This window comes from Schistocerca cancellata, chromosome 2 (genome assembly GCF_023864275.1).
Source record: "Schistocerca cancellata isolate TAMUIC-IGC-003103 chromosome 2, iqSchCanc2.1, whole genome shotgun sequence".
In the NCBI taxonomy this organism is placed as follows: Eukaryota; Metazoa; Arthropoda; class Insecta; order Orthoptera; family Acrididae; genus Schistocerca; species Schistocerca cancellata.
The window spans coordinates 722229721-722285715 of NC_064627.1; the positions used below are offsets into that span (position 1 = coordinate 722229721).

Genomic DNA, 55995 nt, shown 5'->3' on the forward strand with positions numbered 1-55995 from the left:
CAATTTGATTAAAAGTTGCTTGTGAGGAATGGTGTCAAAAGCCTTCTGGAAATTTAAGAAAATGGAATCAATCTGATATCTCCTGTCAATAGTATTCATTAATTTGTGAGAATAAAGAGGTAGCAGTGTTTCACAAGAACAATATTTTCTGAATCCTTGTTGATTATCTGTCAATAAATTGTTTTCTTCGAGGTAATACAGTATATGTCCCAAAATCCTACTGCAAATCAACATTATTGATATGGGTCTGTAATTCAGCAGATTATTTCTATTTCCTTTCTTGGGTACTGGAGAAATCTGTGCACCTTTCCAGTCTTTAGGTATGGATATTACGACGAGCGAGCAGTTGAATATGATTGCTAGGTATGGAGCCATTGTATCAGCATACTTTGAAAGCAGCCTGACTGGTATACAATCTGAACTAGGGACCTTGCTTTATTAAGTGATTTAAGCTACTTCACTACACCGAGGATATCTACTCCTAAGTTACTCATGTTGGCAGTTGTTCCAGATTCGAATTCTGGAATATTTACTTTGTCTTCTTTAGTGAAGGAATTTTGGAAAACAATGTTTAGTAACTCTGCTTTAGTGGCATCATAACTGTTATCACATAGTGAAGGTATTGATTGCGTCTTGCTGCTGGTGTATTTTACATATGACCAGAATCACTCTGGGACTTGCTTACCACTGTTTCTCAGTATACATTATGCTGTTTGTAATAAAAGAACCTAATGCAAAATTCTTGTAGGTACGACACCAAGCACATGAACGACTTCCATTATGAAATAAAAACAATTTGCCCCTCACAGGAGTTCAAAGCTTAAGAAACATTTATAGGAACACTCTTTATATTCTACTGACAAGTTTTTGAATGTAAATATGCCAAATAAGTTGTTATCAAGCAATTTCATAATTATCAAGTTTTAATTGAAATTTATTGCAAAGGTTATCATCATTTAGTCACGGTGCCATTTTTATATATTTTTACTGTACTCGTACATATAGGCTCAAATGTATGATAACAGTAACGATAGTCAGCCTCATCTTAAAATTCCACATATTAAGTTTGTTTTGTTATTACAGTAGTATTTTCTCGGGAAGGCTGTTGAGTATATAATTAAAATATGATACACAACAAATATTTGCCACCACACTCTCGAAATATTCCATAACATTGATGAGCTCACTGCATTATGGAGCTATGATTCACATTTAAAATTAGAAATATACATGATTTTGTAAAGCTGTGACAGTGTTTGTGGAAGTAACTGATTGTTTATAAATTTCTGCACGTGACAAATATAACTTATTAACATCATTTTCATCAGATATGGAAGTTTTAAGTATTTTCATTTTAACTCTCAACAGTAATTAAGATCTTTTAAAATGGATAAAAATTTCTTACAGTCAATAACGTCAATTTTATTCTAAAATATAACACTCAAAAGGCATTATTCAGGAACCAGGCCTCAAAAAATTAACCATAATATAATAAGAGTAAATATATTTATTTTGTAAGTACCTGTAACATACATCAATATTACAAATTAGCTGTTTTTTTATTTATCATTTAACTTGCAGCAGATATGTACCAGTTAGTTCATTGAGGTAGTGCTGTTATTAAGAAAAATATTTAAACTTCATATTAAGCCTGTATGGAACATATTAAAATAGTACAACAGTTCAGTTTTATAAATAACAAAACAAGCACATATAAACTGCAACCTGTATATAGAAAATATAAATATCTTTTATGAAAATATAGACAGAACCATTAGTACAGAAGCTTTAATTAGGAATGATATTTCTTGTACTTATTTGACTAGACAAGAAACTTCAGCTTGTCAGTCCCATGGACCAGCAAATTTCACACAAAACTTTGGGAAATCTGCACAATCAAATAAATGTTTATGTACTTTTCACTACTAACAGCTTACATGTAATCAGTCTTCTTTCAAATAGGCTCCTCATGCCACAAACACTGTCTTCTCACTGAGGGATCTAAGATTTGCTTTTAAAATGCAGCAGGTAGGTCAAAGTAGAGGTCTAATACAGAGCGTAGGTAACATTTCTTTCTTTTACAATTACATTTAACATAGTTAATCAAACACAAAAGGGATGGCAGAAAATGGTAGTACAGGACAAGTTGACTCTCTCTCTAAGGCTGCAGCAATGCAGTCAGTTGCGGACTGGAACTCACCCAATGATTCTAACACAAGGCTCATGTAATGCCAAGTTTTGTAGGAAGAGGGATCAATTTTCAAAGCATCTCTTAATGTTTTCTCTGCTAAATTATAGCTCCCTAGATAGTAGTACACAAGTCCAAGATGCTGAAGACTTTCAACATGTTGAGGATTTATGGATGCTGCGTTCTGGAAAAAATGTACAGCTTCAGAATACTCTTTCTTGTGCTCATGCAACAAACCACGTACATACATAACATTGTGGGACATTGGATAAACATTCTGTGCTTCCTGAAGACATGCTGCAGCATCTGAGATACTGTCCAGTGAAATATAAATTTCTGCTAGTAACAACCACACCTTAAGTTGAAGAAGCCACAAGCTCTGTGGACCTGGACGGGGCACAAAGGAACTCAGTGATGTTGCAACATCAGACAATGTTTGCTCTACATGAGACGGAGCAATTGACATCTGCAAAGATGTCGAGTCTTTATCCGACAGGACAGACTGATGCATCTTAAAAGTGCTCTGGTTATCACTGTGCTTTTCTGATCTTCCTGTATTCTCCTTACTTACATGCTCCTTATACAAATTATTCCAGAGATGAAGAAGACGTCTAGCAGTTAATAATGCCTGAGATTTTCCTTCACTCTGCAGTTCCAGTTGTGCTTTAGTATATAAGAGGTTTATGCAATCTGGATACTCCTCTAAGGTGGCAGTAATTAGATGCAGAGCATCTTCACTCTGTTTCTGTGCAGAAAGAAGAAGAACTAGTAAATGCAAAGATGAGAGGTGCTCAGACTGCAAGTTCAGAGCTCTTTTGACATGTGTGACTGCTAATTGTAACTGATATTCCAGAGCATACTGAAACCCCAGATAATATTCAGGTAAGTGGTCATTGGGATCTAACTTTTGTGCTTCATGGAACTCCTGAAGTGCCTGAGTTTTCAGTGCACGTTTATTATGTTCACTTACTGCAACTAAAGCCTGCATGCTGTAACCAATACCAATGAAGAGATGACAGCGTGCAGTCAAATTTTCTGAAGAACGCAAAGCTTGAGACAGGGCTATGCGACTCCATTCTGTTCCTTCACACGGCTGGTTAAGATGTTCATAACAGCACCGTGCAGCCAGCAAGCAGTGGAATGGATCATTTGGAATCAAACGAGAAACTTCTTTCAGCACTTTAAGAGAATATGTGTGTTTTCCCAAACAAGCAAGTGATAATGCTTCTTGGATCCAGATATGTGGCTCCTCAAATGAAAATTTCATTGCCCTTTCAAATGATTCATGTAGTATATCAAAACACCCCCATCGTACGAGTAAAACAGTAAGCAAATCATAAACACATACTACTCTGTTGAAGGCATGGACTCTTGCCTCCTTGAATTCAGGAGATTGGCTTAAAACCACTTCGTGAACAGCAGTTGCCTCACTAATGAGAAGTAACAAGATTATTTCCTCATAATCATTGCATGGAACAAATAAATTATTTTGTTGCTTTGCCTGAGATTCTATTTTAGGAAGATTTCTCTTATCATTATTCAAAGCAGATCTATTAGTTTCCGTTCTTCCACGAAGCAATATTTCTGCCAGCTGACGTGTAAGATCATGGCGACCTGATTGTGAAGATGACGACTCCCCTGTATTCTCGCTATTTGATATTGCTGTTCGCAAGCTGTCAACCTTAGACTGTAGACTACTTGTTTCTGGCATGGCAGAGCCCAAATCAGCTGTCTTCATTATGTTATTTGGTGATAGATGACTCTGTAGAAGTTGGGCTGTTTTCTGAGCTGACATATTTCTTTCTGCCACCACATTGTCAGATAGTTCTAAACATACTGTTTGTAGAGGATCCCAATCAGACAATTTTTGCTTGGTAGCTGGAAGTGAAACACTGTTTATAAATATTTCCTTCATGCTTGCTTATAACTTGTAATTGTTGTTAATGGATTGTTATCTGCGATGGTCGTTCAACCTGAAAATAAAACAAACTACTTACATTAAGTAATAAATAATAAGGCTTGATACAAAAAATGATACAAAAAAAATGAAACACAAAGTTCAGATGTTTCCTTAATATTGCAGTGTGTTCAAAGCAGACACACAAAAATGAAGACTACATCTACACTTCACAGACCACGTTATAGCACGTGGAAGGTAGCCTTTCCTGTTCCATTTGGGAATGGTACAAGGAAAGAATAACTATCAGTAAGCCACAGTATTACCTCAAATTTCAATGATTTTTCCTATGTGGTCATTTCACGAGATGTATGTGGGATGAAGCAATATATTGGTTGACTCTTCTTGGAATGCATGCTCTTGGAATTTCAAACCCCCCCCCCTCCCCCACCTCCCCCCTCCCCGTGATACATAATGTGTTTCTCAGTAAAATTTATAAGCATCTTCATAATGCTCTTACACTTACTAAATGCACCACCCTTTTTTTTTGCATCTTCCCTACCTTAATCAAGAATCGCTTGAATGAAAGTTTTGTAAGCTACCCCTTTTTTCTATAAAGATTACTTATCCTTTTATTATTTATTATTAATTCCTTTAACTCCTTATGTGGAGCATGGGGCTGCAACAAAGGATCGCCATCTTGTTCTGTCTTCTGCTAGTATCTTCATCTCTTCCCATCCTATTCCTTGCTGATGGCCTTCTGCTTCAACTGAATGTCTCCATGTCATTTTGGGCCTGCCTCGTCTCCGTCGTCCTCGCGGGATCCGGTCAAGTGCTTCTCTCACAATATGTTCATTTGGTCTTCTAAGAGTATGTCCTAACCATCTGCACTTCTTGCTTCTGCTTTTCATATAACTACTTTTATGTAGCCGTTCCACTTTACGCCATTCTGAATATGTACTACAGTACATTTTACTGTAGTCGTTATCCACAATGATTGACTAACAGTTGTCAAATCAAATAATAATTTAATTTCATTCATCATAATTGATGTTTTTCAAAAGTCTCCTACTGTGTCACAAGTGATTTAAATAATTAAAACCATTCACAAAATGTAATTAGTATTTCCTCCTGTTTATGAGCTACACATTATCCTTGAGTATGGCTGGGTCAACTGCCAGTCCCTGTATCGAGTGCCAATCATCTGCAGGGCTTCATGCATTTCACTACAGTTTTGTGGCATTATGACTTTTCTATATATTTTAACAGACTCGTGGAGCTTCTGACATTATCTAATGTATAATTTCGACACACTGTGAACAGTAACTACCTATAACTGCCCTATAGCACTTCCTTGAAGTAAGCCTGGAATTACTTTTACATCCTACAATTCCACTCTGTTAACAGTGAAATGTTGAGGACTATCTGCTAGTAAGTCCTGAATCCATTCACAAGGTTACTGCAAAATTCTGTCAGCTCTTATTTTGTTCATTAAGCAACAGAGCAGAACTAAATAAAATGCCTTCCTGAAATCAAGGAACACTGTATCAACTTGGCCACTGTTATCTACTGACTTTGGGACCTAATAGGCAGAAAGAGCAAGCAGAGGTTCACCATTTTGTTGTCTGTAGAATCTCATGCTGGCTCCTACAGAGAAGGTTTTTTGTCTCCAAAAATATCATAATACACAAAAAAGATCATAATACACAAGATTAAAATTGTTTCCATAACAGTATAACTTCTAGCATCAGCAATTTAGGACTTTAGTTATGTGTGTATGCCCAATTACTTTTATTGGAAATGGGAATGACCTGCACTTTTTTGCAATTGCTTACAATCTCCAACAAATTTTTGTTAAAATGGGAGCAAATTCTTTCCCATAACCTACCTCATAATGCCCAGTTCTTTCCTCTGCTGAGCAATTTTAAATGGTAGTCATGATTACACCCACCTCCATAGCTGAGGTCACTAACACATGCCTATGTGGTAGTGATCAACTTTGAGGTAAGCCGATTTACATTCTTGTAGCAGATGAAATTTTCACTGTTAGTACTGGGCTGGGTAGAAGAGGAGAGATAGTGGCATGAAGTTTCTGATGGCCATTCTCTGAGCCAATATCCTGGATTAAGTTCCAAACCTATCCCCATTGTCTCATGAAGTGAAGGCATGTAACACTGTTGATGGTGATCCATTCGTCGGGTGACGTCATTAAGTTCAGCAGTCCTGTTGGTGCTTTTCGAGAGGAGTAAGCTATGAGCTAGAACTGGGCTTCACCCTCTCCCTTTCCTTGATCCACAACAACAAAGAACAAAAAATGCATTATACAAACACTCATCACAGTCCTCCAAGCAACAAATATACACATTCGACCCTTCATAACAGGTTGGAAGAAGGCTACGGCAAACTAACTCCACTAGGACCTCGCCGTGAGTGACGGTGCAGGATCCCTGCATCTGTTCCCGCTACACTCATTCCCTGAGTAGGGGACTATTCTCTCTCTCTATGATTACATCAATAGTCACAAATGGAAAGATTCGACTCTTCAAAAACCTGGGTGTGAAAATCTTTAGGGAAGTGAAATTGGATGTTGCTTAGGCTTAGTCCTAGGCAAAACAGGTGGTACACTTCAGCTCACTGACAGGGAACTGGGGAAATGCAACCAGTCTACAAAAGAGATTTCTTATAACACACTTGTGCAACATGGGTTAAGTTTGTTGAGCCCATACTGAATTTGATGAACAGGGGATACTGAACACACACAAAGAAAGGCAGTATGAATGGTGACTAGTTTGCTTGTTGCTTGCTCATGGGAAAGCATCACAGAGATTTCGAAAAAACTAGACTGGCAAACTCTTGAAAAATTAAACTAACAGAAGTGTTTAAACAATCACTCTTCCTATTCACAAATGGAACAAGAAGACCTCATAAGAGGTGCATTACAACTTACATTCAGCCATACACTTCATAGTGGTTTACTGAGTATGGATGAACATGTAGATTTCGACCAATTAAATACAAGCTGTGCTAGATGTCAGGCTGTTGGGACGAAAAGTGTGGGGCAAACAGAATGTCCATGCCACAGATAAAGAGCTACTAGCCAAATGGAAGCACCAACAAAACATGTGGCCTGTTTGCTCCCTAAATTTGAATCCCATGGAACAGGTCTGGGTGCATTAGGAAGACGGGTTGCATCATGTCAGCATCCACCAACCACTCTCCAAACCTTGCGAGCAGCCCTCTAGGAATAATGGGCGTTACTGCCTCAACATGAGAGTGATGATATCACCCACAGCATGTCCCATCATTGTCGGGCCTCTATTGGTGCCAGAGGTGGTCACCCCCCCCCCCCCCCCCTCCCCCCAATGAACACTTTAACCAGTTGCCAGAATGTGTGTGCAAATCCATCACATTGGAAAAAATGAAGAACATTTTGCTTTAGCATTGTGCATGTTGCAGTTGATTATGTTCTGTATTCTTTAAATTGTTTCTACTTTACTATCACCCATTTATACTCTTCTGTGACAAAATAAATGCAACCTTGCAAAATTTCCATTTGTTGCTTTAATTTTGGACATCAGTGTATATGGGATGACCATCACTAGAATCGAACCAGCAATGCAAAAATTACCAGTCTTGAGCACTACCCATTTCTTTTTGGCATCTCTATGTATAATATGCATCTTTATTTAAAAATTTGCATTGGCTGGGAATTGAATCCAGGCCATCCTGACGGCAATCAAGCTTTCTACCGAAGAGCCACACTGCCCATTGATAAACTGTCCTAGCTTTATTGAATTACACATGCAGGGAACACTTCAAAGTCGATTTCTCGAGAATTCTTGAGAATCACATCGAACAGCTTTGGGTTCGGATATTTGATTTCTGAATTTCACTTACCATGAATATAAAAAATTATAAAAATCTGAATGCCTTATGGTCTCCTTATTAGTATCTTCCATGTGTGACTACCTAATGCATCGTATTGCAAAGAGTGTCAAATGTATGGAGTGTCAAAATGAGCAAACTATTATGTGATAAGGCAGGGAAATGAGGAAACCATGTAGCCATTTGTCTCGAATTAAATTAGAAACGTTGAAAGGCTATGATCATTCAAGTCACATGGAATAAGAAATCCAGTCTACAGATCCATGACGTAGTAGTGCCTACAGCAAATAATTTAAGCCCCTATGAAGCTACTGTAGTCAGCATCTGCTCATCCCACATTGAACCTGTCACATTTTATCCTGAAAACAAGTAGACTCTCTCTGCTTTACTAGTAATCTGAAGTTCTTTGAAGGGAGAGAAACTCTGATTTTTGTACAGGTTGCTCATGATGAGAAGTTACAGTACCCTGCATTTTACTGGATACGGATGACATACTACAGTCCCTTGCTGAACTCCTGTCCCTTTTATTTCTCTGCACTTGCACTCCATGTCACACTCATATCTTGTCTTAATTAGTAATCACCCATATGTTATGTCTGCCTATTCACTTAATGAGCCCTTCAGGCAAGTAAAAATATTACTTTTTTACTGTCAAAACACAACAGGTCTGTTGCTTATACTAAGTACACTTAATCTTATATGCTAATTAAAGCTCTTGATGTATCCTTTTCCAAACTGCTTCTGTGCAACACCATGACAATGAGTCTGTTTTCTGGCTACTGCAAAGAATCTGTCTTTTTGTGATTCTGAAATTATTCTCTTACATGTTAGCAAAGTTTGACTTTTCATTTGCAAGTATAGGAAAGCATTTAGGAAATGAAGCCTCAAGTGACAATTAAAGAAAAGCTGCTCCATTTGCTGGTAAGAACTTTATTAAGTTAGTGACCCATTTCAGCCTTTACATCAGACCATTTTCAAATGTATCTGATAGGACCATTAATAATAAATAATATGATGCACATATATAAATCTTTTGCATAAAAAGAGAGGGAAAAAAAGCTTAAATATGTGCAATATAAGTACAGAAAGAATATTTAACTTACAATGTCCTGTAGAGAAGCAACATCAATTGATATTAAAAAGGTAAAGTCAGGTGGATTTAAAAAGTTAACTGCCCAATGATGTCCTGAGAACAGTGGGCATGTCAAGATTACAAAAACTATAAATTTGATACACTAAAGGTATTGTCATACTTTAGCTTTAAGAAGAATTATATCCTGATGTATTCGAAATATCAAATTGCATGCCTTACCAATAAACTTCAGATTTAATAAAAGTTTAAAATACATAGACAGAAAAAAAAAAAAAAAAAAAAAAATCACAACACCAAGAAGGAGTTGTGTGTCGTAAACGAAAGTTGTTAGGTGTGTTTCTACATATTAAAGATGATGTCTATTCACATTTCGCACCAGTCACATACAAGAGGCGCTAGTAGTGCCACTATGAGGGTGCAAATTAGGTTTACTTTAAATAAACATTGTAACAATTTTTATTCTTTACAGCCCAGAGCATAATATATATCTGATAACAATATGATATCAGAGTAAATGCACCAAATAGCTGTTTGTAATAAGTAATCTTTATTCACAACAGACTGTTTTGGCTTTATCACACATTTGCAAGTACATCTAGATTACATCATTAATGGACTATTTCATAACTGTCACTGTTTTACCAAGACAGTAAATTATGTCAATATGTTGTAAATAAAATGTTAATTACAATGTGACAGTAGTTTGATAGTTCCACTCTTATGACTATATACAGAGGGGTCCAAAAAAACATATCCACCGTTTGAAAGTCCATAACTGGCAAAGTAACAGACAGAGTAGTCTCATCTTTGGTGTGTAATAGTTTGTAGTTCCGGCAATTGCCACACAAGCATTGTATTGCATTGTTTTGTTTTGTCAGATAGTACAGATAGTCGGTGTTTTGTTCTTAGTTGCACCTAGTTACTCGAGTAAACATGGCTGGCGCAAGGCTTACATTCGATGAAACGAAGTCAGTTTTGAAGTGGTATTTTAAGTACGAAAACATTAATGAGGTTCAATGGCAATGGCGAAATGAGTATCAATGTTTAATGATTCGTCGCATTCGAGACAAATTTGAAGCCGAAGGCTGTGTTAAAGATGTACACAAACAACGATCTGGATGACCTATAACAGTAACAAGTCCAGCTAATTCCTGTCGAGTGTTACAACAATTCCCTCGCTCATCACAGAAGTCTGTGAGACAGTGTGCCCATGAAACTGGAGTGAGCTGCTCAAGTGTTTGGCGAATTTTGAAGACAGCAAAGTGGAAGTGCTACATCCCACGATTGCTACATGCAATGAATGAGGACGCCCTATTCGTAGACTGGAGTACTGCAAGTAGTTTACTAACATGGTATGCAACAATGAAGAGTTTACAGAGATGATTGTGTGGTCTGATGAGGCACAGTTCAAACTCAGTGGTACAGTAAATCACCACAATTGCATCTACTGGGCCGCCAAAAATCCGAATGTCCATGTAGCCAAAGCCGTGAATTTGCCAGGAGTAAATGTGAGGTGTGGGTTGCCTTACCGGGGCTTGATTGGGCCATTCTTCTTTGACGGCACAGTTACCGGTGAGGTGTACCTTCAGAAGATTCAGACATCCATTTTACCTGCCATCCGAGACTTGTATGGAGACGTAAGAGTTTACTTTCAACAAGATGGTGCCCCAGCCCACTACCAAAATCGTGTTAGGGCGTATCTCAACGAAAATCTACCAGGAAGATGGACAGGCTGTAGAGGTGCTGTGGAGTATCCACCATGTTCCCCAGACGTAATTCCTCTGGACTTTTACCTGTGGGAAACACTAAAGGACATTGTTTATCGACAAAAGCCATGCACATCGGATGAACTTCGAGAATCCATCATACATTCATGTGCAAATATCCAACTGAACACGTTGCAGTCAGTAGTTCATGCTGCAGTTCGGCGGCATCATTTGTGTGTGGATGTTAATGGTGACCATTTTGAACACCTACAGTGATATCTTTAAATTGGACTTTAAGCTACACTTTCACCAAAAATGAGACAAGTCTGTCAATTAGTTTGCAAGTTATGGACTTTTAAACAGTGGATACATTTTTTTGGACCCCTCTGAATTTATAGCTAGATACAGTGGACCTAAACCTGGAGCTGAGGCCTGGAGTTCGATTTTGTATGACAACAGAAGCACTCTTGTGGTTCTCCAAGCACCCTGATTGTGGATCTGTATGTCAATCTGATAATTCAACCTGCCATGCTGCCATTCATGAACAGCATTTCAAAGGGTGTTTCCCAACACGATAACACTCGCCCACATACTGCCGTTATAAACCAAAATGCTCTACAGAGTGTCGACAAGTTTTTTTTTTTTTTTTGTTTTGGTTTTAGGGCGCAAAACTGCTATGGTCATTAGCGCCCGGTACGGGACTTAAGAAACAGTAAAAAACCGAAAATGGAAACCAGCAGCAATGGGAACGAAAGTCATAAAATTGGAGAAACTAAAAACAGAAGGAAGGCTTAAAAATCCTCTACAGAAGGGGTTTATTGTCCCCAAAAAAAGCTTCAAATGACTGACGTCATTTCACTGGCACTAATAAACGTGAGAACGCGATCGGCTGAGCGCGTGTCATCTGCTAAAATCGATGATATATCAGGCGACAGCTGTAGACGGGAGCGTAACGGATTAAAATAGGGGCACTCAATTAAAAGGTGTCTTACCGTCCACAGCTGAGAGCAGTGGGGACAGAGTGGGGGAGGATCGCCGCTTAAAAGATGTCGATGGCTAAAAAGACAGTGCCCTATCCGGAGTGTAGTTAAAATTACTTCCTCCCAACGACGCGTTCGGGAGGAAGAGGTCCAAGCACAAGGAAGAGCTTTCACGTCCCGCAATTTATTATGGGGAAGTGTCGACCAATGTGCGTGCCATAAAAGAACAACACGACGACATAAAACGCTCCGTAGATCGGCGAAGGGAAGCGATTGAATAGCTGGCCGAAGAAGAGAGACTGCAGCCTTGGCTGCTATATCAGCCGCCTCATTTCCACAGATACCAATGTGTCCCGGGAGCCAGAGGAACGCCGAGACGCCCCCCACGTGGAGCAAGCGCAGACAGTCCTGAATCCGGTGGACCAGAGGGTGCACAGGGTAAAGAGCTTGGAGACTGAGGAGAGAGCTGAGAGAATCTGAGCAGATAACGTACTGTATCCGCTGATGGCGGCGGATGTAGTGGACAGCCTGGAGAACAGCATAAAGCTCCGCAGTATAAACCGAACACTGGTCGGGAAGCCGAAAGTGATTTGGGGTGTTGCCAACAATGTAGGCACTACCTACACCTAACGATGTTTTCGAGCCATTGGTGTAAATAAATGTGGCTTCCTTCATTTGTGCACATAGAGCAGCAAATGCCCGACGATAAACAAGTGAAGGGGTACCATCCTTGGGAAATCGACAAAGGTCACGGAGCAGGCAGATCCGGGGACGGAGCCAAGGCGGTGCTGTACCCCAAGTTGTCAAGAAGGTTTTAGGAAAGCAGAAGGAAAGAGAATGGAGCAGTTGACGGAAGCGGACTCCCGGTGGTAATAGGGAGGAGGGGCGGCCTGCATACCCTACATCAAAGGAGGCGTCGAAAAAAATGTCATGGGCTGGATTAGCAGGCATGGAAGACAGATGGCTAGCGTAACGACTCAGAAGGACTGCTCGCCGATTGGACAGCGGAGGTTCAGCAGTCTCAGCATAAAGGCTTTCCACAGGGCTGGTGTAAAAAGCTCCAGACACTAAACGTAATCCATGGTGGTGGATAGAGTCGAGACGCCGAAGAATAGACGGCCGAGCAGAGGAGTAGACTATGCTTCCATAGTCCAATTTCTAGCGCACTAAGGCGCGATAGAGGCGGAGAAGGACCACTCGGTCTGCTCCCAGGAGGTACCATTCAGGACACGGAGGGTGTTGACGGATCGCAGACAGCGAGCCGAAAGATAGGAAACGTGGGAGAACCAGCACAGTTTTCTGTCAAACATAAGACCCAAGAATTTAGCGACGTCTGAAAACGGAAGGTTGACAGGTCCTAGATGTAAGGACGGTGGAAGAAACTCCTTACGTCGCCAAAAATTAACACAAACGGTCTTACTGGGAGAAAAACGGAAGCCGGTTTCGACGCTCCAAGAGTGGAGGTGATCAAGACATCCTTGAAGATGTCGTTCAAGAAGGCTGGTCCGTTGAGAGCTGTAGTAGATCGCGAAATCGTCCACAAAGAGGGAGGGAGCCCGAGACATCATGAAGGAGACAATCCATAATTGGATTTATGGCAATGGCAAACAGTACAACACTCAGCACGGAGCCCTGGGGTACCCCGTTTTCTTGGGAGAAAGTACGGGAGAGAGTAGTGTTCACCCGCACCCTAAATATGCGCTCTGCCATAAATTCGCGAAGAAAAAGGGGCAGCCGACCTCGAAAGCCCAAAGAGAATAGTGTGCGGAGGATGCCTGTCCTCCAACAGGTATCGTATGCTCTCTCCAGATCAAAAAATATTGCTACTGTTTGGCGTTTCCGAAGAAAATTGTTCATGATGTAAGTGGAGAGAGCAACAAGATGGTCAACTGCAGAAAGATGCTTTCGGAATCCGCATTGGGCAGGTGTTAAAAGACTGCGGGATTCCAGCCACCAAGCTAAACGGTAATTCACAATACGCTCCAAAACCTTACAGACACTACTCGTGAGAGAAATGGGGCGATAGCTAGAGGGGAGATGTTTGTCCTTTCCAGGTTTCGGAACAGGAACGACGATAGCTTCCCGCCATCGTCTGGGAAAAGCACTGTCGGTCCAAATTCGATTATAAAGGCGAAGGAGGTAACGCAGACTATGTGTTGATAAATGCAGCAACATTTGGACGTGGATACCATCCGGTCCTGGGGCAGAGGAGCGAGAAGAAGAGAGTGCATGTTGGAGTTCCCGCATGGAGAAAACAGTATTGTAGCTTTCGCGATTTTGAGAGGAGAAAGCAAGATGTTGCACTTCCGCTGCACGTTTCTTCGGGAGAAACGCTGGCGGGTAATTTGAAGAGCTCGAAATCTCAGCAAAGTGCTGACCCAATGAGTTAGAAATTGTGACGGGGTCCACTAATGTATCATGCGCGACAGTGAGCCCAGAGACCGGGGAGAAACTAGGCGTGCCTGAGAACCGTCGAAGCCGACTCCAAACTTCTGAGGAGGGAGTGAAGGTGTTAAATGAGCTAATAAAGAATTTCCACAACGGCATCGCGCACGGAACTGTTTATAGCGGATACAGTTGGCCAAAGTAGGACGGTGGCGGAAAACGCAAAGAGCATGTCGCCGCTCACGTACTGCGTCACGGCATGCCTCATTCCACCAAGGAACTGGGGGGCGCCGGGGCAATTCGGAGGTGCGTGGTATTGAACGTTCCGCAGCTGTAAGAATAACGTCTGTAATATGAGTGACCTCATCGTCGACGCTAGGAAAGTGACGGTCATTGAATGTCGCTAGAGACGAAAAAAGTGTCCAATCGGCTTGGGCAAACTTCCAGCGTCGCGGGTGCATATAGGGCAGTTGAGGCTGCAGTCTAAGGACACATGGAAAGTGGTCACTCAAGTGTGTATCATCAAGGGCGAACCATTCGAAGCGCCGAGCTAGCGGAACAGTACCGACCGCAAGGTCCAAATGAGATAAATTTGTCGTGGAGGCAGACAAAAATGTAGGGACCCCAGTGTTGAGGCAAACTAGATCCGCTTGGTGGAAGACGTCTAGCAATAGTGAGCCACATGGACAAGGATGTGGAGATCCCCAAAGCGGGTGGTGGGCATTGAAGTCCCCAACCAGCAAATAGGGGGGTGGAAGCTGACCAAGAACATGAAGGAGATCAGCTTGTGCCATGGGTGTGGACGATGGAATGTATACAGTACAAAGAGAGAACGTGTATCCAGAAAGTGAAAGACAGGTGGCGACAGCTTGGAAGAAAGTGTTTAAGTGGATTGGGTGATAATGGAGAGTATCATGGAGAAGAATCATGAGTCCTCCATGGGCTGGAGTGCCTTCAACAGAGGGGAGATCATATCGAACGGACTGAAAATGAGGGAGAACAAAGCAGTCATGGGGACGCAGCTTTGTTTCCTGAAGACAGAAGATGACCGGCGAGTAGGATCGTAAGAGGATAGACAATTCATTCCGATTGGCTCGAATGCTGCGGATATTCCAGTGGACAATAGACATAGGGTGAACAGAAAATGGAGGAATGTGATCAAGGGTGCTGTCAACTCAACGACTGCTCAGAGCTTGCGACCGACAGCATGGAATGGCATTCAGCCGAAGGCAGAAGATCGTGATCCATAGGTTGTTCAGGAGCAGCTCCCGCCACCAGCGATCGGCTGGTTGATCGGTCGCCAGCATTGCGCCTTGGCGACACAGAAGACGGCCGAGGGCGATTTCCGCCAGGTGGTGCTGTAGATGGGACACGCCTTGGCGGAGGAGGAGATGAACTGGGTTTCCTTGTAGCCTTCTTGGAAATATGATGTTTAAATGAAGGAGGAACCGATGGTTGTGAAGTTGGGGTACGAAAAAAATCTTCACGAGTATGCTCTTTTTTCGAAGTCTTGGTGTCTGACTTTTGGGCTCGAGATTTAGCAGAACCCGATGAAGGGTGAGCCATAGAGTGGGCAGGCGAAAGTGGTGAGGTTGAACGGGCGATCTTTGCACTGGCCGATCTGACGATCGTGGCACTAAAGGTGAGGTCGCAAGTCTGCATGGCCGCCTCCTTTGTTGGCCGAGGAGAAGCAAGGACAGTGCTGTATTTTCCTGTCTGAGGCACGGTGGGTTGTCGACTGGCGAATAATTTTCGAGCAGCAAAGGTCGACACCTTTTCCTCCACTCGGACTTCCTGGATGAGCTTTTCGTCCTTAAAAACGGGGCAATCTCGAGAAGAAGCAGTGTGATCACCCATACAGTTGATGCAGCGAGGGGATGGAGGTGGACAAGCACCCTCATGGGCATCCTTGCCACACGTAACACATTTGGCCGAATTGGAACAGGACTGGCTGGTGTGACTGAACCGCTGACACCGATAACAATGCGTAGGGTTTGGGACGTAAGGGTGAACGGAAATTATCTCATAGCCTGCTTTGATTTTCAATGGAAGTTGAACTTTGTCAAATGTCAAGAAGACAGCACGGGTTGGAATGATGTTCGTGTCAACCCTTTTCTTAACTCTATGAACAGCCGTTACGCCCTGGTCAGACAGGTAGTGCTGAATTTCTTCATCAGACAATCCATCGAGGGAGCGTGTATATACGACTCCACGCGAGGAATTTAAAGTGCGGTGCGCTTCAACCCGGACAGGGAAGGTGTGGAGCAGTGAAGTATGTAGCAATTTTTGTGCCTGGAGGGCACTGACTGTTTCTAACAACAAGGTGCCATTCCGTAATCTGGAACAAGACTTTACAGGAACTGCAACTGCGTCGACACCTTTCTGAATAATGAAAGGGTTGACCGTGGAGAAGTCGTAACCTTCGTCAGACCGAGAAACAACAAGGAACTGTGGCAACGATGGAAGAACTGTCTGTGGCTGAGACTCAGTGAACTTATGTTTGTGAGCAGACATAGTGGAAGGTGAGGAAACCATTGCGGAAGAATCCATGATTACCGACGTCTCCGATGGCGCGCTCCGCCCTTGTGGGGGCCCTCTCTGAGGGCACTCCCGCCTTAGGTGATTGTTCACACCTCAGGTCACACCCCCCGACAAACGGACGGAGGGACCAATCCGCACTTTTGGAAGGTATCAGCTCGGGTAATCACCCCTCCCTGGGCCTGGCCGTTACCAGGGGGTACGTACGTGTCCTACCTGTCTACCCGGGGCGGGGAATTATGCGTTACCCCGTCACCGGCTATGCACAAAAATGCGTGGGTCGGCCTTCAGAAACGCACAGGGAGGAAGAAAGAGAAAGGGAAAGGAAAGAAGAGAGGTCTCAAACACCGCAGCGGAGAAAAGGGTAAGGAGAAGAGGTAAGGAAAAGAGAAGGACAAAGGAAGGAAGGAAGAAGACATACAAGCAAAGAAGGCTAAGAATGCGTTACATTTACGAGCGTCCGTCTCCGGACGTAGGCACAAACCATACTCCCAGATGGGGAGAAAGGGAAGGAAAGAGCCAGAGGTGAGGGGAGGAGGGGCGAAGATGGGGGATGGGGAAGGATGCGGAAAGGGAAGGTATGCAGCCCGGAAAGGAAGGAAGGCCACATTAGCTCGGGGTCCCGTGCTCGCTACGCACGTATCCACAAAAGAGTTGTGGACCCCCTGGGGGGGTGTCGACAAGTTGCCTTGACCTACTAAATTACCAGATCTGTCTACAATCGAGCACATATGGGACATCATCAAACGGCATCTCTAACATTAACTGCTCCTGTATTGACTAACCAAGTGCACCAGGCATGGAACTCCAGCCCACAAACTGACATCCAACACCTGTACAACATAACGCATGCACGCTTGCATTCAACATTCTGGTGGTTCCACCCTTTATTAATGTACCAGCATTTCACATTTCAACTGGCTTATCTCATGATTACATTTATCTGTGATCTTACAATGTTATTCACTTAAATATATTACCTAGACAAACGTATTCCCAAAATTTCATTACTCTACATTAATTATTGCTTGGCTTTGCAATTTTTTTCCGTTAATGTAGCTGCATCCAATTTGAATGTATAGTTATGTCTTCTAGCGTGCAGGAGTTAAAAGACAAGTAACAGTAAAGGATTCTAGCATAGCTTGGATGCATGGTGGACTGCTTACAAGAAATCAACACAGAAAAGCATAATTTTCAACCTGACCATCTCTGATTTTTATAAAAATTGGTGTGCTCATTGCAAATGTTGAGAAAATGACAAATTTCAAATTTGCGAATTGTAGCACAAGTACAATCCAAGTAATGACTGCCTGAAGGTCTGAAAATGTGTAGAAAAATTGACAAACACTGCACACAAAAATGGCTGTGACTTCTATTATAACAGATAGAACTGTGAAACAGGTAATTTTGGAAAGGGCTGGGCACAAGCTTTCAAATGGTATCCAACATGGCTATATTAAAACAGTGTACACAATTAAAGGCAAAGACTTTGACCTCGATTATCTTAAAATATGACATCTTAAAAATTATTGAAAAAATGTATTTGCTTGTTTGTGTTACACTAAAGATAATAGTTAAAATCCAAGTTTTGACAACATTTCAATTAGTTTGTTTTGTTTTCTTTCAAGCTGCAAATACAACTGGAGTCAGGCGTAAAAAAAAAAAAAAAAAAAAAAAAAAAAAAAAAAAAAAAAAACTACTACACATCAATCCCAATCAACATAAGAGAAAATAGTTATAAACGAGACATGGAGAAAGGGCTATAAAATACACCATAGAGAAATGGAGGTCCAGAACTAATAATTAAATGGCCTTCAGCATATTGCTACAATGGATAAAAAGTAAAATCGCAGTCAGCAACCCGCTTGTCGTTTGCTAAAATGGCCGATAACTCAGATGGTAAACCCAAGTGTGAACGTAAATGGTTAAAAAATGGGCATTCCATCAGGAAATGGTGGACAGTTAAAACTTGGGTGCAAACTGCACAAAGTGTTGGGGGAGCACCACTTAGCAAAAGGCAACGGCTAAAAGGGCAGTTCCCAATACACAACATAGTTAAAATGACCTCCTCCCAGCGGGAGGGCCGAGAGGAGGTCGTCCAAGCCACCGGGAGAGGCTTAATAAGCTGGAACTTATTCCCATGAAGGGAGGACCAATGGCGATGTCAAAGTGACACCATTCCCAACAGATCGCAACACAGAGATTATCAGAGGGAATATAGGAGCTAGTGGGCCAAGGTACAAGGACTGCAGCATTGGCAGCAGTGTCAGCAGCCTTGTTTCCTGGCAGACCAACATGACCCACATAAACACCACAGTGGTTCCATCAAGAGTGAGCAAGTGACAGTTTTCCTGGACCCGTTGCACTAAGGGATGAGAGATGTACAGTGCACAGACTTTGAAGGGCACTGAGTGAGCCTGAGCAGAGGACACAATTGAAAAGTCGGTGTCGCTAGATGTGTTCAGTGGCTGATAAGGGCGAACAGCTTGGCTGTAAATACTGTGCAGTGTGCTGTAAGCCAATATCGAAAGACACAGGTGCCAATGACAAAGGCACACCCAACCCCATGGTCAGTTCAGGAGCCATCAGCATACGCAAAGGTACTATCACGAAGTTCCATGCGCAGGTCATGAAACTGAAGGCGATAGATCGAGGTTGGAGTAGTGTCCTTAGGCAGCAAATGTAGGCCAAGGTTAACATGGGCCACTTCACGAAGCCAAGATGGTGAAGAGTTCACACCCACTGGGAAAGTTGCAGGTAGTGTGAAGTTAAGCCGCCATACCAAGTGTCGAAAGCAGACTCCAGGAGGTAACAGAGAAGAGGGATGCACCCCATACTGGGCATCAAAGGAGTCATCAAAGAAGGAGCATAGAATCGGTGGCCATGCATGGCAGGTGAATGGCATGCATACCTGCTGAAGAGAATAACACAGCTGTTGGACAGTGGTAGTTCAGCAGCTTCGACATATAGGCTCTCAACTGGGCTAGTGTAAAAGGCACCAGTGGCCAAACAGATGCCACGATGGTGTATAGTGTAGAGACGGTGTAAAAGGTACAGACGTGCAGATGCATAAACAAAGCCCCCATAGTCTACTTTCGAATTGACAAGGGATCAGTACAAACGGAGAAGGCTGGCTCAGTCTGCATCCCAGAAAGTACTGTTGAGGACACGTAGGATATTGAGGGACCATTTACAGTGGGCTGCCAGGTAAGACACGTGGGAGGACCAAGAGAGTCGCCTATCGAGCAAAAGCCCCAGGAATTTTGAAGTTTCAATGAACGGAAGAGTAACAGGCCCAAAATGTAAAGATGGTGAGAGAAACCATTTGTACCATCAGAAATTTGTTCAAACGGTTTTGTCAGTGGAAATACAAAAGTCGTTTTCAATGCTCCATGAGTGAAGATGATCGCGACATCGCTGAAGAATCCGCTCAATGAGACAGGCCCATGGAGAACTGCAATAGATGGCAAAATTGTCAACGAAAAGGGAGCCGGAGATGCCCGGAAGACAGGCCATTCATTATAAGGTTAATGGCAATAGCAAAGAGGATGACACTGAGGACAGAACCCTGAGGCACACTGTTTTCCTGGATAAAGGTATCTGACAATGCAGAGCCCATATGCACCTTGAAAACTTGGTCTTTTAAAAATTCCTCAAGGAAATGGAGAAGGCGGCCACAAAAGGCCCAAATGTAAAGAGTACAGAGGATACCAGTTCTCCAGCAGGTGTCGTAGGTCTTCTCGAAATTGCAAAACATGGTCACAGTCAGCTTTTTCTGCAGAAAACCATTCTTAAAATGGGTGGACAAAATGATGAGATGATGGTCAACTTCAGAATGGCATGCTCAAAATCCAAGCTGTGCAGTGGTTAGTAAATTGGGGGACTCAAGCCACTATAGCAGCCAAGCATGAATCATACGTTCCATCACATTGCAAACATAGCTGGTGAGAGAGATGGGGCGGTATCTAGAAGCAAAGTGTTTGTCCTTACTGGGCTTAGGTCTGGGTATGATGCTGGCTTTACGCCAGCGTCCGGGAAACGTGACTTCTTCCCCGATGTGGTTGTACGTATTAAGAAGAAAGTGCTTGCCCGCAAGAGAAAGTGCTGCAACATCCACAATTCTAGGAAGAGAAGGTTATCGCCTGAAACTCCTCCACTCGTTTCCGACCGAGGAAGGTAGGATGATAGTGGGAAGAGCTCCAAATTTCCGTGAAATGGTGGCCCAATGTGTTGGAGATAGCAATAGGGTCCACGATGACATCATCTGCTACTGTCACACCGGAAATTGGGAAATGGATCTTGGTCCCAGAGAGCCATAGGAGGTTGGCCAACATGACAGAGGAAGAGGTGGAACTGTTAAAAGAACTAGTGAATGAAATCCAGCTAACTTTTTTGCTATCCCAAAGAATGCAACGGCATTGTATATGCATCTGTTTATAATGAACGCAGTTTGCCATTGCAGGATGACAGTCAAAAACATGGAGAGCACGTCTCTGCATGCGAACTGCGTTACGGCATGCCTCACCAAGGGACTGGGACATAGTGAAGTAAAGAGGAAGTGCAAGGAATGGAACATTCTGCAGCAGTAAGGATAACATTTGTAAGACATTCCATCTGGTCATCACAACTGGCGAAATCTTGTTCTTCATAGGCCGCTAGCGAGGAGTAAAGCTTCAGCCTTAGTAAGCTGCCATTTGGGTGCACTGGAAAGTGGGGTAGAAGTCAGCAAATGCATGGCACATTGGAAATGGTCGCTTGAGAAGATGTCAGAAAGAATGGACCACTCGAGACAATGTGCAACCTGAGCAGTGCAGAAGGACAGGTCCAAATGGGAATAGGTGTGCAAGGAGTCGGAAAGGAATGTGGGTGCTCCAGTGTTAAGGCAGAAGAGGTTAAGTTGATCAAGAAGGTTAGCCAAGAGGGCACCTCTCTGACAGGTCCTGGGAGAACCCCAAAGGGGATGATGCATATTAAAGACACCAAGTGGCAGAAATGGGCAAGGCAGCTGCCCGATAAGCTGGAGGAAGTCTGCCTGGTGACATTGAACGACGGAGGGATATAAATGGTACAAATGGAAAAAACCAGGTGAGGAAGGAAAAGGCGAACTCAGGTGTTGGTTGGCAGGAGGGATGTTGGAAGACTTCTCAGGCATACTCCTTCTGTCCTTTCTGGCCCGCTGGTTGTGTAGCTGGTGGCTTCTCCCCTTGAAGCAAGAGTTTGATGGCTTGTTGCACAGCTGGACGAGGGGATGGTGATGCTACCTTGACAATGGATGATGTCACAACCTCAGAGCTGAATTTAAGGTCACATGTCTGCATGGCCCGTGTCCTTCATGGAGCAAGATGTAGCAAGAACACAACTATAGGTGCCAGACAGTAGAACACAGAGTTTGCAACAAGCCAATAATTTGCAGGCAACTGGGTAAGGTACTTTTTCCTTTACCCAGGTCTCTTGGCCAGCCCACTCATCAAGATACATGGAACAATCTTAAGAGGAGGCTGCATGGCTGTCATTGCAGTTGATAAAGAGGGCAGAAGGAGGCGGACAATTGCCCTCATGCGCATCACTACCACATGTTACATATTTGGCTAGGTATCGACAAGGGGTTCTAGTGTGGTTGAAACGAATACATTGGTAGCAGTGCATCGGGTTCGGAATGCACAATCGGACTGTGATAATTTCATAGCCCGCTTTGATCTTGGACAGAACGACCACTCTATCAAAGGTGAGGAAAAGAGTGTGTGTGGGCACTAAGGAGGAATCTGCCTTTTTCATCACCCGATGGATGCCAATGACATCCTTATCAGAGAGGTATGACTGGATTTCGGCCTCGTTCAAAACATCGAGTAGCCTAGTGTAAATAACACCACAGGAAGAATTCAAAGTTCTTTGGGCCTCAACATGAACAGGATAGCTGTGGAGAAGCGAGACAGCAAGCAATTGTTGTGCTTGATAATTGAAAGTAGTCTCCAAAACCAAAGTGCCATTCCATAAAGAAGAGCAGGATTTCACACGGTCAGTAACTGCATCAACACCTTTCTGAATAAAAAACGGATTTACCATTGTGGAGAACTGATGATCTTCAGTATGTGAAACCACAAGGGACAGTGGTGCAGCTGGAGGGGTCTTTGAATCGTTAGCCTCATTCAGTTTACGTTTCATAGAAGTTAATTGTGAATATGATTGACTCATCGCAAGAAAATCCCCCGTAATTCCCACCGTCTCCGATGGTGCGCTCCTTCCAACTGGGGGCCTTCTTCACAAGGGGGCGCACCAGCTTTAGGCGATTGTTCACACCTCCCAAACACCTGACAGAGGGAACAATTGGCAATTGGGGAAGGTAGCAGCTCAGGCAATCACTCCTCCCTGGCCTGGCCTATACCAGGGGGTATGCACTAACCCCACCTGTCGACCCAGGGCTGGGAATTGTGTGTTACCCAGTCAACTGTTAGGCATCAGACGCAAGGGTTGGCCTTCAGGAGCACACAGGGAGGAAGAAGAAAAAGAGGAACCACAAATGCCAAAATGGAGGAAGGATAGGAGAAGGGAAACCTTAGAGTCTGGTTAGGTTCACATCTTTTTGTGAAAGGGTATACATTTGATCTGTTGGTGGTGTCACATCAACCTATGTAATAATGTCTTTCTTGTCCACAATGAAGATGTATGCAAATGGGAGTATGCAAATGAAGGTGAAAGAATAACAGGATGTAGGAAGCTAATCGTAACCTCTTTACTAACATTCAAAACATATCCAAACCACCAAAGGTCTTTGTACACATGCAACAAATCCTGTGGTATCACTGAGGTAAGAGTCTTGTTGGGTATGTGTTAGATGTTCTTTCTGATGTCTGGTGAATTGGAGAAAACTATTGCTTGGATTTTGTAATGGCCAATGGATATAACACAATGTAACTATGTGTAAACCACTATTGAGGGAGAGCTTCTTCTTCTTCTTCATTATACTCACTGTTAGTTGTATAATGAAAGTGACAAACTGCAAGGTTCTTGGAACACCATTCAAACAACAGTCTGTTTGACATTATCTGAGACATGTAGATGCACTACAGACTGGCATAGGCAGCAAGTCTCTTGATGGTACCAGCAATACCATTACAAGGTCTTTCATTGACAGTCAGCATCACATGTCAACTCTTTCAATCCAGAACCATTCAACATGTACTGCACATTTTGTTGGATACTGCAAACACACACACTATGGGTATTGGCTGCACCAGTTAGAACACAGTTCTTGGGTCATAACTGGCAAAATTTGGATAATCCTATTTTTAGTTCTGGAAGAGTATATTTGAATGATTTATACAGCTCATTCAGAATTTCTAACACCAGTCACTTTTGTTTGTGAACTCTGAAACCATTTTCCTTGACAGAAACAAAATCCTTCTTCCCAGGCAAACAGCAGCTTATACCTTCTTGGTTGTAGAATTCTATGACAGTTCCCAACGTGCTCAGTCAGGACATGTCTCAGGTGATGAGTTGCTAAGATAACACATTCTTTGAGAAACTGAGTAGTAGAATGCAAGACAGAGCTAACCCACACAGAAATGGAACTCAAATATTTTGTGTTTCTTACCAATTCAGAGAGATTCCAAAATCTTTCTTTTGTACTGTGGAAGAGTAAAGGTGGGTAATGTTTATTCATATATATGGTATAATGAATATATATTAGTAGCATATGAAAATGTCAATAGCTCATTTTTAACAATTTGTGAATTAGCTTCTTCTAGCATTTTAGCACTGTTTTGGTTTTCTCAGAAAATAGTTTTAACCTCTAAATTCATTTTCAATCCTTTGAAATGCTCCAACTTTTTGAAGACATGTCAATACTAGGATCCTCTCAGTGCTTGTGGTGCTAGAACTGAATTTCTCTTTCTATTGGATTATAATTTCAGATTCCATATTCGTTTCACCACCTGCATTTTCTCCCACACTGGGTACATATTTACTTTCAAAAACAGCAATAGTTTCTCAATTTTTTCTGTGTATATGTTCATTTCTCTGTGTCTTCTTTTTCACCTGAGACTGTCCACCTCCATAGCTGAGCGACCCGCTCAGCAGAAAGCCATGTCCTGAGCCCAGGTTTGATTCCTGGCTGGGTCGGAAATTTTCTTTATTCTGGGACTGGCTGTTGTTATCTTCATCATCATTTCATCATCACTGACATGCAAATCACTGAAGCGGTGTCAACTAAAAAGACTTGCCCCAGGCAATGAGTCTTCCCAACAGGAGGCCCTAGCCACAAGCAAATTTTACACCAGCTTCTCACCAACAGATACCAAACTGTCATTTAATGTAACTAAATCAATATTTGGGGTTGCAGACATGTCTGACTCATCTGAAGAGTTATGAAGTTTTGTGATTCACATCTGTTTCAATGTAGTTGATTTAGCCACAGGTAGTTAATTTTTCCTACATCTATCACATATTTTGTGACCTGTCATTATGCCACTAATCGTATCAACCATCCACTTTTGCACTTTACATAGACATTTCTTGTACCTGTTGTGTCCATCTACCCTGAAGGGATTACAGCAACATGTGATCCTCTCAAACTCCATCTTCATCCGGCGGATTTGTCCGGTCACAACACACAACTTTTGCTACAGCTTCCTCTGTACAGTTGGCATCCACATTTCCATTCAAGCTATGAAAGCAAACATTTCACTCACATGATCTCCTATTTTCTCACTTACTCTCATAACAGAACTTAATAATATTTGTGTGCCATTGCCATGTTCTTGGTGTACATAATGATGCTTGTTATTGACCTGTTCACTTGGGACACTTACCTGTGATTGTTCAAAATGAAAATGCTTGCAAATTGCTTGTTCACATTTCAAACACACACACACACACTCAGAGTAATGTGTGTGTGTGTGTGTGTGTGTGTGTGTGTGTCCGTGTCCATTGTTGGCGAAGGCCTTAACAGCAGAAAGCTTTAATTGTAAGAATCTTTTTACGACTCAGCATCTCCACTACATGGTGAGTAGCAACTTTCCTTTTCGTAATATTGTTACATTCCAACATGGATTTTCCATTATTTGATTTTCAACTTGATAATTTAATATTCTGCTTAGTGTAAAATGAAGAAGCAAATATATTTTTTAACCTTTGAAGTTTACACGTTTTGAAATAGAAGGTCGTAGGTCAAAGGTTAAGATCACTGACCTAAATTGTGTAATTTGTTTGAATATGGCTCGTTCCCAGCGATCTCCAAATTACCTGTTTCACAGTGCTATCACCAATATACAGAGTTACAGACATTGTTGTGTGTAGTGTTTGTCGAATTTTCTGCACTTTTCAGATCTTCCGGTGGCCATTACTTTTGTCGTACCTATGTTACAATTCTGTAAATTGGCATTTTTCATTCATCATGTGCAATGAACACACCAAATTTGATAAAAACTGAAGACGGCCAGTTTGAAAATTGTACTTTTCTGTGTAATTTTGACATGAAATGACTCAAATGCATTTTTACACATCTAGATACAGCTACAAATTCATTGTGTAGCTTTACAGGAAGTTGTCAATAACAGGGTGGCAGATGTCAAAAAAGCTGCTTTTGCTTCGTGTGCACTGCTCATTGAGCATCTTCTTGGATTTTTTCTGGTGGGTGTAAATTTTTTTTCTTTTTTTTTTTTTTTTGCATATGCCCATAAAATATCGGTTCTTCATTGTATGAAGGATTATGAGTTTGTACAGTGGCACATACAAAATTTACTTGCACAATACTATGTATGGTCTACAAGATTAATTTATTTAGTTAGCTGGTTTTTACCTTACAAGGCCATCATTAGGCTTTTACTGACTATTGTTATAAAACAAGTTACAATATTTGTAAACAAAGCTGAAACAGATTTTACTCATCTAGACTGAGGCACAAACACACCATAAATGTCAAATATTTGATAATACAGCAGTAACGCAATTACAGAAGTAAAAAGTTGAACAGTATATAAATACAGAGACAGCAAACAAGGGAAAACATCAACACTAAACACAAAGACAATGCCAAAATAACAGATCAGATTAAATTAAATTACCAATTCCAATAAAATAAAATTGTCCACATCCTTCATAGGAAACAAAAACTGAAAATTGTACCCATCCTCTATGCTTCCTCTGCTCCTCCTTCTACTGTCTGTAGGAAGTGATGTACAATACCATACCTAGGACATATACCACAGAGAGAGCAAAACCACTGAAATCCTGCAACTATACTACACGAGGAACATAACAGCAAAGCACATTTTCAACAGAAAAGATAAGACCCAATTACTAGGCAAAAGTGAGGTATACAAAATTACTTCCCCTGATTGTGATCAGTTTTATGTTGGTCAATCGGGCACACACACAGCTACAAGGTTGGCTGAACATGAACCCAGCTGGAGGTTGTAGAATAATGACTCCACATTTGTTGAGCATGTAATGAGTGAGGGCCACAGCTACCAGCTCCAGTCCCATGCCACTTAGCAAACGAAGGTCAAAATGCAACATGTTTGGAATCCTCTAAATCAGCATACATCTGGCCCATGCTCCAGATTTAATATTAGACCAAGCACAGCTCGCTTCCTCTCCTAAACTTCACTTAATCCTCAAAGTTTTCCAAATGCTTCCCACATTGTCTGTTCCTTTCTATTCCTCAATTTTCCCATATTTATTTATTTTATTGTGAATGCCTATGTACTCTATAGATTCAGTTGCTACAATTGTCAATTCTACCTTATACTCTGTTTATGGATCAATTTTCATATGTAATGCCACTTTTCAGGTACTACTTTCATTTTATTTGGAATGTTAATTTAGTTTAAATTGTTATACTGGCGCTGTTTTTTAGTTAAGTGTTTATGTTTATTCTATTTTGGTTACTTTATTTGCTGTTCAACTTTTCAATAACATTATAACTGTACTGTCAAAAATGACATTTACTGTCAAAGATGACATTTACTATGGGTTCATGCCTCAGTCTAGATGAGTAACATCCTTTCCAATATTACTTACAAATACTGTAACTTATTTGATGATGAGATTGAGTTAAAGTCTGATGGAGGTCTTGTAAACCAAAAACTGGTCAACTAAATAAATTAATCCTGTAGAAAATTGTGCTTTTCACTTATTATTACACTGTTTTCCAAGAAGCAATGGAAGATTTATTAAAAATTTACTGCTTTGATCGTAAGGCTAAGCTACATCGGAAAAACTGAAAGGATTTTTAAACGTGATACAAGAAATACATAAGTTGTTCCCTTTTTTTTGTGTGTGTGTGTGTGTGTGTGTGTGTGTGTGTGTGTGGAAAAAACTACAAAGGTATCTCTTTAATCAGCGTTGTGGGTAAAATCTTCTCAGGTATTGTTGAAAGGAAAGTGCGAGTATTAGCTGAGGACCAATTGGATGAAAATCAGTGTGGGTTTAGGCCTCTTAGAGGTTGTCAGGACCAGATCTTTAGCTTACGGCAAATAATGGAAAAGTGTTATGAGTGGAACAGGGAATTGTATCTATGCTTTATAGATCTAGAAAAGGCATATGACCGGGTTCCTAGGAGGAAGTTATTGTCTGTTCTACAAGATTATGGAATAGGAGGCAAACTTTTGCAAGCAATTAAAGGTCTTTACATGGATAGTCAGGCAGCAGTTAGAGTTGACGGTAAATTGAGTTCATGGTTCAGAGTAGTTTCAGGGGTAAGATAAGGCTGCAATCTGTCTCCACTGTTGTTCATATTATTTATGGATCATATGTTGAAAACAATAGACTGGCTGGGTGAGATTAAGATATGCGAACACAAAATAAGCAGTCTTGCATATGCGGATGACTTAGTTGTGATGGCAGATTCGATTGAAAGTTTGCAAAGTAATATTTCAGAGCTAGATCAGAAAGGTAAGGACTATGGTATGAAGATTAGCATCTCCAAAACGAAAGTAATGTCAGTGGGAAAGAAATATAAACAGATTGAGTGCCAAATAGGAGGAACAAAGTTAGAACAGGTGGATGGTTTCAAGTACTTAGAATGCATATTCTCACAGGATGGCAACATAGTGAAAGAACTGGAAGCGAGGTGTAGCAAAGCTAATGCAGTGAGCGCTCAGCTACGATCTACTCTCTTCTGCAAGAAGGAAGTCAGTACCAAGACTAAGTTATCTATGCACCGTTCAATCTTTCGACCAACTTTGTTGTATGGGAGCGAAAGCTGGGTGGATTCAGGTTACCTTATCAACAAGGTTGAGGTTGCAGATATGAAAGTAGCTAGGATGATTGCAGGTACTAGTAGATGGGAACAATGGCAGGAGGGTGTCCACAATGAGGAAATCAAAGAAAAACTGGGAATGAACTCTATAGATGTAGCAGTCAGGGCGAACAGGCTTAGATGGTGGAGTCATGTTACACGCATGGGAGAAGCAAGGTTACCCAAGAGACTCATGGATTCAGCAGTAGAGGGTAGGAGGAGTCGGGGCAGACCGAGGAGAAGGTACCTGGATTCAGTTAAGAATGATTTTTAAGTAATAGGTTTAACATCAGAAGAGGCACCAACGTTAGCACTGAATAGGGGATCATGGAGGAACTGTATAAGGGGGGCTATGCTCCAGACTGAACGCTGAAAGGCATAATCAGTCTTAAATGATGATGATGATGATTTGGAAAAAAAGAATACAGTACCAAAAAGATCTTTACATTCTTCTATCTAAGCTTTGTTTTTCACCTCCTATTATGTACAATATTTATATATCCATCATATTATGTATTATTAATGGCTGTATCAGATCCAATTGAAAAGGATAGATGTAAAGGCCAAAACTTGTTGTGGACTTAATAAAGTTCTTACTATAAACTGGAGAGGTTTTTCTTTAATTGAACATACAGTTGTGAACTAAACACCCTCCAAAAACAGAGAAACTGATAATTTAATAATCACTGGTCTCACAACTACATAATTTTAGGGAGTTTCCTGTCCCTGTTTAGCTAAATGCAGATATGCTTCTGCCTGCTCATCTCAGAAAGACAACACAAACACAATCAAAATCCATGTAGTTCAGACTGTGTGGATACAACATGTCTCCTCTTAAATTAAAGCAATAATGTAACATTATATGGAGCATCTGGCAACAGCAACAAATACCAGATTCAACATGAGTAATCAAGTGCAAATACAACAATGAGCAGGATAAGATACAAATGTGATACAGTTAATTGGGAACATATCAAAAATTCTGAAAATCGCACTTCAGTAAATACAGAGATGCTTATATTACTAGTAACCATATTTGGATTTGAGATGTGAACAATGGAAAAATATGGCATGACCTTTTTTTTCCTCTCTTTAATAGAGAATATGCTACGGACAGTCACTTTTCCACAGCTCCTTACGCAAATGTAACAGGCCAGAGAATAGCTATTACTAGTACAAAATACCCTATATCATGAATCGTGTGGGGGCTTAAAAACCAATGTAGATGAACATTTACCGTAGCCTGGCACGCAGTTTTAAGCTACTGCCTATGTTAAGTGATAAATTGTGACAATTCTTTTAAATGCTGGCTTGCAAATGGGTTTCAAAGTCTTGTGAACTGAAAGAGACACAATTAAAATAGATTTAGTCAAAATAAATCCACAGATAGAGATCAACATACTGCAGAAGAAACAGAATACTTTCTAAACATCATGACAAATGAAAGTCAGAAACATGAACAAATAAGCAGTGAAAAGAATGGACGAGCAAAGGCAAAGACGGCCTGTAAAGAAAAGGTGATTGGTTGGTTGGTTGAATTGGGGGAGGGGGCCAAACAGCAAGGTCATCAGTCTCATCGGATTAGGCAAGGGTGGAAAGTTGGCCGTACCCTTTCAAAGGAACCATCCAGGTCATGCCCTCAGTATAAAAGCGGCCAACGCGCGCCAGCAGAATCTTTCCGCTGTGAGCTATATCTGCAACAGCATTGAAGCACTATGCCTTGTCGACGTGTCTATCGTTAATGTCGCCATCGCATGGCAGTCTACAAACACATAATAAGCCTGGAGAATAAACTTGGCACAAATGGAACTGCACAAAGTGTCATATTGAATGGACCGATTTTTTTCCGTGGATGTAGAGTTAATTTCAGTCTTGACGTTGCCACAAGTATTTAGGGAAATCACAGAAAACCTAAATCAGGATGGCGAGACGTGGGTCTGAACCGTTGTCCTCCAGAATGACAATCCAGTGTGCTAACCACTGCAGTACCTCGCTCAGTAAAAAGAAAGTGACTAGTTAGTGATAGATACTAGTATGTTGTAGAAATAACTAGGGAATTACAAGTTACACAGAAGGCTCTGGAGGGACATTGTCCATTATGTCTTCGGAAATTACAGGCTCTCCATGGATCATATTGTAAATACATGAATGATGAAATGCACGTCACCATAAGGTAATCTATAATTCTGTAATGCCTACTCATGTGTAGTACTTGGTAGTGTACATCGGCCATCCAAAAAGTTCTGACACTGATTTTTTGCTGGAATAGAAGCAATGCCAATTCAGTAACTAGGGTGGCAGCTTGAACTACCAACCAGAAACAAAATATGTGCATTCGAACAGTCAGTTGTGAGCAGTTAGTGTTAATAGTGGATGTGCAGCCATCATATGTCAATGATGTGTCACAAATCATAACAGAGCAACTTTTCTAAATCAAGACATTCTCCAGATTGTTTTAAAGAAGAGAAACGTGTGCAAAGTTTGTCCTGCACATCTTGACTCCTGAACAACAACAATGTGTGTACTCCTGCCACAACTTGATTGAAATAAAAAACACAGGTGATTGTTTTCTGAGAAAAAACAATCATTACTGGTAATAAAACTTGGTGTTATTAGTAAGAATCTACTGCAAAATGACAAACTGCAGAAATTTACAACACTGGTCAACACTTTGATGACATAACCAATATAAAAGCCTTGTGATGTACTAGTTGAACATTGCCCCAGACAAGGTCTTCTCTGACAGTTTCACATGATTGTATGAATGTTCTGTGCATTATACTCAAGTAGGGTGGGGGTGGGGATACTATGTAGAACACCCGAAGCTTTAAAAACAACGTTAATTCAGTCTTGAAACTTTTGGACTGATGTGGTGTTTCCTCAAAACAACAGGCATCAATGTTATATCCTAGTCTGGCACAAATCTTTAACTTGTCAGAATGGTCCATCACAGCATGTGGTAAGAGCAAAAATATGGTACCTCAGTAAATTCCCTGAAGCTGTAGTTGACCTCTCCTCTATATCCTTGCTCTAGAGGGTACTGGTGCTAGCCTCATACAGCTTTGTGGGATGGCCTCTACAGTTTGAAAGGTATGGAGAACTAATAGAGTCTGAGTCAAACTATGACGCATGCCTAGGTGGCTCAGTTGGTAGCACATTATCTGCAAAACACGGGTATTTAGGTTTGATTTCTGTTCTAGCACACAGTATTAACTTGAAACATCACAGTGTATACTTCACTAAAATGTAGAAATTACATCATCTTATAATACTCATATTGCACATATAAAATAATAAAAATAGTTAATGGCTGTGTGTTGCTACATCATCATTGTTCCTAGCTAGCTTCCACAACTAAATAGTTTTTAAAGAGAGCATTTCTGAACAGAAAACTCTGGAATGTTCAGATTTCCAATACATTAAACTGTGTAAATGGCACTACTGACTACAAGCAGAGTTGCTAATATCCATCATCCTCATCATAATCATCAGTCATCTGACATCCACCACTGGGTAAAAGCCTCACCCTCAAACTGCACCATTACTTTTGAGTATCTGCCTTGGCTTATCTAGTGGAATCCAACAATGAACTTGGTCCAGTTCAGCTGCCTGGCTTCTTGTCTCGTCCACCTTCATATCATTTTCATTACAGTTGTATTTATGTCTTCAATTTCAGTTTGTTACCTCATTTCTTATGAAGCAGAATAATTACAGCACTATTCCAGTTTTGTGGATTTATATTATTCCATATTTATTCTGAACATAACTGTGTTCTTTACTATTGAATTACTTTGCTTTCAGCCTTAATTATTTCTACTGAAACACCATCTTCTCCAGATACCTTCCTTTTCTTCATGCCTTGAACAGTTTTTTACAGCTTATCTGACATTACTTCCAGAACATTATTATTTTCATTATTAATTTACCTGTGTTACTGATTCACCTCTTGAATTGCACAGACATTTAAACGAATCTTTGAAAAGTTGCACAATTTTCTCTCTGTTGTTAGTTAGCGCACTATTTGCCCCTCAGGTCATGAAATGTGATGTATGAGCAACTTAAGTTTAAGACAGGTGTTCCTTCTCTTCTTTCTTCCCTGCTGAATTATAAATAAGTGTGTCTTCCAGTATGTCACAAAATGAATACTGTAAAATTATAAACTTGTTACTTTCCTGTACATAAGCACTGATATTGGGAAACTATTCACTGCACAGAAAATAAGTTAAGCAGTGCAAAGGCAGACACATAACCAAAAGAAAAGTAATGTAATCCATTTACTAAACTGCTATGTTGTTTTAATTCGTTTATGTTGTGACTAAACAACCAAAGGTCATTGTTCCCACAAGTTGCTGTGAACTGTGCATATGTAACTAATATTAGCAGCAGCTAGATCACTTACGTCTCAACTATCATGTTATTCAATCTTTTAAAATCTTACAGATGCTTTTTCCCCATATATGCTCCAAATATGCCAGATATCATCTTTAGAAGTCAACAGGTCGTGAAGTACCTGAAAGATTAACAAGTGATGTACATTGTTGTGCAAAATGGAATTAGCAATCATGTGGACATATAATTCATGGCAGCATCTGGTTATTACATAATGCATATCACTCAATATTAAGATATATGAATAAGAGCAAACAAAAAGGAGGAAGCATTGGTGATGTATTGGGCAGTTACAAATTTGTGTACATGGCATAACAAGCACACCTGGTTGTCAGAAGGTGATAAGGAGATCCCTGGTGCTTTTGAAACTCAGGAAGGTTTGCTGAAGATGCAACTCTGGAACTTGCTGTAGCCAGCAACTCACACAGCTAGACTACTTACTTGTTCCCACAGCTGACAGTGCCACATATGCACAGCCAGCAGTGAGCACATCACGATGAGTCGGAGACATGCCCTCCTCCTCCTTCTCCTCCACATCATGGACTTATATTCAGTCTACATGCTTCTACCATATATGCAGGCTACCCTGCTGTTGACAACCTATGCTGTCAGCTTGGACTATATACATGTTTGACTCTGGCTGGACTTCTCATGGCAGTCTGATGAACCTTGGCTTTATTCACAGGCTTGCAGTTTTTCTGTGATCATTCTTTGCATAAACACAGCAAGCCAGAAGTTTCTGTTGTGTGCCAAACCCTCAACCTGTACAGAACTTGTAACTAGTTTTTGTGTTCAAATAAAGGGAACAGAAGAAGCACCATTCCAACAGTGTCAATAAAGTTCTACACATACAGGGTGTCGTATGATGGATCCTGGGTTCCTAGCATTCAACAAACCTCTGGAGAAGGTTGAGCTTATGGCCGCTCTACAGCGAGGTTATCAGCGGCCTCAGGAGAAATGATCAACAACAGATGAAACTGCAGGCAGAACAACAATAACAACAACAGCAACTCACTGCTTTGATACAGCAACAGGTAACAGCATGTCTAGCATCGAACTCAGTAAAGTTGGCTGTGTTTTCATTCCCATTTTTCCAAGATGTAAGGATAATCGGATGTATACATCTGAAGGGCTACACCACTAATGCACAGCATCTAAAGTTAATGATTCAGAAATTCAAAAGTCTCTCTTTTGGCTAATTCCTCTCAAAACATTTTGTATTTAGCTCTTCAGCTCCATCCATTAGACAATACGGACAGATTGTCATTTTCTAGAATGTGTGAACTTTTGTCAGCTTACTATAGTTGCAAGGCCCATACAGTGTTTACTAGGCTTCAATTTTTTCAGTGTCAGAGATCACTTTCCAAATTGTACCAGGAATGGATCACAGAACTAAAAGGCCCAAGTCGGAAGTGTAACTTTGTAAGTACACTTGAGACATGTAAAAAAATCTTACACAGACACTCTCATTCAGCACTGAGTAACATTATTCAATATAGGTTAGCATGCAGGTTTTAAAAAGTTCTGAGCCTTCTTTAGAAGTCCTCAGCATTACAAGTTTTTGAATTTACACAGAGAAATGAACACTTTTGGCAAAAACATTCCGCAGTTTCCTCTTTAAACTCAGCAGAGACTGACAACAAGCAGTTCACTCACAAGAGTGTAGCCAGAAGTATGTGTTGTTACCAGTCAATAATACTGTTCCCAACGAGACTCATGGCAGCATACACAACCAATCTTCCAGTGATATGATTCCAAGTCAGTGTCATACTCTTCTAATTCTAGCTCTCTTCCTATATTACCCTACTGCAAATGGTAGTTGCTGCTCAACCCAGATTCTTTTGAGCGTCACCCTCACCACCAATGCCCATGTGTGATGAACACCACTCTCAAAACCAATGTCCTATGTGTGATGAACAGTGGTTTCGGTGTTGGAAATAGACCATACAAGTAGCATTTGATTCTTCTTTTCTCTGTAGAATAACTGCAAGTGACAAGGAGCATGATGCAGTAAATAAAATCAGAACCATTTTAAAACCTGAGACAACCAAGACAACCATCAACAGTAAGTTACTAACTGAACTGAAAATTTTCCAGAAACTGATAGCATTTCAAGATGGTATAGAGGCCTTAGCTTCACTTATAAACTCTAATAAATAAATCGAGTTGGGTTTGCAAATCTTCAGGTCATTTACCCCTTATTCTGTATGAGGACATTAAAAACAAATTAAGTAGCCTCCAACAACCTTAAGTGATGACAGCTACCTTGTCTAGTTCATGGGAGTTCCCTTCATTAGTTGTACACAAACAGAACAGCTTACTAACTGTGTGAAGACTTTAAGACAATTCCCAAGTTGTGGTGAAGAGCTTAATTCCACACATCCAAGGCCTCTACTCAAAATTGAAATTTGGTAAATAGATCTTTCAGAGGCTTACTTGCAACCACATTTGAATCCAGGCTCCAAATGAGTGATCATTTTCAAAACCCCCTCTATCAATAGCAGCGGCTCCCTTTCAGCATTTCTAGTGCAGCTGCCATTTTTCAAAGGTACTTGAAACAGTTGAGCTGAGAGATTCTGTATGTCATGCTGTAACTATATTTACATTGTAATCAACACAGGTTTTAGCAACCATGAGCATCTCAAAAACCTACACTCACTTTTTCTGCCTTACAGAAAGCTGGTCCCTGAATTGCTATCCCTAAAAGTGTCTTTTTATTTATTTTTTTCCCAATATTCAGGCAAGAACCTGGGTTTCAATACGAAGAAAATGGGATACTTGCTACCAAACATAACGTATAGGCCACTGACAACAAGTCCCCACATTGGAACTTTAAACAACTACAGTCTTTCACAGATTGCGCAACACCTCAACACCCTCCAAAAGAAGTGGACCATTTGGTCATCCACAAGTGACAATCCAGTCCACACTCTTCAACAAGCCTTGGAAAAGGCGACTTGTTGGATACCCTACTGTTCCAACGAACACTTGATTCTTGTCACAGATGGTTCCCAGCATGGTATTGGCTACAGCCTTTCACACTAGGAAGCAGAATCAGAACACCCAATACCTTTCAGTTCCAAAATGTTTAATAAGGCTCAACAAAACTACAACCAGATCAAGAACGAGGCCTTTGCAATCATCCATGCACTGTACAAATTTCACATGTACTTCTATGGCATGAAATTGCAGCTAAAGACTAATAACAAGACTTTGTTTGCTTTATCTGGTCATTGCTCATTGTTTCTTGGCAACACAGTATAATGCATACAGCAGTGAACCCTGCGTATCAATACTCCATTACATACAAATCAACAAGCCAGCATATGAATGTGGACGCTTTTTCCTGGCTGGTCCTGATGCAGAATCTGACGAACATGAGATCATGTGCTTCCACAATGATGCATAAGCACTTTTCGTTCTAATTAATTTTCCAACCATGGCGTCCACCACTGTGACAGAACTGTGAAATGACCTCATGTTGCACCATGCTTTTAAGTGGATGAAGTAATGCTGGCTGGACAACTTGCGTGCATCATCGGGCCCAACAATTTGATGCTACGTTTCTTTCAAACCTACTTGCTTATGAGAATGAGTCACCCACAGTGTTGATCCCACCCTTACTCCCCATAAGGGTTCTCGCCCTGCTTCACGTGTCATTAGGGCTTCATTTGGACAAACACCTTGGTTCGCCACCAACTTATTGGTAAGCTATTCATCAAAGACATTCAAGAGCTTGCGTGTCCATGTTCCAGGTAAAACCCCCAGCTGGAATCACTTCCAAAGGTTTTGTCATCCTTGCTGCTCACTGACACCAATTTCACATAGACTTTGGGAGTCCTTTTCTCAACCGGCCCTTTCTCTACCTATGTGGCCAATCGTCATGGACTCTAGCTCATAGTTTCATGTTGATTCTTGTTGTTAAGACCTTCAAACAAATTAAAAACTTGAAAATATCAAGCCACACTTTGTAGGTAACGGTCTTCACCAGGGTTGTAAATGTAATTATGAAATAAGAAAAATTTACATGCATAAAACAAAGATATTCATGAAATATTCATTAACTTTGACAGATCACAACCAAACTGTTGCCTCACAATCTAACCCAGATCTCAGGTTATGCTACAGAATATATGGGTGCAAGAGTTGTAAATTAACTACAGAATGAGCAAAATTTGTAAAAAAAAAAAAAAAATCCATAACAAATTCATTGACTTTGATAAGTTACAACCAAACTGCGCCATACAATCTACAGATCTGTCGGTCACCACTACATACGTTAAAATAGTAGGTTTTTAGTCACAACACATTTGTTAGCTTCATCAAATCATAAGTATCACATTTCCACACCCCTAGACCAAATGTTATGCTACAGCTTATGATGTAAACACAACTTTCACTTTAAAAAAAGAGCGAATGATAATGTCATTGATCAACGGTGAATGACATACCACGATCTTCTGTACACTTGCCACCTCCACTAGCCCTCTACAGGCCTAGTTAACATCATAATCGAATAACCAGTCAAACAAACTAAACGACTTCTTGTGAACTAAATGAACGAACGCCAGCTACAATTCAAAGGTACAAATGAAATAAACGAAGACGTCATCTATACAGCACCTAGTATAACACTGCTGGCTCCTGGTGTGCACTATATCAAACAAAAAATATCAACGAAAACCAGTCAACACTACACCCTCTATGCAACAAAAGCAGGGAACCTAGGTTCGGATCAAAGTGTGCCACAATTTAGATTAGTCACGATATATTCAAGAGTTCATTAATGTATGCCGCGTATGGTTTGATAGGTAAGTATCAGCTTTCAAATTCAAAGATCTGTGATTCAAATACGAAGTCGGCAGCAGAATCACTTGTGTGTCCGGCTGGTTCTCTACTCCAAAAGTATTTGCAGTTGGTTGGTTACGTCATTTCGAATGTTGGAGGCCGTGCCTACTAAAGCACCAACCTTCATGACATCTACACAATTAATGAGCCTCATTTTCAAGCTGTTCTCCTATATTCCTGTTCTACTGTAAAGGGAAATGACATATATTTTAAAGTCAGACAACAGAGTATCCGATTTCCACAGGTTTATTACTATGTCATAAATGTAAAAACTTACTAACGCTGTTCGCTGCTCATTAGACAACTGCTTATTATCACATTACTTTAAAACTGTATGCTCGCCGAACATATTCATTCATCCTGCTCATTCTAATCAACGAAACAAAAGCTTCTTCGTAATATAACATTCTTGAAAACGTTCAAACAATTACGAACTGAAGATCATAAACCAAACAACATGCTGTTCATTTCTATAGCAAAATCAGCCACCATCTACAATCAACAACTATAAATAATTATGATGACATCTGTGGCGATGCCGGCGGGAAAGTGTTGATCGCACAAACACTTTACTTCCGTTTCCCATGAAGCAATGTAATCACCTGCAAACCAATAATTTTCAGTCATGATATTTTGCTACGCCATTTTCACTAATTATTTGCAAACAACACTCGTCAAATCCAAACACAACAAAATGCATAATACAACTGTCACTTTCGGCTATTCAAAGATTATCTGAGTATAGATATTTCAATTTATTTAACATTGCCAGGTTTTGTATATCTCTGGTAGCTGAAAATTACCATAGACAGAACAACTGTCAACAGGGCAGTGTCTCGTGCAAATTAAACGCTTGGTTGCGCCATAAACATCCATGGAGTGAGCAATCAGATACGTAGAACGAGAGTTCTGTCTGTTGCAGCTCGAATCACGTGATTTTGGCACAGCGCATTTTAGCCCGCATTGCGCTTAGCGATTTTGCATGTTATTACTTCGCTGCTACAGGTAGACCACCTTCAGAAGTACTGAGAAACTTTGTATTCGTGTTTTAAAGACACCTCAACAATATGATACTAGGACCTGAATTTGGCTTATTTATTCTGACTTGAGAACTTCAACTGAAGTGATATTCTGACGAGTTAATGAACTTTAATTATTGGAGATATTATTGTTGCACTTAACCTTCACGAAAGTGAACAGTTACAACGAAGGATGGACATAGTAAATGTAAATGTAAATTAATGCAGATGAATAGGAAAAATAATCCAGTAATGTCTGAATACTTCATTAGTAGTGTAGCGCTTGACACAGTCACGTCGATTAAATATTTGGGTGTAACATTGCAGAGCGATATGAAGTGGGACAAGCATGTAATGGCAGTTGTGGGGAAGGCAGATAGTCGTCTTCGGTTCATTGGTATAATTTTGGGAAGATGTGGTTCATCTGTAAAGGAGACCGCTTATAAAACACTAATACGACCCATTCTTGAGTACTGCTCGAGCGTTTGGGATCCCTGCTGTTGTTGTTGTGGTCTTCAGTCCTGAGACTGGTTTGATGCAGCTCTCCATGCTACTCTATCCTGTGCAAGCTTCTTCATCTCCCAGTACCTACTGCAACCTACATCCTTCTGAATCTGCTTAGTGTATTCATCTCTTGGTCTCCCTCTACGATTTTTACCCTCCACGCTGCCCTCCAATGCTAAATTGTGATCCCTCGATGCCTCAGAACATGTCCTACCAACCGATCCCTTCTTCTAGTCAAGTTGTGCCACAAACTTCTCTTCTCCCCAATCCTATTCAATACCTCCTCATTAGTTACGTGATCTACCCACCTTATCTTCAGCATTCTTCTGTAGCACCACATTTCGAAAGCTTCTATTCTCTTCTTGTCCAAACTAGTTATCGTCCATGTCTCACTTCCATACGTGGCTACACTCCATACAAATACTTTCAGAAACGACTTCCTGACACCTAAATCTATATTCGATGTTAACAAATTTCTCTTCTTGAGAAACGCTTTCCTTGCCATTGCCAGTCTACATTTTATATCCTCTCTACTTCGACCATCATCGGTTATTTTACTCCCTAAATAGCAAAACTCCTTTACTACTTTAAGTGTCTCATTTCCTAACCTAATTCCCTCAGCATCACCCGACTTAATTCGACTACATTCCATTATCCTCGTTTTGCTTTTGTTGATGTTCATCTTATATCCTCCTTTCAAGACACTGTCCATTCCGTTCAACTGCTCTTCCAAGTCCTTTGCTGTCTCTGACAGAATTACAATGTCATCGGCGAACCTCAAAGTTTTTACTTCTTCTCCATGAATTTTAATACCTACTCCGAATTTTTCTTTTGTTTCCTTTACTGCTTGCTCAATATACAGATTGAATAACATCGGGGAGAGGCTACAACCCTGTCTCACTCCTTTCCCAACCACTGCTTCCCTTTCATGCCCCTCGACTCTTATAACTGCCATCTGGTTTCTGTACAAATTGTAAATAGCCTTTCGCTCCCTGTATTTTACCCCTGCCACCTTCAGAATTTGAAAGAGAGTATTCCAGTCAACATTGTCAAAAGCTTTCTCTAAGTCTACAAATGCTAGAAACGTAGGTTTGCCTTTTCTTAATCTTTCTTCCAAGATAAGTCGTAAGGTCAGTATTGCCTCACGTGTTCCAACATTTCTACGGAATCCAAACTGATCTTCCCCGAGGTCGGCTTCTACCAGTTTTTCCATTCGTCTGTAAAGAATTCGCGTTAGTATTTTGCAGCTGTGGGATCCCTATCAGGTCGGATTGAGGGAGGACATAGAAGCAATTCAGAGGCGGGCTGCTAGATTTGTTACTGGTAGGTTTGATCACCACGCGAGTGTTACGGAAATGCTTCAGGAACTCGGGTGGGAGTCTCTAGAGGAAAGGAGGCGTTCTTTTCGTGAATCGCTACTGAGGAAATTTAGAGAACGAGCATTTGAGGCTGACTGCAGTACAATTTTACTGCCGCCAACTTACATTTCGCGGAAAGACCACAAAGATAAGAAAGATTAGGGCTCGTACAGAGGTATATAGGCAGTCATTTTTCCCTCGTTCTGTTTGGGAGTGGAACAGGGACAGAAGATGCTATATGTGGTACGAGGTACCCTCCACCACGCACCCTATGGTGGATTGCGGAGTATGTATGTAGATGTACTATCGAAGACTGCAATGCCTGATTAGGCTTGTGGTGGAAACATTAATACGACCACATGAAGATAATACAAATGTGCCGATTGTAAAAGATGTCGTAATTGTCACGATCACCGAACTGAAAAGAATCGAAATTTATCTGATCCATTGGTGTCCGTATAGTGAGATGATTATTAACTAACTGCTAAGAAGAAACAATAAAAATTGTTCATCAGTAATGGAAGTCTCACGTGTTGGCTTCATCATTAATTGAACTCTGTGATAATTGATGATCAAAATTAATTAACTGTGAACATTTTAATTGAAAGAGTGACTTGATGAACATTAAGCATTCAAAGGAGTGTTTTGCTGTAATAGATTATCTCATGATTTGCGTCGTTCCGTAGTGAACAATTATGCCTAGTAACGTAACAACAACTACTGATACTGAACTGCAAATGAAATTTTCCTCGCTTCAGTGGTGTGAAACGATGCCGGTGATGAATGATTCACTCAATATTGCAATAACTAACTAACTGGGCATAGCAAATCATCATAAAACCTTAACAGACAATTAAAATCAGCAATTCACATCGCTGAGAAAATTGTGCGGACTCGCAAATGGACTTTCATACATTATGCAAGGAGCAATTTTCTTTAGGGATTTTCAGGTACTGTTCCACGTTATCCGATGGGGACAACCATCACTGCGCATCACGTCTCTATTAAACCAAACGAGATATAGCAGTAGTGGCTCAACATCAAAAGAGAAAACAAAAAGGGGACGTCACAAATTCCAGATCATGAAATTCATTATTTCTGTTTTTAAGTATTTTCATTCCTTTATATTCCAGTTTGATCAGTTCCCTTTCAACTAACTGAAAATCCCAGTCAGCAATTAATTTAGAATATCTATCTTGCAAAATTATCTCAAACTCATTATTAAGCTCCAAACAATTTTTTTCTCCATACCTAGTATATAAATACTCATATTCAGTAATATTTTATAAAACATTTATCTCTAATTTACTTAATTTTATAGTCCCTTTCGAGACACTTCTGCTGTTGAGTTTTTTGATTTGAGTCTCCATTCATGCAGAAAAGTATTATTAGTTTTTAAAATTTTAATATCCAAATGATAACGTGACTATTTTCTTTTTCAAATTTGCTTGTCACCATGAGGACTCAACGCTTTCTTGTTTATTTCAACTGTAAAAACTTCATGTTTTTCACTGCGAAACATATAAATTCAGTTGGAAAGACCACATAGATAATATCGTGGGGAAGGCGAGCCAAAGGTTGCGTTTCATTGGCAGGACACTTAGAAGATGCAACAAGTCCACCAAAGAGACAGCTTACACTACACTCCTTCGTCCTCTGTTAGAATATTGCTGTGCAGTGTGGGATCCTTACAAGGTGGGATTGACAGAGGACTTTACAGAAGCTCTCCTGCGAACCTTGCAGAACTAGCACTCCCGAAAGAAAGGGAGTGCTAGTTCTGCAAGGTTCGCAGGAGAGCTTCTGTAAAGTTTGGAAGCTAGGAGACGGGATACTGGCAGAAGTAAAGCTGTGAGTACCGGGCGTGAGTCGTGCTTCGGTAGCTCAGATGGTAGAGCACTTGCCCGCGAAAGGCAAAGGTCCCGAGTTCGAGTCTCGGTCGGGCACACAGTTTTATCTGCCAGGAAGTTTCAAATATTTAATAATTCAAAATGTACTACCAATCTAATTTATCTTGAAATTTAACTATAAATTCTTCAGATAATATTCGTTTACCTGATATATAATGCCTATTTACTTTATCTTTTAATTATCTAAAAAATTTTCAGACAACTTCTGATTGCATGATATATAATCACAATTTAATTTATCCCGAAATTCTCACATAAAATTTTCACATAAATTTGGCGATAATGATATATACATCCAATGTAAGTGGGTGTGAGATTCTCTCAGCATGTCTTCAGATACGTTTTTGAGTCGTTGTGACACACACACACACACACACACACACACACACACACACACACACACACACACACATATATATATATATATATATATATATATATATATATTATTTTGAAGTTCTCTTATGAAATATTCAGGTAGATTTTTTTAGCTTGATACTGCACACCAATTTAATTTCTTCTTTAGTTCTCTTATAAAATTTTCAGATGTGTTTTTTTGTTTTGATATATCGCCTCAATTTAAACTCTCTTGAATCTGTCTGATAAATTTTTCAGAATACTTTTGACAGCTTGATATTTTATCAGGTAAGTTATCTTTACTTCCTATAATATACAGGTTAAAACTTATATTCAGTTAATGTTCTGTTATAGCTCCCAAAGATAATTTGTCTTAACTTACGGCATGATAGTATATTTCCATTCAATTTATTTTGAAAACATCTCATAATACTTTCAGATAATGTTTTATATATCAACAAACGATTCCAATCTAATATATCATGCATTTCTCTAATAAAAACTTTAGAAAATTTTTCTAGTATTAAAATAGTTCTACAATCAAATTTAACCTGAAATTCTCTAAGAAAATTTTCAGATAATTCGTAATGTCCTGATATATATATTTCAACGGAATTTCAAAATTATCATTAATCAATAACAAGAAGTTTCCCCTCTTCCATTCAGATTACCCTTTAATTCATAATTCTTTGCTTTACAGTATAATTTTACGCTTCACTGTTGATACTCATCTCTTCATTATCGTTATGATTATTAACGAGATCAATAAGTTGGTTTCTCAGTTTTGAAAAACGGTTAATTCCTAATTGTTTTGCTTTAGCTCTTAATTTGTTGATTTTAGACAAATTAGACTTGCCATTTATTAACAAATGAATTTTACAAGACGTCTAAATAAATAAATTATTAGTCATCTACATTGATAAAGGTTTATGATATTTCAAGTATGAAAATATCTCTCGCCATAACTCAAATTTAAAATTTGACATTCTGCTTTTAAAACTCCCCCCTGAAAATTTTAAAAGAATGAAAAATATAAAATTCATTACTAATGATATTTTATACTTTGTGAAGTATAGCGATTCAGGGTTTACAAGGGTATATGCTGGATTAATATACATTTTAAGTAACCAAAGGCTTAGACTCTTATGTAAATTTTGGTTTTCGAAAACATAAACGACATTTTAAAATTTTTCTACAGAAAATTATTTTTATTGCTATAGACGTTTTAAAATTCAAGCATTAATGAATTTCAGAGTCTGTCACTACGGGAGCTGAAAAAATTAGAACAATAAAATTATATTTTATAATTTTTACAGAGGAATCCAATTATCTCTTGAAAATTTTAAACTACACTCCTAGAAATTGAAAAAAGAACACCGTGAATTCATTGCCCCAGGAAGGGGAAACTTTATTGACACATTCCTGGGGTCAGATACATCACATGATCACACTGACAGAACCACAGGCACATAGACACAGCCAACAGAGCATGCACAATGTCGGCACTAGTACAGTGTATATCCACCTTTCGCAGCAATGCAGGCTGCTATTCTCCCATGGAGACGATCGTAGAGATGCTGGATGTAGTCCTGTGGAACGGCTTGCCATGCCATTTCCACCTGGCGCCTCAGTTGGACCAGCGCTCGTGCTGGACGTGCAGACCGCGTGAGACAACGCTTCATCCAGTCCCAAACATGCTCAATGGGGGACAGATCCGGAGATCTTGCTGGCCAGGGTAGTTGACTTACACCTTCTAGAGCACGTTGGGTGGCACGGGATACATGCGGACGTGCATTGTCCTGTTGGAACAGCAAGTTCCCTTGCCGGTCTAGGAATTGTAGAACGATGGGTTCGATGACGGTTTGGATGTACCGTGCACTATTCAGTGGCCCCTCGACGATCGATCACCAGTGGTGTACGGCCAGTGTAGGAGATCGCTCCCCACACCATGATGCCGGGTGTTGGCCCTGTGTGCCTCGGTCATATGCAGTCCTGATTGTGGCGCTCACCTGCACGGCGCCAAACACGCATACGACCATCATTGGCACCAAGGCAGAAGCGACTCTCATCGCTGAAGACGACACGTCTCCATTCGTCCCTCCATTCACGCCTGTCGCGACATCACTGGAGGCGGGCTGCACGATGTTGGGGCGTGAGCGGAAGACGGCATAACGGTCTGCGGGACCGTAGCCCAGCTTCATGGAGACGGTTGCGAATGGTCCTCGCCGATACCCCAGGAGCAACAGTGTCCCTAATTTGCTGGGAAGTGGCAGTGCGGTCCCCTACGGCACTGCGTAGGATCCTACGGTCTTGGCGTGCATCCGTGCGTCGCTGCGGTCCGGTCCCAGGTCGACGGGCACGTGCACCTTCCGCCGACCACTGGCGACAACATCGATGTACTGTGGAGACCTGACGCCCCACGTGTTGAGCAATTCGGCGGTACGTCCACCCGGCCTCCCGCATGCCCACTATACGCCCTCGCTCAAAGTCCGTCAACTGCACATACGGTTCACGTCCACGCTGTCGCGGCATGCTACCAGTGTTAAAGACTGCGATGGAGCTCCGTATGCCACGGCAAACTGGCTGACACTGACGGTGGCTGTGCACAAATGCTGCGCAGCTAGCGCCATTCGACGGCCAACACCGCGGTTCCTGGTGTGTCCGCTGTGCCGTGCGTGTGATCATTGCTTGTACAGCCCTCTCGCAGTGTCCGGAACAAGTATGGTGGGTCTGACACACTGGTGTCAATGTGTTCTTTTTTCCATTTCCAGGAGTGTATATTTAGTATGGTACTCTGTAAATTTTGAACAAACGAAATTTTATACTTTATTTACTAACATGTTCAGGAGCTAAAAATTTATCCACATGCAAAACTTCATATTATCAAGAGGTCATATATTTGACAATTACAAAAAAATCACTAATTATTTACATAGAAAAGTTGGCTGTCAGATATTATGGCTACTGAAAAAATAGCTATCAATTAATTTGGTTCTTGGTTTAAAGATATTTGGCTTCCTTTATTCATTGAGAAAAGTGTATTAATTACGAATGATATTTTATCTTTTGTGTAGTGATCTCTAGTATGCAAATAATTTGGATAATTTTGAGGAAAGGTAAAGGCTATTTCTAAAGAAAAATGATATTTTTTGTTTTTTTATTCATGGAACAGTGCATCCGAAGCGATTCACTAAGAATATCAACTGTGATTGTATTTATTTTAATATAATAAATAAAAATCTAATTAAAATTATTTTACAGTAAATGGAGCCATTTCCAAGTACATCTGATACATCTAATGCAGTGTCACTAGTTCAGAAACATCTATTCCGAATATATCTGAATATATTAATTAACAAATTATCAACTGAATTTGGGTTCATGGTTTAGAGATATTTGTTTGTCTTTATATGAGAGAAAGAATGTGTTGATCAAAATTCAAATTTTGTGCTATATTAATTATATTTGAGTACCACACATGGGAGTCACTGACTTTTAAAAAATTAAATAAATTCATATTTCATTTTATAAGACTTTTAAACTTATACACTCTTGGGTATTAAGAAATAAAATATGGGGATGCCTTGGCTTTAACATACATATATACAAAGAGAATGAAATCAAACATATAAAAATAAATATATTAAATAAAAAGACATGTGTTTAGTACCTGTTAAAGACTTTATTAAACTTGTAATGTGTTTAAGAACTAGAGTTGCTAACGAAATTAAAGATTATTATATGACACATGAAGATATACGATGGTTGCCCAGAAAGTAATTAAAATGCTACGAATGCAAATCGTTACTTTTGTATTGTTTGAAGTCTTCTGAGTGAGCGCCACGTTTCTGACAGATAACCTAGCTGCAGGGCAGTTTCAAAATGGCGTCACCAAATGATGTACATTACAAGCAATGTGTCGTCACCGAATTCCTTACTACAGAGAAAAAAATCTGTGGGAAATATTCACAAACACTTGTGCAAAGCGTATGGAACATCTACTGTCGACAGAAGTGCAATTAGGTAGTGGACACAGAGGGTGAGGTCATCAGAGGGCGGTTCAGCGGGGCCCACTATTTGTGGCAGTTGGGGAGACCATCCACAGCACCTGACTTGTTGCAGCGAGATGATGTTTTCATTCGCCAGGGCAGACGCATTGTGACTCGGCTGTTGGTGGTGCAACGTTCAATCTACGAAGGCAGTGTGAATACAATTATCCACACTCTTGGATATTCAAAAGTGTGTAAAAGATGGGTCACACAGTGTCTAATGGTGGATGTCAAATGGCACAGAAGAAATATTTGGCTTGATTTGTTGCAACGTTTTGAAGCTGAGGGGGAGGTCTTCTTGTCCCGGATTGTGACCGATGATGAAACCTTGGTTCACCATTTTGAGAGCGAAACAAAACGACAGTCTATGGAATGTCGCCATTCCCACTCCCCACAGAAGAATAAGTTCAAAGCAACTGCTTCCGCCTGTAAGGTCATGATCACCGTGTTCTGGTACTGAGAAGATGTGATTCCCATTGATGTGATGCTAAGAGGTGGTACCATTACTTCACAAGCATTGTCATCACATTAACAAAACTCAAGACGCTCTTCGAGAAACTTCAGTACCACAGCCACCCAAGAGATGTTTTGCTACAGCACGATAATGCTCGGTCACATACAAGTCTCAGGACTGCTAAAAACATTGCAAAACAGGCTTTAAGAGTGTTACTCCATCCATCCTACAGCCCTGACCAAGCCACCACGGACTTCCACTTGTTTGTGCCATTAAAGGATGTCGATTGTGGAAGATATTTTAAGTAAAATAACGAGGGGTTTCACACAGTGAAGCACTGGCTCTGACAGAGCAGAAGGATTGGTACTGACAGGGTATACACACCCATGTTTTGTGCTGGAAGAAGGTGATAGAATGGGATGCAGATTATGTGGAACCATAAAGGGTGCAGATAAAACACCATTCTTTCATGTGTGTAATTCTCATTATGTTCAATAAAGAAATGTTGAAGAAAAAAATTGTGCATTATTTTCTGGGAAACCCTCATTTTATGATTATTTGTGTTACACAAAAGAATGTTACACTACTCAAGCTAAACAATTATCCATTGAATTTGAACGCCAAAATCAACAATTAAGGGGAAATATGAAATACACATATGTTCGTTCTTCTAAAATTATTATATGCTGATTGTGGCTATGATTATTATGCCATTATAATATAGAGAAGAAATTTACAAGGACAGTTATATAGAATTGTAGGGTGGCAACCAACTGTGAATATTTGTTAGGACTTGTGTACGATCCTAACTCAATAAATTTATAGCAAAAAAATGGAATACAATTTGAGGACTGTGAGACCTTAACTTTTCCCAGTGAATCGAATGTTCAAATAACTTATGGGTTTGCTGCCGGGCGACATCATCGGACACAGCCGATATTTCGACATGAGCACACCCTGCCATTCTCAAAGGAACAAATGCTAGGAAGAAAAAATGTGCAAGCAAATTTAATACCTCGGTTCATAGAGGAGAAACAAGGAAGATACCACACACAGAACAAGTGACAACACAACCAAAGATAACCAACATCAGAAAAATCGATGGTTACTATTAATCAACAGGTGAGGTAGCACTAATTTTGTCCCCCTGTTTTTTGAGGAGAGACAGAGCCGGATTCCAAGCAGCATTTAAACAAAATCCACCATCTCTGTTAATAAGGTTGTTTGTTAATAACACTATCCCAATAGTTTGACGTGCAAGCCAGATTCTCCGTGTTGTTGTATTCCATAGGATGACCGGTGTCAAGGCAATGTTCTGCAATAGCGGATTTGCTCAGTTGTTGTAAGCGTGTGTGACACTTATGTTCAATACACCGGTCTTCCACAGTCCTGATTGTCTGACCAATATATGACATGCCACAACTGCAAAGAATCCGATAGGCCCCAGCCTTACGCAAACCAAGATCATCTTTTACGGACGCCAACAGGGCCTTAATCTTGGAAGGTGGTCGAAAATACATTTCACATCATATTTCCGTAAAATACGGCCAATCCTGTTGGAAATGCTTCCTGCGTAAGGCAAACAGGCCATAGACATAGGTGCCACTTCGTTGCTATCGTCACTCACCCATTACGCAGAAGGCTGATGGCGCAACGCACGTTTGATCTGCCTCTCACTATAACCATTCTGACCAAAGGTGACTTCGAGATGTGCTAGCTCAGCTGCTAAACTTTCAGGGTCTGAGATAACGTGGGCCCTGTGAACCAAGGTTCGTAGTACTCCTTCACGCTGAGCTGGATCGTGACAACTATCAGCTCGCAGATAAAAGTCAGAATGTCCCAACGTACCATCAGTCTTTCTATTGACCAACACATCAAGGAAGGGAAGGCATCTCTTCTTTTCCACCACCGTAGTTAACTGAATATTCGGGTGGATTGAATTCAGATGTTCCAAAAACCGGTTTAAATTTTCACTACCATGAGGCCACACAACAAAAGTATCATCTACATATATGAAAAAACACGCAGGTTTCAAGGTCGCTGACTCCAATGCACGTTCCTCAACGTCCTCCATAAACAAATTGGCCACAATAGGTGACAACAGGCTTCCCATTGTAACTCCATCAGTCTGTTCGTAGTACTGACCACTGAATAAAAAGTAAGTGGAAGTCGCACATGTCAAAACAAATTTCTTAATTCGACACGAAACTTAACCTCAATTAGCTGCAATGAATCAGAGAGAGGAACGCGAGTGAAAAGAGAAACCATGCCAAAACTGACTAAAACATCAGAGTCATTCAAACGCAATCCCTGCGATCGACGTAAGAAATCTGCAGAGTTCTTAATGTGGTGTTCACACCTACCTACTAGTGGGCTCAACAGACTAGCAAGATGTTTCGCTGCATGATATGTTGGAGCACCAATATTAGAAACAATAGGCCTCAATGGGACAGCCTCTTTATGGACCTTAGGGAGGCCATATAATCTAGGTGGTACAGCACAGTAAAAATTAAGACTCTTGATAGTCTCCTGTGACAAAGAACTTTTCTTCAGGAGGCTATTTGTCTTTCTCTCAACACTCTTAGTAGGGTCAGCACCGATTTTGCGATACGCCGAATCAGAAAGTGGACACTGCATCTTTTGAATGTAATCGTGTTTGTTCAACAAAACGGTGGCGTTACCCTTGCCCGCAGGTCAAACAACAATATCAGGATCCATTCTAAGTGAACGTAAAGCAGCCGACTCAGCTACTGTAATGTTACACAAATATTTATATCCTTTTTTTATTTTTGAAATTGCTTTCAAATTACCTGAATCGATTTCGACTAAATGAGCTTGCAATAAATCATCATTACTGAGAGACATCACATATCTCCTTTTAAAATTATATCTTATCAGTTTACGTATTTCATTAATAATTTGTTCGTAAATACTTATACCTTTCGTACAAACATTTTTTAACGAATTTACTCTTCTTAGTTTAACATCTTGTACAAAGTATCTCGATCTTTTGTCTTCCTGAAACAGGGGTAGTTTCAACTGATTGATGTAGAGTTATAATTTTTTTATATTTCATTTTCATTTCAGGTAATTGACTATTGAAGTGGATATAAAATTTATTGTAATTATGTCTTTTTATCTCTATTTTAAAATAAGTAGTTCCCAAAAGATCATCTATATTGGCAACCAAAATAGTAAGTTTCTTTTTATTAATTTTGTAGTCAAATGAATATTTCAATATTTCTTCACCTCTAAGAAACTGAAATTTCAGTTCTTGTTTGTCACTCAATTTTTCTGAAGATTACTTAACTATTTGAGCACTGTGTTAATTCTGCCTTTGAAAAAGTAATAAATTACTGAGTTGTGTTAGAATACTTGTCTATACAGGTTTTGTTCAAAAATGGTTCAAATTGCTCTGAGCACTATGGGACTTAACCTAAGTACATCACACAACACCCAGGCATCACGAGGCAGAGAAAATCCCTGACCCCGCCGGGAATCGAACCCGGGAGTCCGGGCGCGAGAAGTGAGAACTCTACCGCATGACCACGAACTGCAGACACAGGTTTTGTAACATGATTGTTTAATTCATGTTATAAGTACAGTTTTGTAATGTCATCATAACCATTTACTGAATCATTTATATCTGCTATTCTTCTAGCTTTAAAATCAGTATATCCTTGCTGTAAATTGTTATTTAATTTCGTATGAAATTGTTTAATTATACTTTCTATTTTTGGATTGATTTTACTTCTAATTCATTTGTTATATCTTCACAGATTATTTGAACATTAATGTGGGCTTTTTGGATGCAGATTATATCCAAATAAGTCCATTTATTAGATTCAAAATATCATTAAATCTATAATTAACTGATAACAGTTTTAAAACAAACATACCCAGATGACCATATATCGCTTCACAGAAGTTTTGTGTTGTCTCGATATTGTAGCGTCGATCATTTTTTCCCAAAGAGTTGATTATTAGTTTTGGTATAATACCAACAAATTGTATGTCTATTCTTATACTAACAAATACAATGAATACCAGAATGATTAGAAGTACCTGTATTTACTACTACAAATTAAAATTTTTTTGTTATTTAGGTAATTCTTCAATTATATATGCTCTATGTAGTGTTAAATTTTTAATTGTTTAGCAAGTTTTCCTAGGTCAAAATTAATTAATGGATTAGAATACATATGGACTATTTTTTGCATTTTTTTACTCCACTTCCTTTCTTTTCAATTGCTAAATTATTTCTTTTTTTCTTCTAATTCTTTGCCAGCTTTTTTCTTTTTATCACTGCATTTGCGATTCCTGCAGAACCATCAGCATGTGAGCTAGTAGTAGATAGATATAGTAATGCAGCTAATAAGAACCTTCTTTCTTTTTTGTTAGATATTTAATAATTTTTCACAACAGAAAAAATACCTAGTGCAATAAGTAAGTTTATTCTCTCTCTATCTTTTTTCTGCCTCAGTTAAAATTTGATCAAGTCTATGTAACTACTAATGAAGTATCATCAAAGTAAGTTGAAAGTGTGGGTCTCAGAGGGAGTGTGCCAGAGACAAGTCCCTCTTGTCTCACTATCTTCTATGTACTCAGTGGGTGAGTCAGTTACAGTGTCTGCCACATAAGCAGGAGATCCTGGGCTCTAGTCCCAGTGAGCACACACATTTTCAACCGTCCCTGTTGATATTATCAACGCCTATAAGTAGCTAAAGGTCCGGATTTCATTGTAATTCATAGTCATATTTACCACTATCATCTTCAGACCAATCATGTGTTTGTTTAATTGGTGATAAATCTCGAAAATCTTCTGTATGAGGGCAGTATGGAATCATTTGTTTATCAACTTCTCTATTTCGTTCAATAGCTCTTAATATATCATCACTTAGCCCTTCGATTCCTTGTTTCACTTGTTCAATAACATTGATAACAGAATGATCTTCCTTTTCGTGTTTTTCATATTCTATTTTCATATTTTTCATATTCATTTCATGGTTATTCTTTGAAAAGCCTTAATTGTCCTTTCAATTCTTCAGTTTTCTTTTCTTCTTTTAGCTTTCTTAACAACCTCTGGATCGTATTTTGGAAACATATCTTACAGAAGAAAAAACATTAATGAATTCTTTTAATAGTTTCACATTTATGTTTAGTTTTTTAACATTCAAGAGGAGCTACTCGCTAATGTTATGTTGTTATGAAATTCGGTATTCTATTTGTGAACTTGTCATCATTCTCTTTGTTAGTCATATCTATCATAAAATATCCAAATTGATTATTCCAATATTTACTACACATTTCTATAAAACCATCAAATTTTAAATCACCACCAACAAATATGATTTATATTTGTGCAACTTGTCAAAATATTTAAAGAATTAAGGTTGTTTTGGCATTGTTAAGTTATCTTGAGCTAAATAAAATCTATCTATTCCCTTACATCTTCCTCTTGTAAAATATTCTCCAATGATACCCTAATTTTCAAGAATGAAGTCATCAGATATGACTACTGAATTATCTAGACATTAATATAATGGAATGGTTTCTTGTTTATTATCAGTAATCTTCAATTTTCTTTCACCTTTTTATAATTTCTGAGTATTTTGGTTGATATAAACTTTTGGAGTAAACATACTAATGATTAGTAAAATTCCAGTTCAACCATCCATGAGTTAGAATATAATTACCAATCATTAGTTAAGTTTTTCTACAACCGTCCTGTTATTGCACTAGGAATAGAATTTGGTAAAAGTTTTCATTGTTCTTTTTTATTTCTTTTCTGGAATTCTTGCTTTTGGTTTCCAATTTGTCATTTATTTAAATAAATTTTTCTTATTATAAATGGTTCATCTATTTCAGTTGTGTGATATGTCCTGTTCTTGAAGAAGGATTAACTGCTCCAATAAGACAAACATAAAATTCTGATATCAGTTGGTTTTTATGCAATTTCATTGCCTCCAAATATTACATCAAGAAATAATAAACTATATTGCGGATGGAGAATTTGAAATGGGAAAGATGTTTGAAATCCTCAGATAAAATATATATAAAGAAAGATGGGTTATTGACAATATGCATAAGAATGAAGAAGCAACAAATAGAATGGGCGAGAGAATATGTACAAGAACGAAGAATAAGGATAAAAGATTGTGAGAGAAGACTCAGATTAAAAAGAATGGTATATAGTGATGCAGTCTTTGTCCTGCACTACTCAACTTTGACACTGAAGAAGCAATGGAGGAAATAAAAGAGAGATTCAGATGTGGGATTAAAAGTATGTCAATGATAAGATTCACTGATTACATTATTATACTCATTGAAAGTGAACAGGATCTGTTGAAGATTGCATTGATATACTGTGTCGATAGGAAGGTTCGATAAGAATCATTGGCTCTGGCAGGTGACTTGATGTTAATGGCTGCTGTCATGTCATCTTTCAATGCCTATATCCACAGTTATGTTGTTAGTTGGCAAAGCCAACAAATGTTAAATAAGAGGAGGGGAGGGGTGTGGGGGTAACTTTATAGTGACACATTAATCTGTAGCTTAGCCCAGGGTATAGGCTAGGTCAGAAGATTTTAGTTTGATTGTGAGCTTGTGAAGTCAACGAGTATATTACTAAAATAACCTGGTTGTGGTGATTGATTTATAGCTTTATCTAATATCTAGATTAGATTGGAAGGTAACTGTCTGCTTGTGAGTTGGCGAAGCCAATGAATCTGATACTTGAAAAAAACTTGGTTGTAGAGGGAGACTTATCTGTAACTTAGCCCATTTGTAACTGTAAGCAACATGTCACTTGCAGCACAGCTAAAAAACCTAAGGGTGGAATCATGTGAGTAAAGCAAGAAATCTGTTATTTGTATTAAAAAAACAGGCTTTGAATATTGAACTATACAGATTGCATATGGAATGAGCAAATCACATAAAGTATCCACCATTTTTTGATGAATTAATGTACAGATTTGGAACATACATAGATACCATAATCGGCAGGAAAAGAAACTCACCAAAATGATAAACCACGAAAACACTTACAAATCCCATCACAAATACAACAAACACACATTTCACAAAAGAGTGATAATCTAAGAGACATAAAATTATCTGATTAAGAAAGCAGCCTGCTTGAAAAGCATCCCAAACATAACATAAATACAATGGTGTCACACAGGAGAATAGAAAATACGATAACAGAAAATGAACACATCATAAAGCGACAAGAAAAATAAAACACACCTGAATTCAGTGCAAATCTAACAAAAGAATTGTTGCTGAGGAAGTAAGAAACATAATCAAAGAGAACAAAACCACCTTAAAAGGAAACACCGCTGAAGAAAATACCTACAGAAAACTACACAACTAATTAACACATGAAAGTGACATTATCACAAAATACGACAAGGGTAGTTCGATCACAGTCATAAACAAACAGGAATTCATTGACAAAACATTAGAATTCATCGAAAGCAACATCAGAGGCTTAAGAAGTGATCCAACAAACCGATACCAAAGTAACTTACAGAAGGCTCTGAAAAACAGACTCAATTTTTACAGAAGCACAGATTAACAAATGATACAGACAAGTCCCAAGGCCCCCACGCTAAAATCATTGCCTAAAGTTCACAAACCTGGAATACCTATACATCCATAGATAAATTGTACCAAGGCATCAAATACTACTTAGCCAAACACACACACACTCTGCTACGGACAGTATACAAAAACAATGAAAACAGAAGTCTAAAGAACTCAAGTGACTTAATGGATAAAATAAGAAATGAAAACATACCAAACACAGCAACATTAATTTTATTTGACATAATTTCTATGTACACACACATCCCATAAGAAGACACCATCAAGTTCAGAGACAGTAACCTCCAAACATTTAACAACACATTTTACTACAAACGAGGTGGACTACCCATGGGATCCCAAATCAGTGGCCTCCTAGCTGACATTTTCCTCGACAGATAGAAAAAGAAATCTTTGACGAAATAGTAATACCAAAACAGTACTAAATAATATATGGGGAGAGTATTGTAGACGATATAATTTACTTAAAAGATTAAGCACAGCCTCGCATAAAAGAACTTCATGACAACATCCACACCATCCACCCACAAATACAGTTCACCAATGAAACACAAAAGATGGTGAACTTAATTACTTAGATCTCACTGTATAC

General features: G+C 39.8%; 1 protein-coding gene across 11 annotated transcripts; it reads right to left on the reverse strand.

Moving 5' to 3' along the window:
* Positions 1-946: 946 nt before the first annotated feature.
* LOC126162514 (tetratricopeptide repeat protein 7B-like) lies at positions 947-38871 on the reverse strand. 11 transcript variants are annotated; one of them, XM_049919070.1, is made up of 4 exons: positions 38750-38871; positions 33310-33420; positions 31891-32071; positions 947-4161 (listed from the first exon to the last, which is right to left on the reverse strand). In XM_049919070.1, exon 4 carries the CDS (start codon positions 4101-4103, stop codon positions 2100-2102), a length of 2004 nt encoding a protein of 667 aa, XP_049775027.1. In that variant the 5' UTR covers positions 4104-4161; positions 31891-32071; positions 33310-33420; positions 38750-38871; the 3' UTR covers positions 947-2099. The 11 variants fall into 11 exon arrangements, with proteins under 11 accessions (XP_049775027.1, XP_049775031.1, XP_049775029.1 ...); XM_049919074.1 differs by lacking the exon at positions 38750-38871 and adding an exon at positions 38425-38729 and having other exon boundaries at positions 33349-33420; XM_049919072.1 differs by lacking the exon at positions 38750-38871 and adding an exon at positions 38425-38729.
* Between the last annotated feature and the right edge of the window lie 17124 nt (positions 38872-55995).

Excerpts from the sequence above, each read along its gene's own strand:
- LOC126162514 (XM_049919076.1), bottom strand. The coding sequence starts at position 4,103 with ATGAAGGAAATATTTATAAACAGTGTTTCACTTCCAGCTACCAAGCAA.